This window comes from Parus major, chromosome 6 (genome assembly GCF_001522545.3).
Source record: "Parus major isolate Abel chromosome 6, Parus_major1.1, whole genome shotgun sequence".
Lineage (NCBI taxonomy): Eukaryota > Metazoa > Chordata > Aves > Passeriformes > Paridae > Parus > Parus major.
In genome coordinates this window covers 29277747-29337887 of record NC_031775.1, presented here as the reverse complement: position 1 = coordinate 29337887, position 60141 = coordinate 29277747, and the positions used below count along the sequence as shown (strand labels likewise).

The window sequence follows — 60141 nt, the reverse complement described above, 5'->3', positions numbered from 1 at the left end:
AAGACAGCCACCATCCAGAAGGAGGTGTGTGCATATCACCATCAATTCTCTTCCCCCTCTCATCACCTTGAGAGAGGCAGATGGAAAGAACCAGGGACTCAGAGGAGCTCAGAGAACACAGTGGTGTGGATTGGAATTAAAATGCACAATTACATCTGTGAACAAGAGGCCAAATAAAAGCCATAGATAATCACTGGAATAAAAACCAGTGTCCTTGTGCTCAGCCCCATCTACTCCTAGAAATTAACTTGTTTCAGACCACGTTAAAATCTGGTTGCTTGACAGAATCTGCAAATCTGCCAGGGAAATTAAGAGCTTTTTTGGCAAACAAACAAAGAGACTCAGTCCAAAGGTTTAAGGTTTATGGAGCTGCTTCAATCATGTTTCATGCTTGACTTTCTGCAGTCCTCCTGAACTGGCTGAATGCATCACTCTCTTATTTTTACCAAGTACTGAGTGAGGATTTTCTATTTCATGCCCCATTCCTACCTTGCTGCTCAGACTGTGTAATGTGGGTTATCCCAAATGCCTCTTGCTTTTCCCTTTGCAAAGTTTTCTTTCAGGAAATAATAATGAACAGATCTTCGCTTCTGTAGCTTCAGCATACATCTGTTGCAGCTCAGATGTTTTTATTACATTTTTCTGGGATCAAACAAAGTCCAAAGTTAGGACCAGTCTGAATGCTGATTTTTTTTTGTTGTTGTTCTTTCTGCAAGTTTAAGCAAAAATCCTGTAGTATCTGCAAAAAGAATCTCAGTTAATTCAGTGCATCATGAGTTACCCACCCAGTCTTGTCATTTTAACTTTATACATGTTGAGTAAATTTTAATCTAATGGCAAAATGATAATGTTTTTTCTCTGTTCAGAGCAAGTTCCTGAGCAGGGAGTAATTTGCAGACCTGTAGAACAGGAGTTCTCTATATAATAAACTGAATTAAACTGGGTGCATCCTAGTGAAAACTTCTAATTTAATTTTAGCCTCTTAGGACAGAAATGTAGGCACTCTGTTTATCAGATGAGTCTGGAGTGTATTCCAAGATAGCAGGTGAGACTGTATTTCATGTAAAGATGGGTAAGAGTAATAAGAAATTTGATTTCAGATAATGCCTGTGGGTGCTACGCCTAACTGTCCAACACCAGGGTCCAGCTTAGCAGTTTTAAGACAAATTTAAAAATTGAAGACTATGAGAAAAACCCATGTGAAGGTTTTGTTCCACCTACAGGATGTGATGTACTCAGTGTTCCAGAGAAGTTGTCCCAAAGTCATTAGAATTTTAGTACCACAAAACAAATATATGGCTTTTTCATAGGTTTGGGGTTTTTTTCCCCACCCAGTTGACAGCAAATTATTTTTTGCCATGGATAGAAAGAAAGAAAATTAGGTTCTCTTTTCACATCAAATAGAAATAATTTGTTCTCTGCACAGGGAAAAAAATAGAGGGCCAAATTAGAAAAAACAACAAAATCTGAACAAATCAGCACAAATACTCCTAACCCAATGCCTGAGATTTGCATTTACTGTGGGGACATTTTACATTTTACTGGTTCCCAGTCTCATAGTTTCAGGATATCCCTGCTGTGTTTGATTTGATATTGCTCTCCTGTTCTAGTCCAAACACAATTGTTATTAAATATGGCACTTACACTGTTATTTGAGCTATGGAATGGGACCAGGGAAAGGGACCTGCTCTGTTTAGCTGGGTAACAATTACAGAATTACAGCCTTGCAGACTTATACTGGACCTCTGCCTGGAGGAAAGGTGAAGAACATTATTTTGGTTAAAGGAGGGAGGCTGCTCCATTTTAATAGCACCAGTAATGAATGTTTATGAGTAACAGTGTTTCTTTAGGGCTTTTTTTGTGTGTGTGATGCTCTACATGGTTTATTAACGAAAATAACGTACTAAATTATTTTCATCTCAAAAAAATGATAACACTCAGATGTACAAACCCACATTCATGTGTTGTTTTATTGGTGCATTACAACATTACATTTCCTTCACATTGAGAAAGCATGAGATTAAAATACATTGATCCACAAAAATGCCTTCCCTATGCTGACTTTGCACTGGTGATTGTGGCACCTACAGATCCCTCCACGAGTTTCATTCCATTAAGCCTTTCATAATTTTAATTACATTTTAATCAAACCTTTTACGTTGTCTGCTTTATGACTCTCCATTTAATTATTCCCATTAAAATGTGTTGTTCTTTCCTGCTTTTCCGAGGTCACCAATTACTCTCCCAATTTCAGTTTTTATGCTGTATTACACTTCATGTTCCAATCTTTAAACAGCCACTACTCACTTGAGGGCTGTCTGAGCTTTTCCTCATCCCAAAGACAGCTCATTTGTATCAAAAGCCATTAAAATGCTGAGAATGTGTACAGCACAGTTAGAAAGCCCCACTCCATTTTGAGAATAAGCCAGATCTATATAAAAACATGCAAAATGCTCTATGCATCAGTATTAAACTTCTAATTTTGATTGAAGATATTTTTTTATTTATTTTTTTTTAACATTTGCATATAACCTGGAAGACTAGGGTTCCTGCTGAAAGAAAGAGCTAATGGCTAAGCCTTACCCTGACTCTGGGGCTCTCACTAATCCTCCCACATGAACTAATAGAAAACTATATTTGTTCCAGAATTCTGTAGGATGGTTTAAAAACTTTGTAGGAATATTAAACCTCCATTGAACTCTGTGGGTTTCTAGAATAAGATCTCAACCACACCAGAGGAATGTTCTGTCAAATCCAGTGCAAATGCCAAATAATTTTGCTTTGCTGATGCTGGTATTGTGAATTACTGTATATTCACCAGGAAAACCACAGGTAAGTTTGAGTGTTTCTGCTGTAGAGCTCAGAATTCTGTAAGTGAAACATCCTCCCTCTGACACAGTTAAGCTGTAGCAGCTTTGCAAAGCCTGGTTTCTACAGAACCTCCCGTGTTCACTCCTGTTACATTTTGTTCCTTAGTGTCACTTCCTATTTATAGTCATTTCCAAATATCATAGAAGTTTATACACAGCAAGGTTGCTCTTGTACACAGTTATTAGGTTTATTTTTAATGGGACCCTAATTTACTTGCTTTTTATAAAAATTCAAGTGTTGCCAATCAGGAAGCAGCTCTTCTCCAAAAAAAAAACAAACTACAAAGCTTAGCTTTGAGGAAAGTATATGACGAGCCTTACATAAAGACATTGAGCTGTTTGAATCACAAAATGTCTACAAGGCCAATGCATATTCCAACAGGAACACAGAAATTATAATTACAATAATAATGGCAGCAGTCTCCTCCAGTCTGAAGCACCGTAATTGTGGTCGTTGATCAACATTGTCTTGATTGCTCCAAGAAATGTTCAACTGCCAGGGTGTGGTCTGGAATATTTTGCCTGCATTTTTCACAGGATACCTAAGGAGAAAAAAAACCTGGAATCTGACATTCTGCCATCCAAAGGTACATCATCTCACAGGAATGTGATGTATACTGCATAGTGCATACCCAACTAACAGAATCCTACAGATAATAAATTAACTTAGGTCACACACTTGTCAACCTTCTCCATACCAACAGCAGTTTGATTCAGGTGAGCTCCAATTCAGGTCCCAAGCCAACCTTGGCAAGCACCATGCCCAAAGAGCATGGTGAGCTGAAAATGTGGGATGGGATTAGTGGAAAAGCGTCTCCAGCCTTCCTCTGGGTATTTTACAGTGCTGGAAACCACCACAAGCACTCGTGGTTGTGCGCTCAAAGTCACAAATTAGAATCTTTGCATTTCCTTAGATCACCAATGCTGCAGTGAGTCACCACACAAGAATGAACATGGCACACCGAGATCCACAGAAAACTCTGTGTTTCTTTATCCTCCCAGTTTTAGGGGGTTTTAAAAGTCTGTTTGAAAGACTTCAGCTTGTTAAATGCAAAGGGTGTTCTTTCCTTTTGATTTGCTTTGATGGTAAATACTCCAAGAGTTCTCAAAAATTGCTGATGATGCAATACCAAGTTCTAATCCATCCTGTGTGTTGTTCTTGGTAATTTTAACAGCATGGAATTTCTTGAACTTGAGAATCATCCTGTGGAACTACTAATGCACAAGGCTTGGCTCTTACAAGCACTTCACCATCCACTCCTTTCACCTTCTCAGTCATTAGTAGCTCAGAATGACCTTGGCAAAACTTGACAATTAATACAAAGTCCCACCAGCATGTGGAGGATTTTGTTAACATCAGAAGGCAGCAAGATAAACATAAGGATGATGCCCCTAAAATATCAAATTACAGATGTTGAGCACCTGATGAAAAGTGCTTTGTGTACTCACCACTCATCAAAATCAATGAGTGCTGAGGATGACCAGAACTTTGCAGAAGATACTCAGTACTTCAGAAAAATCTCTTTCCAGATCTAGTATATGCTCAGCCACATCTCAGAATTACTCTTTTAACCATTCTCCACATGAGATTGTTTTTAATAATGTTCTTTTCCCCTTCCCTTGAGTAGCTCTACCTGTTTGCAGTAGACTATAATTCAGCAAGTCAGTATGAACTGAAAATTTAACTTTAAAAGTATGATGTTATGGCATTAAAAATAAAATATTTAAATTCCCTTTATAAAAAAGGAAAGAAACAAAAGAAAAAATGTACAGTAAGAACCACTGTTAAGAGACCAGTTTGGAGGAAATGTGAGAAGGCTAAAAGTTCATTCTGCACATTTCTCAAAGTCATACGGGACCTTCAGTTATTCCCTCCAGAGGCAGCCCAGTGGCATTGTCTGCTGTAGCTCTCTCTTCTTTCTTCACTGAGTTCTGATCCAGCAGGCTGACGTAAGATTTGTGACAGGCTGTATTACCCAAAGGAGGGTAGTGCTGTCTGTAGCAAATGTAAGCAAAAATGAGGCCAATGATCCCTCCAACGAAAGCATCTGGAGAAAAAAAGCAACAAAACCAGAAGCACGTTACCAGGGAAAGAGCAACCAGGAGTGACAATTGCAAATAAAAGACATTTGGTTGACTTGAAAGTGCTTAACACAAAAACTGTGAGTTTTGAGTTTTCCTAAAGAATTTGGAACCAAATACCACAATCATACCAGACACATGAAATCAGTCCCTGGGGACTTGTGCAATATTCTGAGCACCCAGAATTGCAGAGGGTTGGCTGTTTTGGGAGATGAACACTGGGAATAAAACAGCCTCCATGGGGTATCAAACACTGCTGATGTTCCAGATTCTGATCATTTCTGATCATTTGTGGGTAGGCAACCCATGGATCTTCTCCCACTTCCAAAAGCACACAATTTAAAGCTGGATGAATTCTTACCAGAAGCATCTGAAGAGTCAAAGGCTAAGCATGCCTGTTAAGTGATTTAATACCTTTTGAATATCTTTCTTTGATGTTTTTTACTATCTCAAACTCCTATCAGAAAATAAAGTAAAATAAGGCTATTGGATGATATATTTGCAGCTCTCACACTCAGGCAATTTAAAATTTTCTATGGAGGACTCCTTTTCTTTCTGGTTCTGCCTCTAAAATATTCACCCCATCTTGTGTTTCATTTCTAATCAACAAGAGAAAAATTTCACTGAAAATACACCCTCTGTGAAAGCCTCAGATTTAACATGCAGAATAATGAAGTGAGGAAAAAAGCACTGGTATTAAAATATTTTAATAAATTAAAAATGCATTTTATTTTAACAAGTCTGATTCAGCACCACATCATCTGTATCTACCTGTGTTTCCATTATTTCAATTTCAAAAAACCCAAAGTGTAATAAAAGTGGTGAATCATTGGATTTACTGGCAAAAAAGGGTAAATCAATACAAATTATTTTTGTCTAAAGTCTTTAAATAGAGATTAAATACCCTGGTTTGTCAGTGTGATTTTTATTAGAAGAAAGACCATGTAGTTCAATTTTTAATGCATAATAGATAGTTTATAATCACCAGAGGAGTGAGATGCCTTTTATCAGGAATGGCTAGGGCAAGAAAACCTGAAAAATTTAATACTGAGATGAATAAATTTAAGAAATTTGACTGTAAGTCACATTTGAGGAACAGGACTGCATGGAATGACCCAGGAGATGCCTTCTAATCCTGTGTTCTCTTCCTCCACAAAAGGACATATTGAATCTTTCATAAATTAATGTAACAGGGGCTCAAACAAGAATTTAAAAGGTGATTGTATGCAGTCAGTAACTTATCCTACCCACACTGGAAGCTGATTTCATCAGCCTGTCCCTACCAAACTATAATGGCATTAAAGGTACTGAGAGCAAGAATTTCCACTGCACAGCATCAATCAGCTTGTAAAAAACTCAGTTATTGTGACAAGATTAATTTTCTATAAACCTGTGTTGGGTGCAATTATCAGATTATCCTGCTTTGACTGAATAGTGGTCCAGCTGATTTTTTATTTTGCTTAACAATCAGGTCAAGACTATGATTACTATTATTAATCATAGAGAAACACCAGATATTTTTCCAGTCCTCTTTAAGTTCCCTGAGATTTTAAGGCTTGCTGAAAACTTGCCCAGATAATTTCTTTCAAACCCTTTACACAAATTATTCAACTCTGGGCCTCAGCTTGGGCACCACAGTAATACAAATTCACTACATGATTTATGCCAAAGGTTTCTATCTTGCTGACCTTGCTTAATGGGGGGTAATAAGCAAAAACACAGGCAGCTCCTGTTTTTGAAACAAACTATTCTGTCTTTTGTTTGATTTCATGGTAGGAATAACTTTCCTCTTTTTATTTTTTTCCTTTTGTCCATAAAGGAAAAATAATATTCTTTCATTCCCAGTTTTTAACTTTTTTCCATATACAGTACTCCCTTATTCCATGAGTAAATTAACATTTTCAGAATTATAAGACTATAGAGGTGCTTATATATTGGGAATAGATATATTAAGGAATTCAGGATTCACAGTGAAATACCCTAATATTCATTAATACCAATACTAAGGCCTTCAGTATCACTCTCTCCAGCCAAATTGAAGGGAGCTCATAAAGTTCTCATAATATTAATGTTGTAAGAGCACTCAATGGATTTTTAATACAGATTTTTAATACACTCCATCTCTCACCTGCACTGTGCTAAGTCATGGATTCAGAACTAATGGTCCTTTTTCATTTCCACAGCACAGTTAAGGCTCCATCACAAAGCCACCATAAATAATTTACCACAATTAGCCAACTCTGCTGAGCATAAAAGCCAAGGCCTGAGGTTCTGTGCTGTGCCCAGAGTGAACAAGCCCCTCCCTGGGGAGCACAGCTCTTTCAGGGGAAAGCAGGGGTCACCTGCAGGATAATGTCTGCACTGTTCTTGGCAAGAGATGAGTTTGCAGCTCCATCTCCTTAAAATTCAAAGGCAGAACGGGAGCAGCTGTGATGAACCAAGTCCTGAGCCCTTGGGTGCAGTTTTCCTCCACCTCGTACAAAGCACACCATCATCCCCTGCCTCACAGCACACCTTTCTGTCCATAAATAATTCTGGCAAGAGACAGTACACACTGCAAACACGTGTTCCAAACTGGGGTGTAAACCTGTGCTCTCCTCATTTCCTCACACTCCTCCTTTTCTCTTCAGCAGCCAGCTCAAGCGTGGCATGTTTTGTGTGCAGCTCCATGCTGGAGGCTCTCTCCAGCCCCAGTGTCACTGAGAAAAGGAGAGCAGTGAGTCCTGAAACGAGACAAGGCTCTTCTGGAAAGCAGGAGGCTCCTCAGAGAACATGCCAAGGCTAATGCTGGTGATTAAGCAGCTGCAGAAGAACAGCAGCAGCACAGCAGGATGAGGGACAGCCTGGCTGAGACTGGTTCTGGCTGCTGGGTGAGAAGGTGCTCAGGGGGACAGAGCAATGCAGCAATTCATTCAAGTGATGTGAAGGAACCAACAGAATGCTGTGTCTTTGTATTGGGATTTGGGGTCAGCTTTTGGTAGCAGAGGGAGCTGCAGGGGTGGCTTCTGACAGAATCTGCCAGAAGCTTCTCCATGTGCAACAGAGCCAACACCAGCCAGCTCCAGGATGGTCACTGGCCAAGGCTGGGCACAGCAGGGATGTGGGAGCACCTCTGGGATAACAGATTTAAAAAACTGGATACAAAATCTGGACAACTTCAATGGCATCTGGAGAGAGGAGTGAGAACATGTGAGAGAAACAGCCCTGCTGACCCAGGTCAGTGAGGAAGGAGAGGCAGGAGCTGCTCCAGGCACCGTGACAGCAACTGCTGAGTGATCTCTCCCTCAGCTTATCTCCACTCATGAACCTTTCACTCCATTTTCTCTCAGCCTTCCAGCTGAGGAGGAGAGTGACAAACCTGGTGTCCAGCCAGGATCAACCCACCACAGGGCTGGAAAATGGGAAACAGCATGTAACCAGTATGAAACTGAAATTTCAGGTAATTGAAAGGAGCACTCAGGACCTTGAGGGGAGTTCAATTTGCAAGGCCAGCAGTACAGTGCTAGCAATACCACAGAAAGCCAGGATGACCTACATAACAGCATTAGAAATACCATGCATGGTATTTCTTACAGGAATATAGGAACAAATAGGAAAAAAAGTAATTACAGGGTGGTTTACTTAGCAGAAGACATGAGTAAAGCAAGGAAGCTACAAAGGTGGCTATAGAGAGGGTCAAGAAATGGTAAAATAAATAACTGATGGCAGGGTTTTCTGAGTTGTCACACATGATGTGTAATTGATGAACAGCACAGCCTTCTGCATCAGTTATGTCTCACACCTGAACTTCGAAGGACTCTGAGACAACAGTGACAGATGCAGCTGATCTGATGGGCACTGCACTCCAAAATTCCCTGCTGGGAGGGAGGAGAGGATGCTGTGGCAGAGCCCTGAAGCTCTGAAGGTCAGTGCTAGCTAATTAAACCTTGCTAGGAAACCCCAGCGTCAATCCAGGAGCAAGGAAAATCTACAGCGCACCGATGTGTTTTAACACACGTGATGCAGTGAAAAAAAGAATAATCAAAGAAACACATGGCTAATTAAGAAAAAAAGAGTAGGAAAACAGGATATGTCCATATCTCACCTTGCCAGTGATGTTTGTAGTCACACATCCGTGACAGGGCGATCATCATGGCACAGTAGAGGGGCAGAATTGCTGCACAGAGCCTCCAGCTCTTCCCTCGGCCGCTCTCCGTGAAGCAGTGCAGCTTTCCAGCCAGGTAAAAAGTGGTGAAGCCAAGGCCTGAAAATGCAACTGAGAAAGCAAAACACATCACTAGAGTAAATTGTAATTAGCATTGGTTGGTTGGTTGGTTGGGTTTTTTTAATTAAAGCAGTCATGATCTTGCAAACTTTTAAAAAATCACATTTTTGGCGAAGTGAACGAGAAAAGACATTCTCCCACAAGAACCATGACATACAAGTATTCTTCACAGTAGTGGAGCAATGCAACCAGGCAAGGGAAGACTCAGAAGCAATTTGATTTTTTCTAATATATATACTCAGTTTTCACATAATCTGACATGTCTGCAAACACTGTGTTGCCTCTAGACATTCACCTATTCCATAGAAATTTAATTTTTTTCTTCCTTCAGCAATTTACCTTTTTCCTCTGGGGGAGACATCAGGCACTAAATTAAACATTTAAGCAAATTTTTAACTTGAGTCACAAAAGCTTTTTCACGCTCCAACCTTCAGCACATCTTTCCTGATTTTAGACCTATTCTAAAACGTTAAGGTTCAAAGCAGAAAAAGATTCAGACAGTTTTCACTGTAATTGAATTACATTTAAATGAGATTTTTAGGTTCCATTACCCAGTTTCTATAGAACATGCACAAGTGGCAGTGATGAGAGAACTCATCTCCAAGTTTCTGCACTGAACTTCTTTCCTGTTGCAGCTCTTACACCTTCCAGACACTGGACAAGAAAAGGACTTGTTTGTATCATTTCATCTTCCAGATGAGTAAATGGGAGTGATCAAAATTAAATCTGTCTTGGATATGCAAATCAAATGAACTCCCTGAGAAAAAAAACTTTCACACTCCAAAAATACATTAGTCTTCAAATTTTGATTTTTCACCTCAGGTTATTTTTTAGGTGAACTGAAATCTGAAGGCAGCATTTCCAGGCAGAAGAATCAATTGCTTTGTGGTTTCATTTTCTGGCAATCTACAATACCCAGCAATTTAGAGGGCTTAAAGGAATATTGCCCAAACTATAAAGGAGGTGTTCAGTTCACACAGACTCATATTTAGGGTTACTACCATTTAACAGGCAATTTTACCAGCAATTGTCAGTGTGGTGCACAGCAGCAGCAGTTTTAGCTAAAAGGGCTTTAGAGAGCAGCTGGTGATATTTTAAAAAGACTATTCCCCCCAGATTTGTGGGGTTCTTTCCAAGGTCTGCCACATTTCCAGAAGGAGGTGCTCATGGAAAAACATGGAATTCAGCAGGATCTATATTTGTAATAAACACAAAGGCAGATCTTGCCTTAGGTGGTTGATGTGTTCCTCTAAATAAAAGGCAAAAAGAAGAGAGTGACAAACACTCCTCTAGGGGAACCCACACCTGACATAAGAGGGAAAAGAAATATATAATACTCTAATAATATATAATACTAACATTGTGGCTGTAGAACTAGCATTGTGCAGAGAAGCCTTACACTGCAGAACTTCAGATCCTGGAGTGTGCAAATCCAGAAAGAGCTGCTTGACCCAACAGTCCCAGGGCATGCAGAATCAGCAGCCAAAACCACGGAATTAACAGCAAAGTGCTCTGGGATGTGAGATATCCATTATAAAAATAACAACAGAATTCAAGACAATTCAATTGCTGTGCACTCCATGTGGGCAACTTTGCTTGATGGCTCTATTTTGAAGATGTCAGTCAAGAACATTAAGAAAAACAATTCACTCTTCAAGAATCCTGGGCCTAAAGGTGACATTTACACTGAAGAATTGGTCCATCAGTAGAATATATTTGAGCACTTTTTCCTTCACCAGCTGGAGTCAATACATCATGAAGGAAATGCAAATACACACATGCCCTGAAGGGTCACACCCTGCCTACTGTCCTAATAAAAATTATAAAGAAGACAGATCCCAAGGATTCAGCAAAGCAATACAAAAACACTTCAAAGTTGCCTTCTTTCAGGAAATAAATCAAACTCTCTTTATATAAGGAAGGGAAAAGCAATATAAAATACCAACCAGCCCTTTTTGGAGACACTGATGTAAATGAATAGAAGAAAATCAGTCTGATTTAGTTTAAAACAATGTCAACACAAGAAACATATTGATACAAATTCCAGACACAAATATTTAACTGATTTTAAATGTTGTAAGATGAGAAAGGAATGAGGAAATTAGATATTTTTAACAATTGGTGTAGCTAACTCAAATCAAAGTCCTGAAGGCACAAGTTACTGAACTCAGGAAAAACTCTCATGAGACAAGCCACAGGTTCTGTCATGGCTTATTAAAATGCTTTATCATTATTTGAATAAATAAAAATACGTTAGACTCAATTGTTCTTTTTAAAAAAATGAATTCAGAAGGAACAAGGAGAATGCCAGCATCTGGAGACAGCACAGATCCCATCCTGACACCTGATTCCCTCCAGACAGGGGATTTAGGCGAGTTGAAAAACCTGTCTGTACAGACCAAACCAATTACCAAGCTGAAATGCATAAGGTGAGAAACTGTAAACAAGAATCTGATCTAAAGCACCCCAAATAAATTATTCATTTAAAAATGTAATTGCTTTTGTGAGTGTTTTTCTGAAATTTAAACTACCCCAGGAGGATCTTCAGCCTCTCAAGTTTTAGTGGATGCTTTGCTAAGTACACAATAAATGACTTTTTTCACATTAAGCAGTTTTTGAACTAAAGAAAACACCTCAGCTTGCTTAAGTGACATCAAATTCCAAAACAGCCATCCAGCTGGCCTTTGTAAGGATCAGGTAAAATGATCCATCTCCTTGGCTGCAATGCCATATTTTTGCAGTGATTACTGTACATTTCCCAAATGCAAACCCAGACTGTTCATCACTGGAATTGCTTAGCAGCCTACTGAGGAATTCCAGCAGCTAGGGCTACTGCTGAATGTTCTCAGTTTCACACTCTTCAAAGACTGAAATGTTTATCTTTCTTGAAGGAAAAAGTATGATACCAAATGAGTGCATAAATTTTAATGTTGAAATTCAATTCAAAGAGCATTTTATAGAAGTACAATTCCCAAAGAATGTTATGAGCTTATTATCACAAAATATTTTTTAGTTTTTTTTTTTTCCAAGTGGGACAGTTAAACACCTTCCCTTTGGCTTAGCTTTATTAATTTCTTTTCACAGAGAAAGACAGTTCAGCAGAAGCAACATGAAAAGCACATCACAAAATACAAATATATGCAGGGACCTGGGAAATAAAAATGAGATGTTGGAGACAGAGACATGGTAGAACAAAAATAGACTTCTATTATCTGAAAAGCACAAGAGCATTAGTCATTAGATTGTTTTTGCACCACTGTCACAGTGAATTCTTATGAACTTTGGGTTTTTTTGGTGACATGTTTTTTATGTACCTTTCCAGACACCTCATCTCACCTGAAACTCCTCAGGTGGCCTCAGGATGCATCTCATTGCCAGCAAAAAATGAGAGCTAAGTTTTAATTTGTTCAGTTAATGATGCTGTTTACAAAAAGGCCTAAAAGCAAACCTGGTCCACAGCCTACTTTTCCATTTCTGTGGGTAGAAACCTTGAAAAAATCCCCCTTCTCTGAGAGCATAGTAAAGAGAAGATCAAACCAGCTCAGAGCCTGGAATTACTTTCAATATTTTCTCTTATTAAGCACAGTATCTAGACACAAACCTCACTGCCTCTTCATCCCTAATCCAAATTATGGCCATGTGGGCATTTATGAGATATTTAACAACAAATAATCCCTACCAAGGCAATTTTTTTTCTTTTCCAGGATAACACTGGGAGATACCAAGTTCCAACCAATGGATCAGGGTTTCCTTCTTGCTTTCCTGCTTTGCTGTAATGACACCATCCTGGATAAGGATCACACCCTGCCCAACCTCTTGGCATTCCATTCACGATGCCAACTATTTGCATCACTCATTCAGGGATGTGCATGTAATTTAAAACTTGTTTGAAGGAAATTGGCCCAAGCATACAGATTAGCATGTAAAATAGAGTTAGAGGAATGCTGAGGAGCATCTCCATGGATAGAAACTTCACAGTGGAGGATCAGAATGCTTCTGTCAAACTCATGGCCAGCACTGTCAGAGAGTTTACTGGAATATATCAGTTTTAGTACTGCAGATAATCCCCCTAAATACTTCAAAAAGGAGCTAGGGAAACCCCAGGACTATGGCCAGCCTGAGCAGGATGGGTTATACAGAAAATGACTGCTTCTCTTTCCGTGGTGTGACACACAGCAGGAATAGGAAAGTGTTATTTGCTCCTGCAGCATTGCAAAATGCAAAGCAATGAAGCCTGATCTGTGCACCATCTGCCAGAGGAATTTTCATTGAGGTTTTATGTGGAGAAGCAGAGTTTGGACAGGGGGAAGGAAAGGACTTTGGGCCTTTTTCACCCCCTCTTTCCAAGTGAACCACGGAGAAAGTGGCTGCACAACAGTATTTGTATATTCACTGAATGCAGTGGGCTCCTAACTTGCCAAAAACTCTTGAGAGAGACTTTTAAATAACTCTTGAGAAAATCAGGGACTGGACAATTGGGCATCTTCATTCTCAATTCAGTCTAGAATGAAGTTTGCTGTCTGAAGAGAGCAAAACTAGAGTTGGTTTCTGTTCTGGAGTACACAGTAGATTTGGGATTAATACCTTTAAACAAAGAAAAGAAAATATAATTCTTAAAAGTGCTAAATAACTGAGTTGTTCAGCATGGAGAAGAGAAGGCTCTAGGACAATCTGGTTTAGTGGGAGGTGTCCCTGTCCATGGCAGGGAGTGGAACTGGATGATCTTTAAGGTTCCTTCCAACCCAAACCCCACTCTGACCCTACATCCTTTGTGTAAAACAAATTCACAGAACATGTTGGCCAGGTAGGATAAATCCCAGTGAGGAGCCACTGCCTTACACCACCAGGGTTCCTGTATTAAAAACCCACCTTTTTTATTTCTCTTTTTTAATTCAGGAAAAAAGGAAAATATTTTTGAGGTATACACATCATCTGAACCTCAAACGGGCTCAAAAGAGTTGATTTATTAAGGCTGGAAAACCAAACATTACAGAGTTAATTTCACAAGCCCCTCATGAATTCCAAGAGCCCTTGCTGTTGAGTTCTCACAGGTAATCATGTCAGAGGAGAGGTAGAAGCATTCAACATAACCATTCCTGAGTATGCTCAGAGTTTGAATTAAGAAGCCAATAAACCCCACAGGACTTTTTTTTTGCCTTGTGTATCTAAGAAATCCGTTTCATATTTCCCTGGATTCTTTTATAAAAGGCTGAAATATTTCAGTGAGACAGTGCCATACAGCTGTTAATTAAGAGATTTATCTTGGAAATAGGGGAGTAGCAGCCACTACTGCCAAAAACCTGCGGCTTGTAGCTCATTTGCTACTTAAAATGTTCATTTTCAAGTGAAGGAAATATGATTATCCCCCATGAAATTGCTAGCTAAAGATAATTAACAGTTCAAATTTAGATACCCAACTATAATTACAAGTACTGAGGTAATATTTTATAAAAATTATCACAGGATAGCAAACATTTCTATTGAAATTCAATAATTTCTTCACTCTGAAGCACATAAATCACTTTCATTTTTCAAACTAATGCATATCTTTTAACATGTAAGAACATTTTCATTCTTAAAACTAATTTTAATTATTTAGTGAAAAGGGGAGGAGGAGCTACCTGTCCTTTCCTTCTGATGACATCATATTTCCCAGGGACCTTTTTTCTTTGTAGTGGCCCAGCAAGAAACACCACAAATGCTACATTCACTTAATTAGTGCTTCATCAGGCAAGTCTAGTGTGAGCATAAATTATATAATCAGCTTTAATATCATCAGAGAAGGCAACTCCTTGGGGATAATTTAACAGTAATGCTCTATACAGTGACAACCACTGAGTGGAGCAGTCAATTGTGAAGGGATAGAGACAATAAAATATTAACAACCAGCCAGCCCAGAAAAGGTGCTGGGATGTTCTGAGAGTTGTTGTAGAGTCTTTACCTGGCTAAGGAGATAATTCACACCCAGGCTGCTGTCACAGAATTTATAACAGGTTCAGAGAAGCAAAAAAACCCAGGAGATTTCTCTCCTCCCAAAGCTGAGGTGGGGACTGGACAGAAACCTAATTCAGGAGTAATCCTGAGAATGTTTTCAGCCCAGATAAACAGAGTTCAGCTGGGGGGAATGGAACATGTCCAAATAAATACAGCACTGGTCTGTGAACCAGTTATCAGGACTACAACTGTCAGAGGTAAATTCACATTTCCAAGGAATACCAGGGAGCAGCACAGAGAATCAAGGCCAGATCTGTGGATATTCACATCCAAGTTACTCTCCTGCTCCTCATATTTAACTCCTACCCATCACCTGCCCTGCTGCAAGAGGCATTCTGCATAAATGATATTTTTCATTGAGATTCCAGCCACCTTGCCATACTAAACAATACCAGAAAGTGATATCATATCCTATTGTTTGACAGTATAAATAGCTTTTAAACATTGTCTACTGACTTTTTTGGTATTTACATCAACTAGTAGTTCAATTTGTTTAGACAGGATCTTCCTGTGTTCATCCACACAAACTTAATGATTTCAAGCCAGTAATGAAGGCAGACAGAGAAGGGAACATAGAGAACAGAACAAAAAAGAACAGAATATTTCATTTGGAAGGGACCAACAATTATCATCTGTTCCTACTGCCTGACCACTGCAGGGCTGACCAAAAGCTAAAGCAAATTATTGAGAGCAGTGTCCAAATGCCTCTTGAACAATGACAGGCTTGGGGAGCACTGCCCAGCTCTCTGGGAAGCCTCTTCCAGTGTTTGCCCACCCCTTTGGCAAAAACTTTGTTCTAATATCAAGTGTGAACCTCCCCTGGCACAGCTTTGAATCATTGCTATGTGTCCTGCCACTGGATCCCAGGGTGAAGGGATCAGCAAAGACAGGCTAATAAAATGAAGAGTAAAATGTCATATGGTGGAGAACTTCGTGCATGGCTGGCAAGTGATGTTTTAAATATTTAGTGATATTTAAATATTTTTTAAGGAGAGTTAATACGACTCAGCAGTCATGCTAAATCTTGTTTAGTCCCAAGTGTCTGTGGAAATGCTATGATAGCATAAACATTGGGTCAATCATTCTGATTTCTAGTTTCTGATTAATTCCCTCAGTAAAATCATCCAGAGATTTCTTCCTTCCCCCACCTCCCCTGTGAGTGATTTTTATTTTAAATACTTTCCATGCTATTTCATCTACAGATCCAACTTGCACTGGCTCCCAACATGATTAGAAACCCTCAACATAGTCATTCTCCAAAGTTCCTAGTTGCTTATATAAAATGTATGAACCAGACTGAGATTTCTAAACCCGCTAAGTTCATGTTGAAACAAAGGAAAACTGAAAGTCTCAAAAGAAAATCACCAGACAAATCTGTCGTTTTCAACAAAGCAGTATTAGTTTTAAAAACATTTTGCATAAATATTTGTCATGGGGGTTTTGTTTGAGAAAACACTGATGTCATTATTTGCTCAGTCTTCTGCAGAAGGAGGAGGGGGAAAAAATTACCTGCAATAGCTCATGTTTTTTATGTACAACTGACAGCATTAGCAAAATCCAAACGAGGCTTTTGCAGGTGCTTTTTTTTCATTCTGGCATAAATAGTATACTTGATTTCCTGCATTTATCTCATAGCTTTTATCTCAAGAGCCTTTTAATATCCCCTTGCTTTCAAGAGACCTAAATTAATGTTTTCAGAAAATGTTATGACTGAGATTCCTGCCGTCTGATAAATCAGTCAGCCACCTCTAAAGGAAGCTGCCTGGCATTTTAAGTTTATCATTCAATTTGAAGGGTTTTATTGAGTTATTTTTCTTTTGCTTATAGCAGAATTGTAGTTGGTACTCCTGATTTTAATGAAATAATTCTGGATTGACTCAGAGTTATTTGCATTAGAAGAACATGAGCTTATGTGAGTCAGGTCTATCCCTTTTGCTGCTCAAATGGGATTTTAGTGTGCAAGGAGGATTTGGAGACTGATCACAACTAATTCTTTTGGGGTGGAAAAGACCCACCCCAACTTATAAAGGTGAGCGCTCTGTAGGGAGTTGTCAAGTCCTCACGGACACAGAATATTTGGGTTTGCTTCCAAGTAGCTCTAATAAATGTAGAAAAGCCTCCTGCATGCTCTGATTTATTCTCACCATGGGCTGGAAGACCCCACCACGTGCTGCAATGGCAGTTTCAAGGAATCTCAATGTTTGGCAGTACTGAAGTGAGACTTCTTCCTTAAAGATGGTCAGGAAGTGATGTGCCAGCCTCCCCTGAATTCACAGCCTTGCATTTCCAAACCAAACTCGTGCTTTCTGACCCATTTCACCCCAGAGAAGAGCTGTCACTACAGTTCACAGATGGAAATTGATCTTTACATCTCTGGTGTGACTCAGAGTCCTTTTAACTGAAAAGGTCAGGCAGAAGAACAATGGTCTTTACTTTAGATACTGAAATCTACAGCAACAAAGTCTTCTGCAGTCTGTGAAACCAAGCATTTGCCTTAACCTTAGCTTACAAATTTTGCCTTAAAAGCTAAAGTTAGGCAAAAAAGAAAGGAAGAATTAGACTGAGAAGTAATTAAGCTCCTTCCCTGCACAGGTGAAAGCAAACTGAACAGATATAATAACCAAGAAACAGCAGCAGCTGCTGGGAAATCTGGTTTATTGGAGCTGAGATCAGAGATTTACTGACACTTGCAGCTCACTTTTTTAACTTCACCTTTTTACATATTTCCATTTTGTCTGTAAGTGTAAACTATAGCTTGAAAGGCAAAGAAAATAATCTTCTTCACTTCTAAAGGGCCATTACTTTCTCAAACATATCAAGACACCTTCATTCATCAAGGAGATAATTAAAAAACATATGACAACACGAGTCACTGTTATTGTCCCCACAGCCTCTGATTGCATTCTTCATTTCAGATATTTGATTGAATTCTCTGATTTCTTCAGCGATATTCAACAGTACTGTCTACAAACCTCTTTCAGCAATATAATAAAAGAAGAAAAACAAAAACACCCACACAAGAAATGAAAGCTCTCACACAGTTCTATGTTAACATTCATTCTGCAAATATAAAACTGAGATGCTACAACAAAATAATTTCTTTAAAAAACTCTATTTTTTCTGCAAAAAGGAATCTCTGGACTCAATAAATATTTTTATTTTAAAAAAAAAATCAATTACACAACTGAGCCAAAAGTCAACTTTTCAAACTAATTTAAGTAACTAAATTGCAGCTAGAAAAATAAAAATCACATGAGTGTTTTATTTATTTTGCTGCTGATACAGCAATTTTATACAAGATATGTTAATTTTGAATTGATTTTATTCCTATAATGCCATCCAATCCAATGTGAAATTATAAGTTCAATTCTCTGCAGCCACTGTGCTAAAAGAAATGATTTTTAGAGAGTTTGGCTTCCAGTCAATTGATGGGACCTTTCTCTCAGGGATCAATAGCCAGCAGGAATCTCCTGAGGTCCAACACAGGGAAATGCAAATTCCTGGAGTTGGGCAAGAACATCCCAACTCTGTTGGGTGGTAGCCAGAGCAACCTGAGGAGACAACTGGCACCAACTGAAGCACAGGAAATTGCATTTAAATATAACAACATTTTCACTGAAACAGTGGTCAGGCACTGGAGCAGGTCTCCCTGTGAGATATGTTGTGGAATCTTCACATTAAATCAAAACTCAGCTGGAAATTGTCCTCTGGAACCTTCTCGCCCTGACCCTGCTTTCAGTTGTGGCTGGAACTGCACAATTTCCAGAGGCACCTTTATCCTCAAAGTTCTGTGAATCCAACTATAAATTGATATAACCAGACTAGCAAGTGATAATTCATTTTTTTTTCACAGCAGACAAATCCATTTCAAGATGTCTTTGTGGGTATTGATGGGCTCAGTCTCCCCCTGACCACCAACACCCAGCAGTACAAACTCCAAGGACGTTAAATTAACCTCTCACCAAGCCACTGTTTTTGCTTCAGTAAAAAGGTACCAAAACCAGTTCCATGAAACTTCCTCTAATCTAATTCCTCAGCTGAAAAACACAGCTTCAATAGTTCTGGCCAATTCAGAAATAACACAATTAAAAATAGTCACTAAATAAAGCTGAAGCCAAAACTGGTAACTGCAATCTGCTTGCAAATGCTTTGAGTAGAATAAGAGCCTAAAGGGAGTTATATCATCAAGAATTAATCACTTCCTCTAAGAAAGTAAACAGGGTCAAGAATCTGGCATTGAATTCACAGAGGATTTTTGGTGTTTTTAAATAAATTGTGTTGCGTTACTATTATTTACCCATATTTGCTTGTACAAGGACTCCATTACTACAATCACAGCAGCATGTGGGACCTCTCCCTGTCTAGGATTTCATTTTTTCTTTTAAGATAAATAGCTCATTTTACTGAACAATATTTGAAACAAGCCTGTGATGCTGATTTGCTGCTTACTGTTCTGATAAGCAGCATATGATCATAAACATCTAAGAAAAAAACATGAAGTTCTCCTGGTTTTGGCAATAAGACTCATTTATTATCTATTTTAACATAAGCACATACTACTTTTGCAGCCCTTTAGTTTGCTGTTGGTGGCCTGTATTCATTCATACAGGTGAAAGCTGGGTCAAAGGTTCAGTTAGAATGCAATGGATCAGGTTTTTATTCCTTTGATTTAGAGCTCAGTATCCAAAACTTGGTATTACCAACCATGAAAGATGATCTGGATTCATATTTTAAGCCAGAATTCATTTCAGACAGCAACTGGAAAAAGAAGTGGACAAAGCCCAACTCATAAAATTTGGTAGAACAAATTTATATTTGTGCCATTACCAGGAGATAGAGTGAAAAGAGAATTTTCCCCTTTTTCTACCCCCTCCTTCCAGCCACCTGTCTGGTGATGTGACGACATCACAGGTAATTTACTGCTCATATTCTTCTGCTCTCCTCTGAGAACTCTTTAGAAGGGCATTGCAACAATTTTAAGCTGCAACTCATGAACCCTACGTGCTTTCAGAAATGTGAGCTCTCATATGGAAAACATGCTCAGTATTCCTGTCACCTTAATTAAACATGTTCTTGACATGTGGTCAAGCAGAATCAGCCTTCCTTGTGCATGAAAAAACCCTGGTGGCTTCTGGGCTGAACATGTTCCCTGAAAAAATTTAGATGTATTCTCCAAACAAAGACATTTACCCAATTATAGCAATTACAACCAATTATAGCTAATTGCAATTTAAGACTAACACAGGATCTAGGAAGCTGACATTCTCCCTCATGACCCCACAGTAATAATACAAATTCCAAATTCTGTCACCAAAATAAACTCAGACCTCCCTGTCCACACAAATACCAGACAATCAAATGCTCACCTCTTGTATCTGTATAAGAGTGGAACTTTGTGAAATCTTCCTGGAGCTGGCCAATGCATAAAGCTACTCCAAGTAACAAAGAACTGTTAATTAAATGAATCCTACTGATTTCTTTTCCATTTTTAATTACTGAATATCTGGCCTACCTGGAATTGCTCCATTGGATACAAACCTGGAATTACAAGCCTTTATTTCCCATGCACATTGATTTTTAGATAAATAACACCCCAGGACTCGTAAGTTCCTATTTTGTTTGTGGAGAGATTTTGTCAGCCTGACATAAATGTCAAAATTACATCAGACATGAGATGAAAAGGAAGAAATCAATTATGAAAAGCTGTCTATCCATCCCATTAGTATAATGTATGCCTGCAAATTCAGTGATCTTTTCAGGTCCCAGTTGTGCACATGGCTTGTCCAATTAAATGTTCTGTGTTCATTCACCTTAATTTTCCTTCTGCATGTGTTGCATTCAGTTTATCTCTCTTTATCCATACATCACATGTTTCATCAACTGGTGTGGTGGGTAATCATTACCAATAAAAGGTTTGTACTGATTTCTGCACCATTTGTTCTGTTTGTTTCATTGAACACAATAATTCTGTCTGTCTGTCCCTTTGGTTGCTCATTTTTGATCATTTGCTTGATGCTGATGGTTCTGTCTCGTTGCAAGGAAGGAAAAATACATCTGGAGAGGTGGGGATGCCATGAGGCCTCTCCAAGGCAGGCTGCACAAAGGTTCTCTGCAAGAAAAACTCTTCAGAAGGCACACAGGAAGGGCACAGGCAGGAAAAAAATTAAATTGCTGCATTTATGATATTCATAAACATCAGTTTTGATGAATTTTGGGCATAGAGAGGCTGCATGGTATCACAGGTGCTAGCTTTAAATTAGCATAAAACTGCCAATGGATTATAAAGTCATGGAAATAACGAATACAGAACAAACTTATATTTCAGCATTATTTTGGGTCAGAATAGCAACATTTGTGCCACTCAGGAGCATCTCTGAGCTACTGGACACAGGCAGGAGTCTGGGCTCCCTACAGCCAAAGGTCCATTCCCTCCCACAAGATTGGCAGTACACTGAAAAAGAAGCAAAATGGGCTCCAAATAATCCAAAAGATGCAGAGATTTCTTTGATCCAGTGGAACATTGCAAGTCACTCTTTGGCTTTATGAAACTGTCTGTGCTCCACACATTTTTCTTCTCTGCATGACCTGCACTCTTGGCCCAGGGGGGTGAGGCCAAGAAAATCATCTGTGCTCCAAAGCAGAACTCTCCTCCAGGACATGAGCTGGCTCTGAGAGTGCTAACAGGTTGTTCACAACATTTTTATGGAGTAAGCAAGGTCAGGCCAGGCCATCTGGGAGTGCCAGTGCTGTCACTCTTGATACACATCCCTGCATTTTGCACTCTTACACCTCCCCATTTCCAGCACCACGGATTTTCTTTTTAAAGGCCTCGTCTTGCATGGGTGAGGTTTTAGATTCTGGTATAATAAAGCTTGTGACTGACAGCCTATCCTAGAAATGCCCTAAGAAAAACTGTTTTGAAGATGAGAATGGCTCCTGACTGAAGCTTCTAGCCCCTCTTTGTGAGCTGCCTGGCAGCTTTTACTTGTGATTTATTTTCCTCATGGGTTCAAGTGAAGTGGGAAATACCAAATTGCTCTGAGCTACTTGTAACCATCATACCAAGAGAGGTACTATAGATTATGTCAACTCTCTTCCTCACCACTTGCATTTCTGCACTCATGAAGGCACAAAAAATAATTCCCCAAACACTAACAGAAGCAAAAAAAGGAGCCCTTTTTGGTGCTGGTCCATGAATTTCACAACACACACTGAAGGGATGACAGAAATCTGAAGAGTGGAACTCCACTTAACCTTGTAACAATCTTGTGCTGAAGGAAGGGAGAAAAGTTGCAAGAAAAGATTTTGGACTGAGATTATGGAAGGAAAGTTTGTAAATATCTACACTCTAAGAAGACAGGAAGGACAGTTTCTAAAACTGAGCTAAGAAAAAAGAAAACTATAGCACAATTTGCAAACATGAATTATTATATCCCAAACACCCTCATTCCTTCATAGGTATAGGAAATCAGTATAATGGTGTGCTTCCCATAACACTTTTTTGGTTTCCACTCTTTATACTAATGAAGCAATAGCAAGAAACTAAATTCATGATCACAACTATAAACTACTCTTGATAAAACTGACAATTTTGGTTATAGAAATAATTTTGCTACAGAAAAGAAGGGTTAGCATTGTGTGATTGTCAAATTAAATGCTTTCCTTTTCCATAATGAGACTAAAATATGTATGGATTTTTAAGGCTTGTCAGAGACTTAGATATTATAACATCAGGCTTCAAACAGCTAAGCAGTTCAAGCAGCTGCAGAATTGCCTCACTCCAACAAACACTTCCCAAGCGATAAAAATTACTGAATATATAATATCTCTTCATTCTTATCACATTTTAATAAAAGGCTTTGTGGTGGGAAGCACAGTAAACTCAGCCACGCACTAATCTTATATCAGTGATGGAGAAAGCTGCTCTCATAATTTTGATCTAAATACTCTGGGACCTCATTCTGCTCCAATAAATTTGGTGTGAGCTGCAGCACCATAACTCAGTGCTTATACAGCCAGTGCCAGGTGAAAGGAAAATTCCAGGATTCCTTCTGTGGCTGCCCCACTGGCTTGGAATTAAAGCTCATAACATATCCACAAGCATCTACTGCTCTCTTATTTATTTATTTCTGTGACTCAAACAAGAATGAAAGAGCAAAATCAGCTCACAATTTCATTCATCTCATCATCCACCTTGTTTGCATTAGATACTTGTGCACAATTAGGCAATTTGAATTTATCACTTCCAAAAAATTCCATGGATACGATTTACTGGTTCTCAATTGTCAGTTCTTAGAACAGCTGACAGCAACAAACATTGTTGACCAAAAAACCCCAAAGAAGCCTACAGTAATCAAGTTATTTTACAGATGAGAAAAAGAATTAGACATTACATAAAATAAACTAGAAATCTTCTCAAAACAGAGCAAGGAACCTTTACAAACATCTAAATTAGTCAGACTAATTAAACCAGATAGATGAATTCTCAATAAGCCACCTACACATCTGTCAGGACACAGCACAGACTGGGGGTATCTGATCAAACCATGGGACCTAGACTGAGAACCACCTCAAAGCCAGAAGAAGAGTGACTGTACTGTCCTCCTTCATACTCCTCTGGAATAAAACAAAATTTCACTGTATAGACAAAGGCCTGCACTGGGGAGCAGATGCCCCTCAGAACCAGTGCTCTGTAGCCCTGAATATGCTTCACTCTGCTGACAGTCCTGCTATGACTCTGAGCCATCTCAGGTGGTTCCCAAGATAAGGAAGGGTCACAGGCTCACAATTTTATTTCCAGAAGGAAATTTCTGACTTTCTGAAAGTGAGAAATTCAGACTCCTCCAGCAAAAATCAGGTTCACAATCCAGAAGAAAAAAGAGCAACCCCAAACCACAAACAGAACAGCTTTTTTACAAAGGAGGCACAGTGTTTAAGTGAACTTACAGGAAGAGTGGATGCTTGGAAAGCTTTTTCTGCCTTCAGAGACCAGGTCTGGATCACCTGTGCAGTGCATTTCAGAGTTCATTACTCCATCTGGAAAGCAGCGGTAAAAGAAATCGGGACGCGGTCTACAAGAAACACCATGGATATTAAAAATACAAAAGCTGTAGTAACAAATAAACCTCAAAGTGATTATTACATTTACTGCTTATTACACACATGCAGGTTACTCTTGCCTAGAGTGATTTGTTTTAAACAGAGTGAAGTGGAATGACTCCCAAATTTTCACAGCTCTTGCCAAAACACCCAGCTCAGAACATCCTAAAAACATCCACCAAAATCTAAACCAGCCTTGATGCTGTCTCAGTGCATTGAGAAAAACCTCTGAGTTTCTCCTGCTGTGAGCTGGGCCTGTAGGTGTGACTGGTGTCATACTGATCCTGAGCTAACAAACCATGTGGAGAAGAAAAGTGAACGATCACAGATCCAGAGACAAGCTGACAGCAAAATACTTGGCTTGGAGTGCAGGAAAAATGATCTTATACCTGTCTAAAGAAGAGGGTGTACTCATAATTATTTTAAAAGCACCCATCAAATTACTGTCAGGCCATCATCAGTTCTGCAGCAGACAGAGTTCATCAGAAACCAAACACAAATATTATTTCCTCAATGCTGCAAAACATCCCAACAAAAGCAGCACTGGACACTGTCAGAGTATGAATTTAAGTCAAATGTGTATTTTTCAGCTGAAATTATTCAAAATATTGATAAAGAGACAAAAAGTACCTAAAAACATATTTTCCAGGGAGTTTTGTTTGCTAGATTTTTCTGAGCCCTTCATTCAAAATAATGCTGCCCTAAGGAAATGTTCGACCTGGGGATCCATTCACTGCTTATCTCCCAGGTTTGTCTGATGTCACCTGGACACAGAATTCACAAAATGCAGGCATGGTTTTCCACAGAGAGCCAGCTGATTCCTGTTTAATCAGACAAGGGGTGCTGGAATCTGAGCTCCCACATGCTGTGACTCTTCCCTCCTGTTTAATGAACCGATTTCAGCTCCTCTCAAACCCCTCTCGTGTCTGGATCTGCCAGGGATGTCACCTTATGGAGCTGTCCAACACCTGCAGCAGCCCAAGGACAGCTCCACAGGGTCCACAGGAGCAACAGCTCTCTGTTTCTGGGGATTTGTTGTAGCAGTCAGTGTCTCCATTTCTCTCAGCAGTTAAACCCATCGTTTATAACATGACAGGACTTACCTTCCCACTATTAATTTAATAGTATTTGTGCAGACACCATTCAGAGCTAGAGCCAAGGAAACAGCTACAAAACAGAATGAACAAACAGAACAATAAGTACCTTAGTACCAAGGAATAAATTGCAGCGTTACAGCATTTGATTTACTGAATTAAACCTTTACTGGACTGAAAACTGAATGATTTTTTTTTTCAGCCTACTGTTTTTCTTGTTAGCCAGACTAAAGACAGACCTCAGAGCATCAGAATAATCATGACTTGCTTTGTTCTTATTTCCCTACTCCAAGCCAGTTTTCCTACCATGCCATTTGCAAAAGTCAACAAATGGGAAAAAATTAGAGAATTAAGTACTGCGGGTTTGCAATTTTTGGGTTTTGTAATTTACCAGATTAAACTCTCATGTTGGTTATGTCAAACAGAATTCCTGTTTAGACCAATACACAAGATATATAGATATATCTAAACACATGTGTGTGTGTGTGTGTGTGTGTGTGTGTGTATATATATATATGTATGTATGTATGTATATATGTATGTATGTGTGTGTGTGTGTGTGTGTGTGTGTGTGATGCAATTAAACACTTCACTTTCAGCCTAAAGAATTACCTTTTGGGTAAAACTACAATTGGATGACTTTATTTCTATTCCAAAAGGATTTGGATGTTTTGATTAAATATTTCAGTGTTTTCCCCTTATGTTTGCTCCCATGATTAACATTTTTTTCTAATAAGATAGGGGAACAAGAAGGAACTGTCATACCAGGTAAGACTTAATCATATTTTCTATTTTTGCTTGCATGCCAAGTCCCTAGACTTTCCAAAGAACCTCATCTCAGACCTGTGGAGATCTTTGCCTTGATTTCACTGGCTCTTGGATCCTGCACATGCACACATTTTAGATTAAAACTGATTTAATTTTGCAGTCCACACCGTAGCTCTCTGTTGCAAGCCAGGAGTCAATGAATTTTATTTCCCATCTGGAAAAAAAAAGTCTGATTTCCAGCAGAACATTTACAGTAATATAACTTTGATTATGACAGCCACATGAGCTATTTTCTCCTTGGGCTGCTGCCCCAGCTGCTGCACTTCAGCAGCACTCATCCTGTCTCCATAAAACCTTTGCCTGAGGATATTACAGATCATAAAAATGTGTTATAGGATCTATTTTTTAAAGCTAAAAAAAAAATGTGGGACCTTCATCAAAGCAAAAATAAGGGTTTTCTCAGAATATAACAATAGCTGCCAGCAAAAATAAAAGAACAAGTCAATCCTAGAGACACCAAACTGTTAAAAAAACTCCTCCTCTTTCAACACCTCTGTTCACAGTGACCACTCAATTCCAATCTCTGTTTTTGCACTCCATCATTTTGTCTCAGTTTTTTATGGAAATTGCATGGGGAACTTTTCCATAAAGTCAAATGCAGATGATCAGCAATGCCACAGTACTACACTCCTCTTCTTAAAAAACATCTGCTTTTGAAGACAGCAAGTAAAATTCAGTCTTTTTGTCTTGATTGTTCCTTGTACACCTGACAGAGCTGTGCCTTCACTGTTGCACATTCCTCACAGTGGCAATCCAAGCATCAAGTGACAGTGTGAATGTAGGATGGTAAAAAAAATTTCTAATTAAAAAAAAATGCTCTATTTGATTTTGTTTTCTTTAGGAAAGATCCGTTTTGCCCATCTAAAGTCGTATAATCCAGTCAGTAAGAGATTTAGGTACTCCCAGGGGAAGGTTTAAGGGCACCTAAATCAACTCCTCCTTACTCCAGGTGCACTGAATCCCCTTCTTTGTATTAATGGCTTTATGAGGGGCAAAGAATTTTCATCTCTTTTTAACCTTTTCTCTCCTCCCTGATTCATGCTCAAAGAAATCCACCTTTTGGGGCAATCCCTGAACATTCTTTATGAACATTTCTGTGCCAGATCTCAATTAATCAGAGGCCCACCACACCTAAGAAACCTTCACATCACCAGACACTGTTAGAGTTCAGTGCACTTAAACAAAAATGAGCCACAAGAAGTTCCACACTTATGGCACATAAACAGAACATCAAGGTTGGTGTTTCTTTAGTCAGGGTAGCAAGAGGAGTACTGGGGAAGCTGGTGACTTTTCTCCTAGATGTTATAGAGGGAATAACAACAGAAGGTAAAACACCAGGAAAAAAATAATTTCTTTTTAGAACAAAAAGGTGAAAGTGATGTAGAAACTGAGCCTGAGCTCCTTTCCTTCTTACACAACAGAAAGTGAGGCTCAGAACTGACTCTGTGTGTTTTATGAATGAGGAGTTATTTCCACTGAATGGACTTGTCAGTAAAGTATCACTGCAAGACATTTCAGAGCTTACAGCAAATGACTGGCAGCATTCAAAACAAACCTAGGATTGTTTCATACTTGTGTGAGAGCAGCTGGAGAAAGAATAATCTATGGGAATGAAGCTTTTTCCAAGGCAGATACACAATGCCATTAATATCCTATCTACTTAAGGCAAGGCAGAGTATTTCTTTGATTTTACTATATAAGGGTCAATAAATAAAGTGTAAATTAGCCAGTAATACAGAATTTCAGAATTATGCACATTTTAAACATAAGGCCAACAAAAACATTTGCAGTTCTTAGTGCTTCAGGCTTTCCCTTACCAGTGAAAGTGCTGAAGCAATATTGGTCTCTGGCAATATCTATCTAAAAAGGATCTGAGGATGTATCACTGGAAGATTTCAAAGATAGGCACAGCCTGAATTAGCTGGAACAGTTTAAAACTTACCCTCTCCATTGTCCTCTACTCCAATTTTCTGCCTACAACTGTAATTAGACCTCACCCATAGCACAGCCACTACTGCTCACAGTCCTGGATTAAGTGCACAGCTAATTCCATTGGCAGTTTAAGATGAAACAACAGCTTTCTAATTAGAAAAACTGAGCCAAGAGCACGGATTTTGCAATGGATAACAGTAAATTCCAGGAGAAGATCAAGAAAACAATGAGAGGAGCAATTTCCTCCACCGAGTAGCTGAGTCGCACAGGACGTTCCAGCCAAAGCCTTAATTTAGAATAGCTGCAAGTATAAATAAAGGTAATAGATTGGGTGTGACTGAAAAATATGCACCTGAACAGTATCTCAGATGGACTTGTCTTTGCTGATCAAATCCCAGCCCTTGCTGGCTAGACTGTGCAATTAGGGCCCAGAATTTGTACATCTAGAAACACAAACTCAAAGGTTTGTGTGAGGTGCCTTGAAACTGCACTGAGAACTACTATAATGGGCTGTAATGGAGACAGGTTTTCTTCAAGGCTTGGATTACACTTGGAATCAATCTCTGAGAGCTATCACACACTTTTCCACCTTGAAGTATGACATACATTACCTAAGAAAGCCTCTTTAATTTCAGTCTTGTCTGTTCGACGGATTATTTTCACCACGAAAATGACTGCTAGTGGCGTGAGGAACGAAATTGCCTGTGAGAGATAACAAATACCATGTGTGAGAGCATCAATTCCTTCTCAGCCCAACTGATTAATAATTAGCTGCAGCCAGCTCCATTTAAACTGAAAGGCTGAATGATCTTTATCAACTCCTGACCTTAAGCAAAGTGGGACAATTTGTCTTTGCAACTGCAGGGTGACGAGCACATTAATATTCCAATATAGCCCTCAGCTGTAATTGATCTGTAATTGCCCAGAGCTGCATTTAAAATGTCAGCTTCTCCAATGAAAAACAGTCTATAAGGTTCACAAAATTCATACACTGATCCATGCAGATTTTGGACATTTTTTCCTCAGTGTGCTGTGGAAGGCATCCCACCCATCCAAGCTCTGTGCTCAGTAAGACCCCACTCAACACAACAGACTGCAGCACCAACCTCGTGGCATTTTAAAATGCTCTTTATCTTACTTTCTGTTTTCTTTTTAACTGTCATGCTTGAATGCATTGGGAAGATTGTGTCTTCATGATTCTTTTGTTTACAAGGGTTTGGATGTGGAGCAAGCTGCTTTATTCTGTTCAAACCCAGAGAAACAACACCTGAGCATCAACAGATTTAGTCACTGCTTAAACAGAACCTTATCCTGTAATTGTCAGTGCTGAAAGACAGGAATCCTCCTACAAGGAACCTGAAATGGCATCTCTGCCTCAGTGCACACACTTTATTCTCTTTAAAAAAAATTGAGTGAAAATTACTGGTTGAGGTTTCAGTTTGTGTTTTTTAAACAAGGCAAAAAATGAGCTGTAAATGGCACAAGGGGTACCAGGTCTTAAAATTATGCTTTCTTTACTGAAACTGAACTGGGCCTTACTTCTTAAATAGCCCCACTGACATAAAAACCAGACCAGACATAAATTATGGCAAAAGACTCAATCTCCTTTTTATAGCACAGATTAATCCTAAACCTCACTTGATGATTTTAGGCAATCTGAGTAGGGAACAACACAAGAGTGCACTACATTTGTTATTTTGGCTGTGTATCTTGTACCAGATTGTCCTTGCCTGCATCTGTAAAATACTGTCTAACTCAACAGATTTAAACACAGTCTGGACTCTGTTCCCCTTTTCTACATTTAGGAAGGCAAGCACCAGAATTTGTGCAAAAAGAGGAGTCAGTTCAGCTTGAAATCTCCCCCTAAGTACGTGTGAGATTCAAGTTTGGATGCCAATGCTACTTTACTGCTCCAGAAATGTTCACTTCTCTCTATCCTCATCAAGAATTTAATTTCTGCTTTCAGAGACAGGTTGTGAAAATTTTTAAAAAAAACCCAAGGTTATAGAAAATCCTAGAATTTCCAGTTTCATTCTTAAAATAAGGATTGCCACCAGAAAAAAAAAAAGGAAAAAAAGAGAACAAATATCTGCATTCCAGTAGCGAAAAACATATAGAAATATATCCAAGGCTGACGGCTTATAGTGGTGGTTTAATGGAGTCAGAAATCTTTTGAATAAGCAGGAGCAGCAGAAATTACCAACAAAGAATAGCATTCAAGTGGCAGCTTATTCCAAACCACTTCCCCATCCATCTTCAGAAATCTGGTAAAACTGCAGATTTCCTCATATTTTACAAGCATGTGATTTTTTGAGGGAGATGAACTATTCATTTTCGTGGTGTATTGCTGCTCCTTACACAAAAGCATTAGCTGGAAGGTGCTTTTTATTCTGCAGCAAAATGCACACACAAAGAGATTTTGGCTTGTGAAAGACTCCTTTTTATTTATTTTGCAAATAAGTTTCTCTATGGCTCCTGTCTAAAGCAGATTTGGCAACATTCTGAAGAGCAATACTCTCCTCAGATGCACCACAGCAATGTTTCCTTTTCCAGCAGTGAAATATCCCAGCATTGCCAGGCTTTTGTCAAACATGGACAAAATCTCTGTCATTTATTATTCATCCTGGCAAGCCAGAGATGTGCTGAGGTTAAAGGGATTCCCACACACCTCCACTCATCCAAGGGAAAGCTGGAAGTTACCTGCACTTCCCAAGACAAGGAATATCCATTGATGGAGACAGAACCAGGCTCAGCTCTTTCCAGTTTTTGCTACTCATGCAGAAGTCAGCTTTGTCTAATTTGGATGTGCATTCACAACCTTTCTCTTGAATTCAAGTCTCTCACAGCAAATAAAGTAATCCAGCAATTCATGAAGTCTTAGAGATTGCTTTCTGATAAAGCCATAGGTTTTAATATCAGAGTACAGGAGTGGCAACAAATTCTTTCCATAATGAAAGCTTGTGATCAATGCTAGAGTCAGATTTTACTTCTTTTAAATTTAAAAAATAAAAGAGTATAGAAATTACCTATGTTTTTTTTTAATTTAAGGAGTTGTTCACTGTTTAAAATCTGAGCCAGAAAGAGAACACAGGCCATAGAAATGTTACACAGAGCTGCCTCAAAGTTCCACCCACCACAGACTTTGCCAAAATCTGGGGCTATGGGAACAGGGGAATATATTATAATAATATCCCAGAATTGTGCTTCCCAGTGCCTACTGCTCAGGGAGCAGGAGGATGGACTAATGATTATCCCAAGTGGTTTCAAAAATAGTTTCACCACTGCAGCAAAACCCTCTACAATGATTCACTCTTGGTTCTTGAACTCCACACTTAGATCAGAGAAAACATGTAGCAAAGTATTGCTAAGCATAAGGAAAAATCACACAATTAAATTCAGTCTTCCCCAGCACAACAATTTAATGTTTGGCTTGGGGGTTATTTTGGTTTTTTGTTATTTGATTTTTAGTTTTTGGGTTTTTTACACAGCTGTCATCCGTTTCAGGAAAAACATATATTCTCATCCATCCAGGACGAAAAAGCCCAAAATAGAGCTGCTTCTTAATGCAATATAAATAAAATATTTCTTGTTTATGAAGGCAAATTTAAAAATCAGGCCTGCAGCCTCTGTCTTAGAAGGCTGGGATATATGGTCACCTCAAATGCAGGAGGTGCCTTAAAGCTGTTCCTTAATTAATTTTTTTTTATAACTGAAGAATTAAGCATTTATATAAAAAAGCTGAATAGAAATGATATAGCTGATTTGCATTTAATCTGAACTTAAGTTTAAAAAGTAAAACCCTGGCCTCACTGAAGACTCAGGGAAAGATAACTCTGAGGCAGCTGTTGGAAAGACTGAACTAATACTTTTACAGCCTGAACTACACCCACAGTTTCAGCATTTCTGAGGTGGTCTGTCTTGCTTCACTCTTATATATAATATAATAAATAATAGATATATAAATAATACGTGATATGTAGAGATCATTATGGTTGTTAATCATTGCTAGGGAAGGTTATCAGAATTATGAAGTTTGATAACTGAATTCAGCCATCCCATCTGCATGTGCTGAGCAGGGAAGAGCCAGAAGAGCAGTGACAGCAGGGCAGCTCTCTATATATTTTATATTTATATTTATATCTATTATTTATATTTATATTTATATTTATATTTATATTTATATTTATATTTATTTTTTTTATTATACTTAGTGTTGGCAGAAGCTAAAACAAAGAGTTTGCCTTTAGGGGGAAAAAAGGAGATTATTCAGAGTCCAGTATCTCAGTGCCTAACACGCCTAAAACAAATTGGATTGCAAAATTTAAGCACTTAACCTTATAAGAGCATGGCAAGGTTTTGTCAGGTCATCCAAGCAGCTGATTGAAAAAGCTTCTCTACTCATTTCTCTCAGCTGACACCACTTTCCATCCTAGACTGAAAAATCAACATTCATAAATTCAGTCATCTGATAACACTGCTTTTTAAAGACATCCCATAACTTGCTGCATTTTAGACAAAGAATTTGGAAAAGAATTTTCTTTGGGATTAAAGGAACATCCTCTACTTGTGAAATGTTTCCTACTGCTTAGCAAATGAAAATTTCCTCAGTTTCCAGCCATCCAATAACCCCCAGGCTTTAGTACTCACAAACATCAGCCGTGTAGGGATGTTGTCTGATTGCACCAAAGGATTTTTGTACAGCCAGATCTCCTCTGGCTGGATCACTCGCTGGAATGGATCCAAAAATTCTGTAAAACTGAAAAAAAAAATACAAAAAATACAAATATTTCACAATTTGAAGCGATGACCAAAAACCCCCAGAAGAGTTTTGCTCACTTCCCCCAACTCTCTGTCATAGTATGCACAAATTATCCTCGTTAATAAATTGCTACATTGCCATCCTACCTCATTGCATTTTTGTAATATGAGCTTTATAAATACACCCTTCAGAAAACGGGTTTTTAAAGTCTACACCTTTGAAGTTTTTCTACAACTTTATAAAAGTTCTATGAACACTACTATGTAGAATAATTTTTTATTTTTTTGTGGGAAAAGTATGCAATAACACTGTGAGATTAAATAAATATATTTATTTTTTATTTATTAACAGTTTACAATCATGTAACCAGTCTTTTACTCTGAATAAATTATATAACAAAAGTAAAATATAAAATGCCTTTCAAGTGCCAAGATTCAGACTTTGAAGCATGACAGTTGCATTTGCAGGATCACAAAGCAAAAGAAGCAGCCCAGAAAATTTCTTCTACTGATAGAAAAGAGATAACTTTAGAGAATATCTCCAGAAGAGACTTACTCCAAAAACAGGATGGGCTGTCAAGCATAAGAAGAATCTAAGTCTACCAAAAATGTCTCATTCTACCAAAACACTTCTAATTTCATTATTATGTCTATTAAACCTCTTACAAAACAAAAACAGAAAACAAAAAAAAAAATCCACCCAAAAACCACACTAAAAAACTTCATCATTCTGTAATTAAGTTATTTTGCAATTAAGAAAAAAAAAATGAAATGTTGAGGTCCCAATGTTCTGTAGAAAGTAATTTGTGTGGGTATCTTTTGTCATGCACTGAAAGAAAAAGCAGGAATTGTCATCTTTGGCCACAGCAGGAAGTTTCAGAAGCTTTTCATGACTTCTTAAATTGTCACACTTCATTTAAACCGTGCTCCTTTTCCCACAGGGTTCTTCAGTGCTCTTTAACTTTTCTTGGCTTTGAATTAATTTCAGACAACCTGGGAAGTTTGGCCTTTGCTTTCCACTGCTCATTTCAGGTCTGGATGATCAGGGCTCGAGGACTGGGGGTTGAGGGAAGACACAGGGACCAGTTTTCTGCAGATTGCTCTCACCTGATAATCCCATAGAGCCAAAACTCAGAGGGGTGTAACCACCCAAAGCTTTTTTTACTGTAAATTTTCCAAAGCCAAGGGACCTCTCCAAACCCAGGTTTTACATCAGGCACATCAAGTGGCTTTGCAAAGAGAAAAAGCCCAAAGTAATTTGCAGAGCAGAGTAAAATTAAAGCACACTCACAGATGTAACTCTCCCCAGGGAGGACAAGCCCTCAAACCAAGCTGGCTCAGCAATTCCCAAGCAGGAGCAATTCCCAACCCCTGTGCCCATGGCAGGGGGCTGAACCTGGGCATCCTAAAGGTCTCTTCCAACCCAAACATCCTCTGACCCCTTTACCTGGCACAGAGACTCCCTCTACCCACCATTCCAAAGAGCCCCACTCAGCTCCTCTTCCTCTCCTTTCCTAAAGGAAAACAACCAAGTTTAAGGAGCAGAGAAGGTCAAGCACAGCTTGTCTCTTGTAAGAGTATTTGTGTTGCCTATGCTGGCCCACATGGACAACAGATTATTCTGGGAGCTTGAGGAGTTTGTTTTTGCAAGGGGAATATTTATTGTTACACTCAGCTTCTCCAAACCCAGAGTCTGAGCCTGAATTCAGAAGAATTCACCAAGAAGGTGAATTTCAGAAGTGTCAAAACAATTTGTTTCAGTGTTTTCAAAATGAAAACAAAGCTTTTTTTTTAAGTTTAAAAGACAATTGCTCATATGGAAAATTAATTTTATAGTTTACAAGCTAGAAAAATAAAGGTAGACTACTAGACAAACGCAAGGCTTGGTTCCAAATTTCAACTGAGAGTACTAAAGTAAATTATTTGAAGCATTTCTGGTCACTGCAGAGAGCAAATCACACACAAACATCTGTGCTGCAAGGTGATCAGGACACACCCATGCACCAGTGCACTTTTGGAAAATTTGTCACATTTGATCAGAAATGTAATTAATTTTGATGTTAAGACATTTGACATTATGAACAAATGCCAACAGAGTTAAAGGTTTGGGGCTCTTCTTGATCTTTTGTTTCCAGCCCCTCGTGACATAAGAAAGGCAAAATTATTGTTGTTTAAATCTGAGGAATTAAAAAAAATCAAGTTCAGTTCTCTCAGGAAACACTAGGACACTGCAGATACATACTGTTACAAAATTTAATGCCTTTAAGAGCAAAATGACACACGCTAAAGAGATGAAAATGTAATAAATAACATAAATAATATCTGATTTCAGATGAAGACTGATTTTTTTACTAATATATACTCATCTGTACTCATATAAAGAATGAGTAATTTTAACAAAAGCATTAATGACTGTAATTATTATCATTATTTTATACAACAGCAGCAGTTTTGTATCCACTATATATTAAATCTGATTAGGTTTTCATTCCTTTCTTTGACTTGTGCTCTGAATATGTTCCCAAAACTGTGTTGAAATTTAGTGCAAGATTATGCAAAAAAACCCAAAAAACAAACAAAAAAGTTTTCTGAAACTGGGCAAAATAATTTCAAACTCACTTTTGAAGGAAGAAAAAAATAGCTGCAGAAGGCAGCAGATGTCTCTGTGAGCAATACAGAAATAGAAAGTAAACAGTTAAAGGAAAGACTGTAAAAAAAGAAATAACTTTTTTTTTTTAATCTTCCCAAAGAGCTCAACTGCTAATTAAATTTTTATGCCAAGACTCATAAGAGAACAATTCTCTTCCTTTTTGAAGCATCACCAATGGGTGAGTGGATATGAGATTTCACTAGCTTGAAGGCAATTCCCTTTGTACTCTATTAAACAATCATGAGGACATACTGGTTTCTAAGCTGCCTGACACTTGGTGATTTATGTTCCTTTGTCCCAACCAAAGTACAGCCTATCACTACTCATAAGTCAGCACAAGCTTGTTTAAAGAACTAGATGTTATGAGAAATTAATGTAGTCCTTGGACAAAGAAAACTGGTTTTGATCCTTTTGTGTTATGGCCCAAAGTACAACCTCAGCCTTGGAAGTGTCCCCTGGCAGCAGGTGGGCAAAAAAGCTTCCTTTGTTTTAGTACAGAAAATTAATTCTTGGCTTTTTGGTCTCTTTTCTTCATTTTTCCATATTCACCCAACATTTCTAACAGCTTAGCAAGCAAGATCTCAAACTCTTCAGCCTGATGACACGTCTTTAAGGCATAAAAGGATTTCCATTAACTCTGAGAGCCTTTAACTGTGTCTTTCAAAGCAGCCCAAGGGAAAGGGGGGCCCAAATTCCATTAAAAACATCAGTGAGCAACAGGTGCCCCAGTCCCTGGGGTTGCTCTGGCCGTGCTGCTGCCAACAGCTCCACATGGAGTAAAAACACTGCTCCTTCCCGAGGTCCTGGAGGCACATTAACTCCATTTCCATCTCACAGCCTGCAGCCCTCCAGGATCATTTCGTGCCAGCACCACATCACAGCCAGAGCCAGGTAACAGCACACTAAAAGTGGTTTTATGGTGATATGGACCAATGACTTGGGGTTGTCTTTCTATGAAACTGATAGTGAAGGAATCAAACACAGCATAAATATCCTCACACAAGTATTGACTGGAGCTTCCACTGGGGTTTTCATTTCCCATCAGCAGCAGGATAGATATATAGGATACATATATAGGATATATATATAGGATATATATATATAGGACATATAGTTTGGCACCTCACCTTATTGTTTCCACCACTGCCTGGCCCTCAGCTGCGTGAATCACACAGCAAGGGTTAAATTTCTTCCTGGAACTGAGCATCAGCTAAAGGCTGGTTGGCAAGAGAGGGGAAAAATTGGGATTTTTTGCCTTTTACTTTTTCTCTCACAGACAAATCTTGTCCCAAATAACTGAGAGGACAGAACAGTACACATGGGATTGCAAAGCACCAGGAGAAAATGAACAGGAACTTGTGATTGTGACAGCCAGACTTTCCAGACACCTAATGAATGACCCTCCTCTTTTCTAAGCTTCATCTGTTGATAAGCAGATTTTATCCTCAAATGGCTCTGGCTGTGTGTCCCCATTGGGGAAAACAACAAAAAGATAACAAATCTTCATGAACTTCTCTTATAAATCACCTCTGGGGGCTTATGGAGAAAAAATTTGTCTCTGACGACTATTCCCTGCCTGCAGAACTCTGTGTGAGCAAACACTGCTACCTCTCCCAAAAACACAGGTTAACTGTGGTTGGGCTGCTAGAACTCATTTTGCACATTTTTACATGGATATTTCCTCTGGTATTCCCCAAACTGGGTCTCAAAGCTCGGAGTAAAAGCTTGTCCAATGTACCTGTCGTGTGCAATTGTGCAATCAGTTGCTCTGCAAGGCTGTGAGTGGTGTCAGTGGTGCTGAAGTTGGTGAAAGTTGACCTAATTACAGAGTATGTGCACAATTCATAAGTCAGGACATGCTTCAGGGGCTTCCCACAAGTGATCCAGGCTAAAAGAACCCAGTTTGCATCAGCTGGGTGCATTGAACGCTGCTCACATCACCTCAGCTCACATTTGAATTCAAGACTTCAATTTACCCTTTCTGAAACACACTAATAGTGGGGAAAGCATTCATGTCATCTTATCTGATGTACCTGGAGAGAATAACTTATCCCCAAGCCAAGAGAAAACTTAGGTTTGTTTACTGCTTACAGATAATATTATGGAAAAAACACATACCATAACTTCTTGGAGGTTATTTTACAAATTCCTGCAAAAACAGACAAAATATGAAAAGCTTGAAACGTTCTGTGTCTGGCATGCAAAATGAACAAAACTGAAGGAGAGGGGATAGTGATGAGGGGAGATAAGAAGCAATGCCTGTGGTTTATCACCATGATTCTGCTCTCCATGGAGCTGGAGCAATTCAGGCTCTGAAATGCTGCTGTCTGTGTGTGTCAGCATGATGAGATAGCTTTGTGTCAGCTCACAGGTTAGCACAAGCAAAGAGATCTGAGCCACTTCATAGCTAAAGGAATTTGGGAAATCCACAGCTCCTCATCAAGGTTACAATATATATGGCCAAGACTCAATTACGTGTGATGAGCAAGGAAGAAGCTGGCATGAATTAAAAATACAACTTCAATAATATAAACTCTACTTTGATAGAAAAAGAAACATTCCATGTTAAGGCACAACACTTAACAAGTGCCAAGAGATTTGATGTTTCCTGCCATGGTTTTACAAAGCAAGGTAGAGCAAGCATTGCAGCATCAGTATCAAAGTGACTCTTAATTTTGAAGTTTCTTTATTAACTGGGCTGGTACCTACACATACCAAGCATGCACTGCTGATAAACACCCAGCAACAGCTTTAACTTCTCCATAGAGATCAAAAGGAAAGAGTTAATTTTAAATATATACCCAAATTTATTCTGCAATAGGTACTGAATGCAAAAGTAGTGTTCCCATCAGAATAGACCTAAAGTTTTATTGGTTCTTTACAGAGTTTTATGGAAACATGTTACTGTAAATATAATTTTTAACTGCACTAAAACCAATTAAGTACTGTACACTCACACAGAAACACCAGCATCAACAAATTATCCCCTTTTAACAGCTAAAAGCTTTTTATTTCCCATACAATGCCATTAAGTGTATACACCTACTAGTTCTGATTAACAATTTGAAATCCCCATACAGAGTTTTACTGGGTCTGATAAAGACAAAGGGCACAGGCAATGTTTTTGGGGTTTTTATTTAATGTCACTGGCAAGTAGATGACTGGTTCTGGAGGGTAGCTTTGGCTTCAGATCAATCAGTATGACTTGATGGAAAATATTTCTGAATACTTTAAATTAGATAGCAATTGCAGTGTGACATTTAATTAGCACATTTGCCTCCATTAGCCCTTCAGATATACAAGAAATCATTTTGATTAAGAAAAGATTGAAAATAAATCCTGATGTGCTTTTAAAATACACACATATTACCACAGCTGTCATATTCCCCTGAAGTGCTAAAAAAGGAGAGTTTCCAGTATTTTCCTTCAGCCTTACTGATAGGTTTCCCAGATTTGCCTCGCATACCCACTGATTTTATAGATTTATATCAGGGTATAACTTCTTCCAAAGATGAATGACTGCACTCTGTACTCTCCTCCTTGCAGCCAACACTGCACCCAGCAAGGAGGCAGCAGCTGTGGAGCCTGGGCTCACTTAAAAGCTCAGATCTCAAACTAAAAACAATACAGACTCACAACAGGAGTCCTGCAGCTTATGAAATCACATATAAATGAGATAGATACTTGGAATACCTAATTTGAAAGAGCAAACCAGCAATCTTTTCACAGTGCTGAAAAAGAAAGAGCAGCCTGGAGTGGAGTTTTAGAACCTAATGTTAGTTTTCTTTGCACTTAAATTACATTGGCCCTGTTTTCTCAGCCCCTGGCACTGGAGCACTCTCTAAATAAAAAATTTCCTTCCTGTGACACAGAGGAAAGGGAAAGGATTATCTGAGCATGCATAAACAGCACAAGAGGTTAATGTGGCTAAGAAGTTGTTCTTGTGCTTGAAGTCTTGAAAGATTCCAAAAACTTCCAGTCCATTCTCCTTTTTAGGGGCTGAGCCTTTGATGGCAAGTAGAGCTAAATATCACTGAGCATCATTATTGCCCCTGTCAATCTGGAAAATTCCCATTCCACAGAAATAAAATGGGTTTCCAGGTTTTAAAGTACTTAATTAGCCTCAATACAGCATTTTCATATCTTCCTCACAGAAGTGGGATATTTGGAAATGAGCAAAGTGAAAGGAAGAAAGCTGCACTGCAGCTTTGACCAGAAGGGCAGGAGACAGGAGTGACTCTACTGAACCATGGCAAAAAACTACTGCCAAACGGGTTAAAGTCATATATTGTGACTTGTTTTTAATTTTTACAACTTCCCTAGACCCAATATTGAAAATGATCTTTGCAGCTTTGTTTTCTGGCCAGCAGAGTATAAAACAAACCATTCTGAAACAAAAACAGCTTTGCTTTGGCATTTTGCTACTCCTGGGGTGAGAGAGCTGTTCAATCCTTGTGATCCCTGCTCACAGGGAGCAGTGCTGCCCTGGGAAAACAACACCAGGAGGTCAGAGCTGCTCCCTCTGTCAAAGGGCAATTCTTCAGGCCATCCAGAAATAATCAACAGTGCTAGTTTTACAGAAATAACCAATATCAGCCAAGTGAAAACTATTGGTTCCTGCTTTCATTGCATTAGCTCTCATTTTATTTATGAAAAAAAGATATTTATGCTATTAGTTGTTGCCTCTAGCCTCTATTTTTATTAAATATACCTTATGATATAAGATATCTCACAAAAAACACTTTAATGTGTGTTTGGGGAGGAGAAAGTGGAGTGAAATGAAATAATGAGTTCTGCAGCCAAATGAAGTGTCAAAGCTGGCAGCTGTACATTATCCTAAAGTGAAAAAACAGAATTCATATTACAGGCTTAAATTAACTAAGCACATGTCTGAATAATGAACCCAAACACACTGCAGACAGTCAAAATTTTCCTCTTGATGTTTTTAATGCTTATTTTGATTACGTCTCAAACTGTTTTCAGTCAAGCTCTCCACAGTTCCCTGCACAACTACACAGCCTCACAGCAAATTGATGGAGCTGAGTCTGGTTAAGTTTCTTCTATTTTATTATTATTATTATTAATTTTTATTTTTTTCATATCTGCATGTCACACACTATTATTGATTATGTTTGGACCCGAAATGAAAGTTGGGGTAAACTCACAACCTTGCTCAGTTTCTCTCTGTGACAAAAGTTCCCCCTCTCAATTATCTCTGATCCTTCCTCACTCCTCCTCCTAATGATATTCCAAATAAAATCCAACTATATTAAAATCACTCAGTCCAAAACCAGTTGTGTGTGAACTACATGTTCCAGAGTATTAGTAATGATGAAAAAATATTATATATTATATATTATTATGTAATATATTAATTTATTTATATATTATATATTATATATTATATATTAGATAATATATAATAGATAATAGATAATTATAATTATTTCTTATTTATGATATATTATATATTAATATATAAATAAATATATATAGAAAATAAATCTAATCTAATGTAATATAATACTATATAATATAATACTATATATACATATATATATAATATTAAGAGAAGAAGATCTAGTAATGGGGAATAGGAACATCACTTTTTGCATTTTGCAGCACTCAGTGAGGTCCAATAGCAACAGTTACACTCCTGGAAAGCACCTTGGACAGAGATGAACACAATTATTAAGGGTCTCTCTGAAATGCTGTGTTCTCCCATCAGTGAGAGCTGGCAGCTAATGGAAATAGAGCTTTGCATCAGGGGACATTCTCCTCTGTTGTTCTCCCTTTGCAAGGCTCCTCAAGGCTTGGCAGGGAGCCACAAACCCTCCAGAGCTGGAACATCTCTGAGCATTTCCACCCCCACTACACATGCTAAAGAAGTAGTAAAACTTCTCACCCAATAAAGGCTAAAATGTCAGATTGCAGAGTGAAACACTGCACCTGATCTAGGATTTCATTTTCCCCACAGTCTGCTAAAAGCAGAATATTTAGCACACAAAGTTTGGCAGGGCATTGCCCTGCAGAGGGGACCATCAGCTTCTGTTCAGGGCTTGAATTATCCTCCAAGCAATTCCAAATTGGTATCTCTGTTTCCTTTCCCACACATCAAGATGAGTCAAAAACCTCTCAAAAGAAATTTCACTTTAAACTTTTACCCCCACACTGGGGCACTCTCAGGCAATACAAACCTCAGTGCACTCAGTGCCAGCTTACAGGACCAGCCAGTCTGTCTCCTCACAGCAAAGCAAAACTTGATGTAAAATACTCCTAAAACACTTCAGTGGAACTTGCATTGTAAAACTTCCACAGGTGGAGACTCTGCCTATCCTGGGGCAATCTATCCCAGTGCTCCAAGTCCTGAACAGCAGAATATATTTCCCCACACTCAACCTGAGTTTCCTTTGCTACAGATTTAAAAATCTTTCTGCCTGATTCCCAGAGGATGTGAAGAGCAGCTTGTTGTCTTCATACACCTTCATGGAGCTGCTTACCTGTGAAGATCACTGCCATGTCTCCTCAGATCTTCAGATTAAACAACTCAATTATTTCTACCTTTTTTCAGAAAAAAAAAAACACAAAAAGTTTTCTATACCTCTCTTACAATCTTCCTCAGTCCTCCCCCAACTCTCTGGAATTCACCTGAATAATTAATCTCAATCAAATACTTACTATGAAAACATCAGTTGTTATCCTGTTACCTACCCTACAGTAAAACAATTTCCACTTATTGCATTCCTATGCAATTGTAATTCAGATTCAGTGGTATTTTAACAAGGAAAATACTTAGCCATTCAGATAGCAAAACTAGAAGTGTTTTGTAATGCAGAGAAACAAGCAAATACAATACACAGTGACTGTAGCAGTCTGATTTAAAATGAAGCAAAAAAATCCCAATCTAGTTTTCTACAGAATCATATCAATCAATTACAGGTTTGGGGTTTTTTTCCATATCAATGACTTGTGGTCCAATGATGACAAATTTAACATTTAAAGGCAAGGGGAAAATGTGAATGGAAGATACTTTAAAGTCCATATAGTCATGAAAATCTTAGTTCAAGTGCTGGAACTGATGACAGCTTTGTCTCTTCCGTGCAGACAATGCAATTGCATCTCCTGTACAGGAGATGTTCTGGCCCAGAAACAAGTGAAGCTTTCCTTGACCATCCAAGCCCTGCTGTTCATTAGTGGATCACAACCAATACTTTAATTAGGGTCATGAGTGCTGCCTTTAGCTTTCTGTCCTGATCCACTAATCCTTGCAACACTCAGGCATCCCCTGTTCAGTACCAGCACAGCCCACGCCACATCAAAAAATTACAAGACACGCTAAATATTATTCTTAATTCATTTTTAGCATCAATAATTCTGCCAGCTGTTTCCAAGTACTGGCTTTTCAAAGTCACTGGCAGATTGGGAGACCATAAAGATCTTGATTTACTGTGCCAGATATGAGTACATTCTCAGCAGTAAGACTATAATTTTTATTAAATTCTTTCCCATAAGAATCACAGTTGTGCCCTACCTTGACTGTGCTTAGATCAAAGTGTAAGAATCGATTTATTAAATAAAAATTTTCCCCCCAGGAACCCTATCAGTACCATTCTCACTATAAAACATCCTCAATCAGGCTAGAAGCAAATAAACACAAAGTGCCAAAGCCTGTGAGTAAATGGGATTCAACAAGATTCAACAAGAGACACAAAGTCACCATTTACTCCTCAAAAAATCTGGAGCAGATGCTTTGGCATTTACAATAACATCCTCTTTTAGCATGTATTCAGCTGTGGGTTTAGCCATGGAGATCAACTGTAAATCCTATCCTATTAGCAGGACAATTAGAATTCCTGCTATTAAATCCCCTTCCCTCTTCCCATCCTTTCACTCCCTCTTTCCCCCAGACTCAGGGAAGACAAATGAAGTAACTCAGTTCCACAATCTACAAGTATTGATAGAACAGTCTGTAAAATCAGTTTGCCTTTGGCACAGATCAGAGTCTGCACAGAAAGACAGGTAGGCACAATTTCCCCTGAATAACTGTTATCAAAGTCAGTAAAATCCTAACCTATTCCAATGAATAAAATACAAAAGCAATGGAATCAGAAGTTTCAGCTACCTGAGACACCAAGCAGCTGAACAGCAGGATGACACTGAGTGGATGCTGCTTCATCACTCCCCTCCTCAGCTGGATGGGGGAGAGAAGATACAGTGAGAGGCACCTGGGTGGAGGTAAGAGCAGGCAGAGATCTCTCAGCTGTTACTGTCACAGGCAAAACTGATTTGACTGAGGGAAACTAGTCTAATCACAGTAGGAAGATGAGAAAATAAAATCTAAGCCTTAAAACAGCTTTCCCACCCCTCTCCCCAGGCTTAATGTTGTTTTTTTTTCCTCCCTCCTCCCCTGCAGTGGTACAGGGGGATGGGGAATGCAGACTGAGATCATCACAGCCACCAAAACCTGGCCATAAAACCCCACACATCACCAAGTTTCCCTGTGAGTTCTGTGGTAATTCATACACATCAGGACAGGCACACAGTCATTTTGTTCTATGGCCATATGACACCAGGAATAATTGGTATTTAGGGCCTTTTGTTGTCACAGTAACCTGTCAAGGACACAGTGCCGAGCAAAGTTAAAACTCAGGTTGCTTTGTGGTGTATCAGGGAGTTGGAGGAGCTCCATGTCATTCTAGCTCTCCCATCACTTCAAAGGTGTGACCCACTCTGCAGAGCACTGGAACAAGTCTGCTGCTCAATGTGCAGCCTTTGACAGGTGCTCTCAGATCCTCAGCACCAGAAAAGCTCTTTTCTACAGCAAGTCTTTCCCTTAACTCTTCATTAACCCTACTCACTGAATTAGACTTCAACCTGCAAAACAATTTTTTCCCTCACTTTAATAGCATGTAAATTAGGGTTTACAATGGTGCACCTATTTTTAAGCAGGTTAGCAAACATGTTGGTGTTCTCATTTCCTATTGTCATTACACTTTGTGAAACTAACACTGAGAAAGCTCCAAGAATGTTCAATGTATTTGGCTACCTGATGACAAAGAATTTATCAATTAACTGAAGGATTAGGGTGAGAAAAAGCTTTGTTTTCCTGATGAGAAACTAGGGTACACAGAAATGAAGCCCAGGACTGTGAGGATCAGAAGCCAAAAGTCAGGTTCCAAACAAAGTGAGAATTATGGGCTATCCAAATCAAGAACAGAAGACACAAAATCACTGAGAAGTGGCCAAATATCTACTTTGAAACATTCAACTAGAGAGCCAAGGCTTTAAAGGTGCTTTGAGTTCTTGGTCCAACCGATTTGTGTAAATTCGCAGCATTTGAGTCAGAATGAGAAAATAAATCTTGGTGTCTCAGTCTGGTGATTTCTTCTCAATACCATCTTGCTTTTGCTACCTACAGTCACAATTTTCAGCTCAGTCTATCCTCCAGAAATCCCATCCATGTGAGAGAGGAAAGGCAAACACAATCTGCGAGAAGAGCAATGCAAAGTGCAGCCCTGTAGAATTTCCTCTGGTAATTGATTTTCTGTGTTAACAAGACAATACACAGTATCATTTATAAAGGCAACATATGCAGGTTATCCAGAAGACAGCATCCCGACAAAGAAAGCTACTTGAAAGAGCTTTGCACACCAAATTACTCCATGCATATTCATAACTCGATTAAAATATTAATATTGTAAACTTGTAAGAAACACAACATGCCCAGAAACAGCTTTTATTTACTTACACCAGAAACTGAACGTGGCACACACACAAAGGATGTCAGCATTAGTCAGTGCTCTAAACTCACACGTGTGCAATATATATCTGTATATTAGCCTGCAGATAAACATTGATTCCCAAGGGAGGCTGCTAATGAGACTGTGCTGTGGGGAAGATATCCAATTACTCCAAACGACATTTATATTTTAATCACATCACATGCACTGAAGAGCTCAAGGTTTGATGAAGCAATCCTTGAAAGACTTTGCCTTTTTAATCAATTAGCTCTCTCAACATCAGTGATGTGCTGTTGACAAGTCCTTGGGATAAATATACAACAACACACACAAATCCTCTCTCCCTGCCAAAAGTGTGGTCTTCTAAAACTTCTGAAACAGCTGCAAAAAGTTTTCCTCATAGAAGACACCTAAAACAGAGAAATAAAGACACCCCTCGGGTTCATTCTGAGCTACCACTCAGTGAATTCATTTTAGGACAGATGAAAAACTTTGTTTTAAGGGCATCATTCCTGTGTAAAACTATCAGACTTGCTCATAAATCTTTTTAGAATTGGCTTATCTGAATAAAACCAAGTCAGTCAAAACAATTTGCTTTCTTCAAGCAACCCGTAAGTGACAAATGCCACTGCATGCAAGAAGATCAAAGTCTGGTCATTTTTAACATGTTTTGGCATTAATCAGGCATTTTAAGATGCTCCCAGTCATAGAAATAAGTATAAAAATGAAGAAAAACAGGGCTGCAAGACCCTAATTCAATCATTCTTCAAATTAGCATTGGATTTTTCCTGTAAACAAAGTACATCCTCATGGCTGTTCTATTAAAAAGCCATTTCTACCTCTGAGAACTTACATGACAAACCTCATTTAAAAAATAAAACTCAGTTCTGTACTCACAAATATTTCTTAGTAAGTAGAAACCTAAACAAACATATGAAGTGGGAATTGATCAAAGATAAGATTTGACTGGAAAATATTTGAAACTTCATAATGTAATAGACAAATTATAGCGAGAGAATTTTCTCCACCTTGGAATTAAGAAACCACCTGTACTCCATCAGATCAGTTCAGCCCAATCAAAAGGGGCAAGGATACACATCTTGAAAACTAAAAATTAATTTGATAGTTAAGAAACCGGGAGAAACTGTGGAGCAGAAGAGAAATATCATTATGCTTGCAATTGGTAACTTGAAGTTTGAGAGCTATTTTGCTGGAGGTACTCAAAGAATACCTATTTAATTTAGCAGTAAAGTGTGTATTTAGGTGTATTTTTTACTGCAACCACTTGTTTTTTGGGTTTTGACTCTTTGTTGTTTAGAGTTTGGGTTTGTTGGCTTTTTTTTTTTTAACTCCTGCTTCTCAACTTCAGGCAGACACAGCCTTTCTGATAAATCTGTTCTAACTAATCCTTCCTTCAATACCACTAAATCCTAAGGGCTAAAATGCCCTTTAGCACAGATCTCTGTGAAGGCAGAGAAGCTTGAGTTGCTAAATTTCAATACTTAATCCGGTCTTTAATTGCTAAGTGAGCTCTCAGCAACTGCCATGAGCACAACACCTAGAACTGAGTCAGTTGTTATCATTATCCTCCCTAAATGGCTGCTGAATTCAACAAAATCAATAGCCAACTACCAAAAATGTGCATTGCTTCTAAGGGTGCCCATCTGCAGGATAGAAGAGATCTTATATAACAAGTATAGGTTTCTGCCTTTGATGGAATGACTGACGTTGATAATTCTGGCAACTGGAGGAAAAAAAAATTCCAGTCTTAAACATAGAAAACATGGCTGTTCTTGAGCTAAAATACATTCAAATTGGCAATACATTCAATTTCAGCAATCATCAACAGAAGTTTTCACACCTCCATTTTTTATGAAATGACATTTATTACCAAGCAAAGCTCCAGCGTGGAATATGCACCTTTTTCTTTCGCATTCTCTGGTACAAAATATGTCAGTCTATTGCTGTGAGTGATATGAACTGTTAGGTGGAAGCTCAAAGACATCTGGGAGGCACAGATGGTTCAGAACTCTCAAATAGCTGTGGAACCATTACCTTCAAGGTCAGGCTTCTGTCGCTATAAGGATTGGTAATGACACAAAGCCATCAAGACCTTTTCAGAAAGAGCTCCCTCTCTTCCGTCCAGCTCCTCATTTCCTGGCACTCACCACAGAGCTGAGCCCAGACCTCAGCTTATTTCTGTTAATGGCATTCCTTTCCAAGGCAGGTGGAACCTGTACAGCCTCTTCATTCCTAGAAATCTCTTCTGCAATAGAGCTCAAGTTGCTGCTGCCTGGATTCCAGTCCCAGGGCTTCCAAATTCACTCCTGAAAAGATGCTCCACTGAACTCGATGTTCTGTGAAAGTCTCTGCACTGGCTGTCTATAAAACCACAGGAAACACAGTGTTTAAACCTCTGCCACACAAAAGTTTCAAAATGTGAGTAATTGCCACGTTAGAAAACTGAGAGAACTATTGAATACTATATATGCAATAGCAACAGATTACTTCTGTGCTAATATTATCTGAAGAGAAAAGCTCTTCTTTTGGTCAACCTAGAGGTTGTATTTCTGCAAACACTACCAGCAAATAAAGGGCAGCTCTTCATGGAACTAAACACTGACCTGAATTTGGAACACTACCATGCTGAGTACTTTCAGATGTCAATGAATGCTCTGAATGACCTATTGAAATATCAGAATTATTCCCCAGAATCCCAATGAGGCAGGACTTGAGCTGCGTGAAAATATGAGAATCTCTTCCACAGGCATTTGCCATTATGGTGACTCTAGAAAGAGCTTTTCTGTTAGTTACCCCTCCCCAGAGCATTTTGGAATTCATAAAGAGTGGTGAAAATTATGGAATCTTTTAGAGAGGAAACAAAGACAGAAGAGAAGCACAACCAAGAAATGACTAATTATGATGGCTCATGATTTACATATCATAGTAACAAGCTACATGAGGAGATCTCCTGCAGGGGTGGTAGAGGTGATGAATTATACACACAATCATAAAGAGGAGAAAGCTTCTGATGTAGCATCAGCTCCTGAGGTCTTGCTCAGCCTCTAACTCCACATATTCCAGGAAGGAGTTGTGTTGACAGGAACGGGTCTACCTTCAAAGTAAGATGCAACTGAACTGACAGATATCAAAGGCACCTCACAGGGTTTTGTTGCAAATCAAAAGATTTGCATCAATATTCAAGAGAAATGAGCACTGAGGGAAAAAAAGCAAACACCAGTAAATTGGACAAGTTATTAATTAACCATGAGAGGTTCAGAAAAGACCCATCAAAGTATTCAGTTTCACCGGGTCTAAGTCAATATCACAGCTTAACAGATGTCCTATACTGCCTGCCCTGTGACCAACAGCATCCATCCCCAGGAAAACAAACCAGCCAACAGCAAAATCCCATCCTGGTTCTGTGATATTCCTGAGAAATCACAAGGATTGAGAACACTCATCTTTAAACATTAAGCAATGGAAATGCAAACTTATATAGAGTGGAACTTTTTCATTGTTCAAATGCGTGCAGAACACAAGCTGCATAAAAGAAAAGGCTGAAATACTCGAAGCAAAATAATGCATAACTGCTTTCTCCTAAAAAAAGGCTGAGAGAAAGAACGGTCCTGCGGCGACAGCTGCACATCTTTCAACAAACAGATTTCCATGACTTCCCTCCCTGCCCGAGAGAGTGCGGAGGAGCTTCCCAAATCCCCCACGTTCCACCCCACACTCAGCCCGCGGTCCCTGCTCCGCTCCAGCACCGGCGCTGCAGCTCCCCGGCCCCGGGAGCTGCCAGAACCAGCTGTTGAGGCTCATTCACAGCTCCGCCAGGTGAGACTTTACCCCACAAACTACAACCAGCCCAACGAAACCACCAGCATGCCTCTGAGGCTGCGTTGTTTTGGCTGCCCGCTTTTTGTACACTTCTCTCACAAACAGCAGCTTCTCTAAGAAAAATTCCACTCAGCTCTTCGGCAAAACGCCGGGGCTGGGAGAGTTCCCTCAAAGACTCACCTCGGGGAAATATTCCACCCCCGAGCATCCCAGAGTGGGGACCGGCGGTGTTGCCGCTCGCTCGGGCATTCCGAGGGGGCTGCCCCGGCGGGATCCCCTGACCGCCGGAGCCCACCGGGCGAGCCCCGCTCCTCCATCCCCGCTTCTCCATCCCGCTCCACCACCCCGCTCCTCCATCCCCGTGCGAGCTACCTCCATCCCGGGGAGTGAGGGATGGAGAGCGGGGATGGAGGTTGTCAGACCAGCACCAAAGTTGCCGCGGTGCCGCCGGCCGCCGCTGCCCGGCGCTACTCACACGAAGACCCCGAAGAGCAGCACCCGTATGCCGATCTCGATCGCCAGCTCCCGCATGGTGGGTCCCGGCTCTCCCGCAGCCCCGCAGCGCCGCCTCTCATGCCCGAGGGCAGCGGGGCAGCCTCAGGCAGGCCGGTCCGGAGCTCCGGAGCCCCTGCGGGCAGAGCCCGGCCGGGCGCAGCCCCGGCCCCGCCATCCCTCGGCCGCCGCGGCTGCCGCGCTGTGCGGACGCGGCGCTGGAGCGGCGGAGCCGAGCGCCGGGGGAGGGTCCCGGTGACTAACGCGGTGTCCCCGCTCGGGGGGAGGGGGCCGGGGATCCTGGGGATTTCCCCTCCCCGCCTCCCCGCCCGCCCCCGCGGCGCTGCCGAGCGGAGCCGGAGCCGCAGCCGGGCCCGTCCCGCCCGCCCCTCGGGGCCGCCCTGCGCCACCGCCGGCAGCGGGATGCTGTCCGGATGCTTTCCGGATGCTGTCCCCGCCTAACGCGGGGAAGGGGCGCCATGAGAGAGCTTTGTCTGCCCCAAGCAGCGCTCCCCATCCTTCTCTGGAGGGCCGTGAACCCATCGGTGCGAGGGGCTGACATCCCAGGGCACCGCCGCCGCACGCTGGGTTGCGGCTCCGACCGTGGGCTGGCGCTCCGGTGTTCATCTCTGGCTCGTAATGAAGCCCCGCGCTTCGAAAAGATGGAGAAAAAAAAAATAATAGATGGGGCCGGCGGGAGGGAGCATCACCTCCGCACACACAATAAATAACATCGGGTGTTCACAAGGCATTGAACTGCCGGCACGGTGTGCGGAGGGAATCACGCACCAGACAGCCCGTGCTGCCGCTGGGCTTGGCCCATTCGCTTCGTCTTTGTATAAAGGATTAACAGCGTTTGAACACTTTCTGCTGGATGTATTTATGTAACAGGCTTTTCACCTGTTCACACATCCATTTTAAACCCTTGTTAATGCAGATAACCCAGGGTGTTACCCCAGTATTCCTTGGCCAGATTCTGCATATGTGATATTACAGCCTAAAGATGTCATTAATTCAGTGCCTGCTCATTCCCAGAGATGAGTTTAGCTAAACATGCAGAGGTTGTGGTTATATGGGACCCCAAATTGCTGGGATGGGAGAAAGGCAGCAAATCAACCAATGATTTGGTTTACTCCTGTGATTCCTCCAATCCATCCACCATTCCTCTCAATGGCATTATCTGAGCTGCCCAAATCCCTGTAATGTCTTAGTCTACTTTTGCACAAAGTTCATTTAACTTCCTCCTGCTTTAACTTGTTAAGCATGGAGAGACTCCTGAACATCTTTATTGTAAGAGAGTTTCAGCCTTAAGTCATGGAATGCAGCAAACTAATTCACATTTAAATGTATTTAATTATCTGCTTTCTTGGGGCGTTTGAAGGGGTATGTCCTTCAGGAAAGTGTTCATAGCTATTAATGCTGCACATAGCTGCAAAACAGCCATCAGGACTGCAGCTGGAATCCAATCCACTTTAGTAGATGATTATTGCTGGAGAATTAATGCCATAGAGGCTTTGTTAAACCTATCTGCCTAATATATGCACTGTGCATTAAAGGGAAGCCTTGAACTCTGAATTAACTACTAAGTAGTAAAAGTTTTATTGACGGTGTTTTTGGAAGAACAGAGACATAAGATTCTGTACCAAACTCATCTACAGAGAAGTACACCAGTGCTAGATTTGTTGCAAGGAGAATGACTGAAACGCAGAGAACTGGGGTGTGTGACTGGCGTTGGAGAGAGCACTAAAAATGTTATTTGAAAGAGATCTTTCTCCCTTGCACATCTTCTTTTGTTAATTTTCAGACAAACCTCAGCCAACTACTTCTAGTCTGGATTTTAAAAAATGTGGTTTGCTCTCAGGAAGCAAAACTAAATTGTGAAACCTCCATATTAAACTGGTGGTGGTGGTAGCCCTGGTGGATGTCACCTGTCTCTGAGGGCACTCAGTTGGTCTCCTGCTGTCAAATGCTTGTACTTCCTCTGGTTTGTGTCCCCAATGACTGAATGTGTACCTCCACTCCTGATAGGTGTGCACAGGAATAAACTTTGTTTTTATTAACAGGCAGAAATAGCTTCATATGTTATGTGAATCAGGCCAGTCATGAAACAAGGAGTTCTAGTTACAAATGAAACAAGATTTGTCCTGCTGCAGTGATCTGCTTGCAGTGTTCTGGCTCTCCAACATGTATCAGCTGAGGGTGATTTATGAAGCATAAATACTTCAGACTGATTTTTTTTTTTTTAAAACTAGACCCAGCTTGCAGCTGGCTGCTGAACAAAACTTGCTTTGATTTTTAAACTGAATATGAGCTGTAGTGGTAAATAGCAAGAAAAAGATTTTAGGCTGCATTGTGGAATTAAGCTACAACCCAGCAGCAGGTACAGCACAGCCACTGCACCACAGCACATTCTGAGATAAACCACAGTGACCCTGGGAACATCCCAGGTTTTAATTCATCCCATCCCTACATCAGGCACAGCAGGTGCCCCCAATGCTATTTCTGTTTTTAAGAGTGACTGGAGAGGGGAGAGAACTGATCCCACCCCGATGGAGGCAGCTATCGATCCTGTAAGGTGACAAACTTGGGTTCTCAGTACTTTTCTCACAAAGATTTCTCTTTGAGCCACCTGCAGCCAACTTTCAGTCCTCAAAGAGATGTTCACAGGCAGATAAAGCAGCACAGCTGACCTGGCTTTTCTGGAGATTACATCCTTTTGCCAGGATGGGTGCATGCTTCTTACCTGCCTTGGGGTAAAATCTTGCAGCTCGTGGTAAGGTGAGCTTAAAACAAACTTGATTTTTCTATCAAAGCAGGTAAACTTCATCCTGCCAAAAGGCTGTGGAAAATAGCAAGCTTGCAGCAGATGGGACATGACCAAAAAACAGGTGGTAGTAGCACCTGAAACTCTGAAACCAAGCAAGAGTCTGAACACATCACATAAAAGTGAAAAAATTTTGTATGTTTTAAGAAGGATTCAAAGGATGTTGAATAAAGTTTCTGTACATTTCATAGTTCTGACACAAAATCAGGAGCAGCTTGGCAGACAACTTTCATTTTGGAGTGATTTGCACTCAGATTTTTCACGTAAAATTGGTGTGGGTTCAGATCTACTGAGATCAAATACAAACATGTCTGGATGAACAACATTTCCAGTTTTTCATTGCCTGAGTCCATAGACAATCAGATGCTTAAGCAAAAACTTCTGGCCAAAGAAACACTAAAATCCAGCCTGCCATGACACCAGGGTAGCTTATTATTCTTTAGCAATTACAGTCCACTAAACAACCTACTTATTCTTTCAAAGTTATAAATGTAGGGCTATTTTAGCTCTTTCTTACATTGTCTTTATTTCTATCAATATTTTTTTTTTCTTTTTACCTTTTACCACTTCTTTTCCTCTCTGAGTATTTAGGTCACAATGGGGAAAAGCCCTTTTTTCCCTTCCTTTCCTGCATGCACATTCCCTGTGCTGCACACCCAGATGCAGTGCACAGCCCTTGGCTGTAGATTCAGCTCTAGAGGAACCCCAGAGTCATGGAGGGTTTTGTTAAAAGAAAACAGAGTCAAAACTGAGATGAATTTATTTATTCTGTACATTTCCACACAGATGCATATGGAAATGGGAATTTCCCACTATTAATTTGGCTGCTATTCCACACACATTGCTGCTGGTCTCTTCCCTATTGGTTCCCTGATGGACAACAGAAACTTCAGGCAATAAAACTCCAAAGGAATTTAAAACCTCAATCAGTATGATGCAGCCATGCACATCTTAATTGCCCTGGATATCATATTTAAACCATTTATAACAGCAAATCCTTAATGTTTCTGTTTAGTTACTGTGCTTGTGCCTGCAATTGGCTCCTGATTGTGCCTAATTAAACAGTTCTAAACATTAATGCATCAGTGAGTTTCATGGAGTGGTGTCAAATATTTCATCTGGGAGTTTTTTGGGGTGAATGTATGTGCTTGGGGCCATCTGGTGGAGCAGAACTACAATGCACTGAAGGTGCTGCTGCCATCCCGGGGCAGACTCACCTGGCCATTCCTGGCATCCCAGACATCCCAGACATCCCATCCCTGCAGAACAGCCAGCCCTGGGCTCTCCTCTCTCTGCTGGCCATGGAATTTCTCTGCTGAGCCCTGTCTTGTTTCAAAATGTGTCCTTTACAACTCTTCTAGACCAAGAATTGACATCTTTTCAGCCAGCACACCACTGCCTCTAACAATCAGCATCTTGGGGAAATTTGATTAGTCTAAACAATTAAATTCATGTATACATGAAACTGAGATAAATTATTTATGAGCCAATTGACATTTGCAGCACTGGTGCTGTTAGTACTCAATATACATTGTTATGGGGTTACAGTTGTAAAAGTATTCATGCTCCCATAATAAACTTGTGATAAATCCAAGTCTTTAACCTTTACAATATTTAGTGCTCTTGTGCAGTGTTTAACAGGAGACTGTGACTTACAGCAGACATCTGCTGTCTTTAATCATGAATATTCATGCCAAGAATGGCCTTATTGACTTCAATGAAATTGTTGTGTAATTACTTATTTTCTCTTTTTCTTTTTTATTTTTTTTTCTTTTTTTGTCTTCTAAACGTAGTAGAAACTTGTCAACCATTGCTGCAGCCATTTCAAATTGTTCTTGACTTGAAAGGGAGCATAATGATGCAGGATAATTAAACAGAAGAGGTAAAGGGAAGGACAAGCTCTACATGAGTGGAGGAAAACAAAATAAAATGGCCAATTGTTTTGGACAGGAGTGAGCTGCAAAACAAACAGTCCAGAGTTTGAACATGGCCTCATGGTTTAGTGCTGGTAACAATAAAGGACTGTTTGTTCATATTTCCCTTGGATTCTTGGAAACCACTCGCCATTTCTCCTGGATTCTGTGCAATAAACAAACCAGAATTTTGAAGCTGCTCACAGCAGGAATCTCATTCTAACCCAAATTTACTGGAAATATCCCCAGGAAGGGTAAAGTAGGGGGAGACAATGTATTAATACAATTTCAGGCTGCATTCCCCTTCAAGCATGCCATTTGTTGCTCTGCCCCAGGAATCTCACACTGTGACTGTGCAGGATGTGCATCCCCAGCCCTGCAAGAACACTGAATTCTGGGGCTGTGCTCACTGCAGTGCTACCTGAGGGCTCTGAGAGCAATGTGCCAGGGCTTTCACAGCAGGAATCACGTCTTGCTGCTGTTCTGGGGGCTTCCTCAGCCACTCATCATGTCAGTGATTTGTAGGAGGAGAAAAACAGGATTTTCTGCTCGATGAGAATGAGAAAAGTTTCTAAGTTGTAGCTCTGAGCGACTGCAAAAGTGATTTTCTAACCCAGGAAACAACACCAGGGACCTAATTCCTCTCTAAGTTCTGTGATGCTGAGAGATTGGGTGCATTGTGGCAAAAGGAGCATTTTCTTTTTTTCCTCACATCAATTGCAGGCTGAAGTGCCTGGTCAATAACTGCAGGAGTGGAAGCACCCTTCGTTCCGTGGTTAATTGGGATACATTGACGATGTTTTGTCAGACCCATAGCACAGGTCAGAGGAGAGCTGAAACATCCTGATTGGGAACAAATTTCCATGAATGCCACTGAAGGCAAAGTAAAATGAGGCATGAACCCTGCCTGCTGTTTGGAACTGGGGTAGAAAAACCTTGTTTCCCAACTTGAATCCTGGAATTCATTCTCGGCTCTTACCAAGTCATAATTTATGTGCTTATTTAAATACCAAAGTAATTTCTGTCTGGCCCATCTAGCATGATGTGGGCTACTGTCAAATGAAGATACTTGGTTTAATTTGTATCATTTTCAATATACAATAGAGGATATATTTTAGCAGTGCTCAAGAAGATGAAGGACAGAGAAAGCATTGAGGAGTATTAACTTCTGGATGCCTGGAAAATGCATTCACATTTTCATTACTTGCTGAAAGATAGGCTTGGTGCTTATTTTTGCACTGTGACAGCCTCATTTTCTTTGCCTTCTATATTATCTATATTTAAAAAATCAGCAGCTCTGCAACTTGAGTAGGCTAAGGAGCTGATTGAGTCTGTGTGTGTGTGTGTGTGTCACTGCTAATTTTGCATATTTTGCTGCAGCTCCTCAAAGTCAAGACTACTAATTAATTAGAGGGTGATTGAATCCCAGCTTACACCACCAAGCAGTCAGTGTTCCAAGCCAGTTTTATCATTAATGGTGCCTAGCAGGAGGAGTGTGCAACATTCCTGCCATAATCCTACAATTTTGGAAACCAGCAGCTCCCTGAGGTGACAAATCCAAATGCATTTCTCTAGGTGAGCCAGAGATTGCTGACCATATCTGAGTGGGAAATGATAACAGCTGTTGATAATGGTGAAATCCAATCTCAGGCAGCTGATTTAGATTAATTCCCCTGAGCTTGGTGCCATCAGCCTGGATGCTGGTCACTGGTTATGTCACCAATATTTAGGTTTCATTTTATGAGGCAACTTTGTCTCCTCTCAGAAATAGAAATAAGGAATTTCTGTTACTGGGCAACTTCCCCTCAGAAAGCCAAAGGCAAATATTAAATATTTATTTGACTTTTTAAACACATTATGCAACTTTATGCATTGATTTATAAATAGAGATAATTGAACAAACTCGAGCAAAATCAGCTCATGCATATTTTACTTTTTAAAACTGCAGACAGATTTTAATCAACTGGTTTTAAATAATGAGCTTTTATGCAGTTTGGGGGTAGAAGGAAGTTGTTTAACATCACACTGCACCAACACTGCTGTGTGTAAATATTGAACTGCAAAACTACTTTTGGCAAAATGATGCTTTTCTGCTGGGCAAGTACCCCCAAAAGGATCCTGTTGTGGGTTCAGCCACAAATGACATGGTTTTGAAAAGGATTTCAACTCAAACTAAATGAAATTGTGCAATTCCTATAGAATTCCTTACTGACCAAAACTAGTTCTGTGCCTTTATCAATGTGGGGTCACAAGGGCAATCATGATTAGCTAATTATTGTTGGGGTTTAGGGAAGAACCGAATAATAAAACAGACTTTCAGCCCTCAAATAAAACAGACTTTCTGTTGGAATTTCCTTTTAGTGGAAGGTTTGACATGTTCTGTGCCCTAATTTGTTCCAGAGGGAATATTTAACTCAACCTCAGTGGCAGTGGGATACAAGGAAGCAGTAGGTTCTTACCAGAGTTGAGTTCAAGTCTCTTTAACTGGGTTGGCACTGAAATTACAAAGATATACATGAGCTAAAATGCTTTAAAATCTTCAGGAAGGCATTTAGTTAAGCACACTGAAAATTAGGGAATAAAGTTCTTTTTTAAATTTCTATTTGGTTGACTTCCCTGATTTTTCAGAGTTATACTTTTTTCCATTTCCTACTGAATTTTTTATTTTAAAGAATAGTACAAATAAAAGAGAATTGCTTCTTTTAGAGAAAGATGTGAGAAAACCCAATATCTTCAAGTATCTATTTATACATTTTTGCTTGAATAATTCATCCTTCTTTGGTCCCCAGTGTAGTTAATGATAATTTTTAAATGTGGTGGGTAATCAGTTTTGCTAGATTTCTGTTGGATATGACAAAAAAGGCAGAATAAGAAATACATTAACACATCTGATTAGTTTGTAAGTATTAAATTTTTTAAAAGAATTAATTTTTTTTAGGATCCTCAGTCTTCTAATTTTGTTTTCCAGTCTTGTAATTTTTGACTTTTAGAATTCATATCCTCATTTTCTGCTAGTTAAAAATACTGAGTATTTTCTAAATAGTGGACATGAACTATCCATTATTTGTATATACCAAAATGGAAGGTTAACTTTAGGAAAATAATGAAAAAATAACTTTTTTAGGTGGTTCCAAAACTGTGGATCCCCATTTTTCCTGACAGTCATTAAATGTGGACATGTTTTTTGGGAACTGGCATTCCATCCGAGTTTCCTACACTCAGGTGGAATAAATTGAATTAATGCATCCTTGGAGCCAAATAAAAAGTTCATTTATGCTTAGTCTTCACCCTCTGTCAATTTTTTAAATCTCTTTTTTCATGTTTCTTCTGATTTTCCCCTTCTTCCTCATTCTCCTTTACTTTGTTTCTTCCTTCAAAGAGTCAATACCTTTCCCCAGCCCCATTTTCTTGCTGTTTCATTAACAAATTGTATTTACTGGACTGCAGTTCAGGTGTTGGTGGAGAAAGGGGATAAATTGCCAGCTGATGTTTCAATGCTGCTGTTAACATAGTTAATAGGAGTCATCCTCTTCATGCTCAAGCACTGGAATGGAGACAAGTTTAGATTTACAGTGGTACAAAAATATCAAAGCATTCTCCCATCAATATAATCCCAAAATAACCTCAATTTCTCATTACTTCTGAAGGAACTATGACTTGCCCTCATTTGTGATTTCCTGCAACTGTAGAGAGCAGTTGAAAGGCTCTGCCTCTAATTCCTGCTAGAGGCAGGGAAAAAAGGAGTTCTTTGGATTTAGAGTTGCAAACAAAGGTTTTAGCAGTGGAGTGGAGAAGGCCACTTTTGAATAAGGGAATAATTTTTGATTTGTTTTAAAGCTGCCTTCAATCCATGGATTTGTGTTGAAAATTCCCATGAATACTTTCATCACCAGGTCCTTTAGATGCTGGCCCAGAAAACTTGTTTGGGTTTATGATTTCCTTGCTTTTGAAGGAAGCATCTGGGTATATCAGGAAGAAAACATCACATGGTATATTTGTTATGATGTGAGGGTATAGATATTTATTTTTAATGAAAAGCTGCAGTTTTTAACTGCAGTTTGACAAGCTGCTGTGGCACACCACTGAGTCATCAGTGGACTCTGAAATATCAGAATGTTTCCCCCCATTAGTGCAGTTTTGTGACACAACAATTGTAAATTTTAATTAGTGACTTTTTGACAAGGGCACTAAGATCTGGGTTTACAAGGTTCAAATTTAAATGTACATAGATGGAGAGATAAAATAAGCATGATCTCATCTGACTTTAAACTGTGAAAATATTATGATGGAACTTTAAATATAGTGATGGAAAGATCTAACAAATATTGCAGAGCAAGTACATAATTTTATAGCTATAAAAGGTACATTTTTTTTTCATCTGTGAGTACTCACAGGTCAGGAGCACTGGATATTTGCTCAGAATTTTCCTTCCAGTAAATGAGGGCACAGTAGTTTTCTGCAATTGTATGAATTTCACAGACCTGGCAGAAAGAGAGGTGTGTAACTTTGTTTTACCAGGGATAATTTGAAGGGGAAATTCTGTGCTGGAGAACTTAAATCTTCCAAAAAAATGAGAGTGTGCTGCCTGTTGTGGTAATGGTGATCCAAATCACAGAATCATTTAGGCTGGAAAAGACCATTGAGCCCAAAAATTAACCCAGCACTGCCAGGCCCACTGTTCACCCCTGTCTCAGTCTCAGGATGGAAAGGAATCCAAGCACAAATTCCTGCAGGGAAGAAATCCATATTTCCCAATTGTGGCACAGAGCTGCATCTCCTTTTGAATTTTCTGTGCCTTTCAAGGCATCCAAAGAATCAGAGCAATATTAAACTTCTGTCAAGAGAATGGAAAAGTAAGGCCAAAGCTTCAGGAGTTTTCCTTCTTGACAATAAACCTATTACAGCAACTTATTTTGTATCTAGAGACGGCACATAAGGCTCAGGAAATGTATGAGCAGCCAGTCTGGTTGTTTAAAGTGTCTGAATCACTCTCTGAAGTGTAAAGTGCCTTGAATAAAGAAATGCCAACAGAAAAATACAAAGGAATCAAAATCAGGTATTTCTTCAAAAATTGTAGCTCTGTAGAGATAACGATGCATGCAGATAAAAATGAGAGTGAGAGAGTGAAAAAGGCTTAAGTTCAGCTCCTGAGCTGTAACTGGATGTTTCCATTATGCTTTATAACTTTAATTGTGTCATCCAGCTCTGTTATGAAGCCCCTTCTGCATCAGTCTGATACTTTTGATGTTCAGGAGATTAGACAGACACAAAACCAGTCCTGTGCACAGTGGGCAGCTGTGTTACCAACACCTTGCAGTATTTACATCTGTATTTTAAAATTTAGAATGCTTTCTTTACTCAAAACAGTTTTGGGTTTTTTTTCAAAACAGCTACAAGATGAAAGGTACAAAAAAAACCAAAAAAAGCTCTTTTTCCTTTGAAGAAAATATTGATTTCAAAGGCACAGAGAGCCATCACAATCTTAACTGAGATGAAGATAACAGCTCCTAACCATGGCCTAACAACAGGAGTTCTTAGTAATCATTAAAAAATTTCATAAATAGTAAAGAACATTAATATTACAGAATGTATCATATGCACTCGTTTGCATATATATTTATTGTGAAAATATTATCTCAAATTGTTGAATGAATCAAACCTTGTCATGCCATATGGGAAAGCTACAAATTATTCCATTTACTGTTATTTCCTGCAAGATATCTGTACTAAAATTACTGCCAGAGCAAACATTGTAATATGT

The 60141-nt window shown here is 39.5% G+C and overlaps 1 protein-coding gene across 1 annotated transcript; it reads right to left on the bottom strand.

The window, feature by feature from the left end:
• Positions 1 to 1944: 1944 nt before the first annotated feature.
• Positions 1945 to 49849, bottom strand: PLPP4 (phospholipid phosphatase 4). Its single transcript, XM_015633797.3, has 8 exons — positions 49627 to 49849; positions 32811 to 32919; positions 28775 to 28865; positions 25413 to 25476; positions 24157 to 24281; positions 9037 to 9207; positions 4730 to 4918; positions 1945 to 3412 (listed from the first exon to the last, which is right to left on the bottom strand). Exons 1-8 carry the CDS (start codon positions 49680 to 49682, stop codon positions 3402 to 3404), a joined length of 816 nt encoding a protein of 271 aa, XP_015489283.1. The 5' UTR covers positions 49683 to 49849; the 3' UTR covers positions 1945 to 3401.
• Between the last annotated feature and the right edge of the window lie 10292 nt (positions 49850 to 60141).

Excerpts from the sequence above, each read along its gene's own strand:
- PLPP4 (XM_015633797.3), bottom strand. The coding sequence starts at position 49,682 with ATGCGGGAGCTGGCGATCGAGATCGGCATACGGGTGCTGCTCTTCGGG. Across the intron at positions 24,282-25,412 it reads ATTAAATTAATAGTGGGAAG|ACCGCGTCCCGATTTCTTTT; the intron begins GTAAGTCCTGTC and ends TGTTTCTTGTAG. Across the intron at positions 9,208-24,156 it reads TCCAAGCATCCACTCTTCCT|TTGCATTTTCAGGCCTTGGC; the intron begins GTAAGTTCACTT and ends TTGCTTTCTCAG.